Genomic DNA, 72,089 nt, shown 5'->3' with positions numbered 1-72,089 from the left:
AGGCAACCTACAGAATGGGAGAAAATTTTTGCTATCTATCCATCTGACAAAGGGCTAACATCCAGAATGTACAAGGAACTTAAACAAATTTACAAGAAAAAAATCAAATAACCCCATCAAAAAGGGGTTGAAGGATATGAACAGACCCTTCTCAAAAGAAGACATTCATGCAGCCAACAAACATGAAAAAAAGTTCACCATCACCGGTCATTAGAGAAATGTAAATCAAAACCACAATGAGATACCAACTCATGCCAGTTAGAATGGCAATCATTAAGAAGTCAGGAAACAACAGATGTTGGAGAGTGATGGGAGTGTACATTAGTTCAACCATTGTGGAAGGCAGTGTGGCAATTCCTCAAAGATCTAGAAGCAGAAATAACATTTGACCCAGCGATCTCATTACCGGGTATATCCCCAAAGGATTATAAATCACTCTACCATAAAGAACCATGCACATGTATGTTTATTACAGGACTGTTCACAATAGCAAAGACTTGGAACCAACCCAAATGCCCATCAGTGATAGACTGGATAAAGAAAAAGTGTCACATATACACCATGGAATACTATGCAGCCATAAAAAAGGATGATTTCATGTTCTTTGCAGGGACATGGAAGAAGCTGGAAACCGTCATTCTCAGCAAACTCACAGAGGAACAGGAAACCAAACACTGCATGTTCTCACTCATAAATGGGAGTCGAACGAAGAGAACTCATGGACACAGGGAGGGGAACATCACACACCAGAGCGTGTTGGGGGCTGGGGGCCAGGGGAGGGCTAGCATTAGGAAAAATACCTAATGTAGATGACAGGTTGATGGGTGCTGCAAACCACCATGGCACGTGTATACCTATGTAACAAACCTGTATGTTCTGCACATGTATCCCAGAATTTAAAGTATAATAATAAATAAATAAATACAAATAAATAAAATGGACCTGTAGTGCTTCCCACAGCTCCTTCCCTGGCTCACTCCAGTGATAAAACCAAGCTTTCAGCTTCTCCCTGGAAAGAGATGGACTACACAGTAAGCTCCCCAACCCTTAATTTTTGTGGCCGCAACTTGAAGGACTGGATAATAACTCTTCTGTTTCTGATTATTGGCAGGGCCCAACATTTTCTGGTTCCCTGTGGTCTACAGAGAGCAAAGAAATGGTTCAATAGATAATACATTTTTTATGAGTGTGTGGGCATTTGCTACAGCTCTCTATACATCTCTTTGGCTTAGTGTAGAATGAGTAGTTGATAAACTCCATCTTTCAGCCTCTCCATGAGGATAAAAGGAATTGGTCCACACATCTAGCGCCCCAACATTTCCAGCTGTTACTTGAGAAACTGGTTTTCTTCTCACATGTCTTTAGGCAATGATGGTGCATGGTATACTCTAGACTTCTGGGAACTGCTAAGAACTAAGATGTAAGAACAAAGATGTAGCCTAGAAGAACACAAAGTTTGAGAGACACCCAGAATTACTGGCCAGGCTAACTGGTAAAAGTCTATACAAATTTCTACATAAGGCCAGTTGTTGAAGATTGGGAGAGGTAGCTGCTTAATTTAATGCATAGACACCAACACAGAGAGTCAAAGAAAAAGAAGAAATTGGGATATATATTTTAAATAAAGGAACAAGATAAATCTATAAAAACCAACCCCAATGAAATGGAAATATGTAATTTATTAGATGGAAAAACAAAAGTAATTTTTCAAAAAGATGCTCACTGAGGTCAGAAGAGCAATACATCAAGGAAGTGAGCATTTCAATTTAAAGAAAATATTTTTTAAAGTGCTAACAGAAATTATAGAGTTGAATAGTATAATAACTAAAAAATTCACTAGAGATGTTTGAGAGCAGACTACATCAAGCAGAAGAAAATATCAGTGAAATTGAAGACAGGTTATTAGAAATTGTCCAGTCACAGGAACAAAAAGAAAAGAACAGAAAGGGCTGAAGATAGCTTGAGGAACTTATAAGACACCATCAAGCTGACCAATATTGTATTAGTCTGTTTTCACACTGCTATAAAGAAGTACCCGAGACTGGGTAATTTATAAAGGAAAGAGGTTTAATTGATTCACTGTTCTGCATGGCTGGGGAGGTTTCAGGAAACTTACAATCATGGCAGAACGGGAAGCAGGCATGTCTTACATGACAACAGGTAAGAGAGAAGAGTGTGTGAGGGAGGAACTGTCAAACACTTATAGAACTATCAGATCTCATGATAACTCATTCATATCATGAGAACAGTATGGGGAAAATCACCCCCATGATCCAATCACCTCCCTCCCTGGACAGGTGGGGATTACAGGTCCCTTTCTCGACACATGGGGATTATAATTTGAGATGAGATTTGGGTAGGGACACAGAGCCAAAACATATCAAATATACATATTATGAAAGTCCGAGAAAGAGAAGAGAGAGAGTAAGGGGAAGAAAGCTTATTTAAAGATATAATGGCTGAAAACTTCTCAAATCTGGCAAGTAAACAAACATTCAGTTCCAAGAAGCCTATGGAATGCCAAACAAGCCCAAAGAAATTAATATTGAGACACAGTATAATCTAATTTTCAAAAGTCAGAAATTTTAAAAATAGAAAGATAAAAGCAACTTGTTACATAAAAGGAAACCTCATAATATAATCTGCAGATTTTTCAGCAGAAACATTGCAAGCCAGAAGAGTATGGGAACATATATGCAAAGTGTTGAGAGAAAAAGAAGCACCAACCAAAAATAATTTGCCCAGCAAATGAAGAAGAGATAAAGATTTTCCCAACAAATAATAGCTGAAGAAATTCATCACCACTAGGCTTGCCTTACAAGAAATTCTAATGGGAGTTCTTCCTAGTCAAAGTGGAAAGATATTACATAGCAACACAATAGCGTAAAGAAATATGAAACTTGGCTGGCAAAGATAAGCATATAGAAGAAAATAGAATACTATATTACTGTAATAGTGTTGGGAATATCACTTTAATTACTGTATAAACATTAAAAGAAGTTATTTTAAATAATAATATTTAAAATCCTGTTAACAGGTACACATTACAAATAGATGTAAATTGTGAGTCATTGATAATATATGATGCGGGAGAAGAATATAAAAGTGTAGAGCTTTTTGTATGAGAGTGAAGCTAAGTTGTTATCAGCTATAAATAGACTGTTATAATCATAAGATATTTTATGAGAGCCACTACCCACAAAGAAAATACCAATGAAAGTTTATGCAAAGGAAAAATAGAAAAAAATCAAGGTGTATTAATACGAAATATGAGACACAAAGAGATTCAACAGAACAAGAACAAAAGAAGTATGATACAAAAACCGTTAAAATGGCAATAGTAAATCCTTCTCTATCAATAATTACATTACATTCAAATGAATTAAATCCCCAATCAAAAGACATGAGTGGCTTGAAAAACAAACAAACCAACAAAAAAACAAAAACAGCCAAGATGCAACTAAATGCTGCCTATAGGAGACTTACTTTATATTTAAGGACACATAGGCTGTAAATACAAAAATTTCAAAAAAAGATATCCCAAACAAATGGCTAAAAGAGATAGGGTGGCTATATTTATATTAGACAAAATAGGTTTTAAGTAATAACTGTCATAAGAGACAAAGAAGGACATTATATAGTGATAAAAGGATCAACCAGGAAGAAATAACAATTATAAATATATATACCTAACCTAATATTAGAGCACTAAATATAGAAAGCAAATATTGACAAAGCTGAAGAGGAAAATAAACAATATAATAATAGTAGGAGACTTCAATAGTCCACTTTTAATGATGGAAATATAAACCAGACAGAAAATGAACAAAAAGACCAGTGGACTAGAATAGAACAATAGACCAAATGGATCTAAAAGACATATATGGGCAAAGTCAATAACAGAATATACATTATTCAAGTGTTCACAGTACATTCTCCAGATCACATGTTAGGAGACAAAAAAGGTCTTAAATTTTAAAAGTTTGAAATCATGTCAAGTATCTTTTCTAATTACAATGGAACAAAACTAAAAATTCATATCAGAAGAAAAACTGGAAAATTCAAAACTAGGGGATAATATAACAATACATTTTTGAATTACCAATGGGTCATAAAAGAAATCAAAAGGGAAATTTCAAAATATCTGGAGAAAAGCAAAAACAAAAATGAAATATACTAAAACTTATGAGATGCAGCAAAAGCAGTTCTGTGAGGGAAGTTAATAGAGCTAAATGCTTACATTAATAAATGAGAAATTTAAAATAAACAAACTAACTTTACACCTCAAGGAATAAGAAAGTGAAGAAAAAACCGAGCCCAAAAATTAACAGAAAGATGAATATAATAAAGACTAGAGCAGAAATAAATGAAATAGATGATAGAAAACAATAGAAAAAAATCATTGAAATGAGTTTGCTTTTTGAAACGATAAAATTGACAAACCTTTAGCTAAACTAAGGAAAAAAGAGTGAAGACTCAAATGAAGTAAGAAATAAAACAGGAGACATTCAAACTTATGTCATAGAAATATAAAGGCTCATAAGAGATCACTATAAGCAATTATATATGAGCAAAATGAATAACTTAGGGAAATGAATAAATTCCTAGAAACACACAACTTACCAAGACTGAGTCAATAAGAAACAGAAGGTCAGATCATAGCTATCACTAGCATGGAGATTGAATCAGTAATCAACAAACTCCCAACCAAGAAAAGTCCAGGACTAGATGGCTTTACTGGTATATTTTACCAAATATAAAAAGAAAAAAAAATCCCAATTCTTCTCAAACTCTTCCAAAAATTGAAGAGGAGGAAACACTTCTAACTCATTTTATGAAGCCAGGATTATCCTGACACCAAAGCTAGACATAGATACCATAAAATATATATATACAGACTAAGATCCCTCTAGAACATAGATAAAAACATTCTCAACAAAATATTAGCAAACTGAATTCAACAGCATTTCAAAAGGATCATACACTATGACCAAGTGAGATTTATCCCTGAGATGCAAGAGTGGTTCAACATGTAAAAATCAATTAATGTGATATACCACATTAACCACAAAAAGAAATAAATACACGTGATCATCTTATTAGATGCAAAAAATCTCGATAAAATTCAGCAGCCTCTCATGATAAATATATTCAATAAAGTAGCAATAGAAGGAAATTACCTTAACATAGTAAAGGCCATATATTAAAAGCCCATAGCTAACATCATACTCAGTGGTGAAAGCTTTCTACTAAATTAGGAAAAAGGCAGCAACCCACTCTACAGTTTGATTCAACATAGTACTGGAAGTCCTAGCCAAAGCAATCAGGAAAGCAAAAAAAAAAAGGCATCCAAATCAAAGAAGAAAAATTGTCCCTGATTGCAGATGACATTACTTTATGTACAGAAAACTAAAGACTTCATAAAATACTAAGACTAATAAACCATTCAGGAAATTTGGGGGAATTCAGGAGAGTCTCAGGATATAGTGAGAGGTGACAGCGTGCTGGCAGTCCTCAGAGCCCTCGCTTGCTCTCCCCACCTCCTCTGCCTGGGCTCCCACTTTGGCGGCACTTGAGGAGCCCTTCAGCCCACCACTGCACTGTGGGAGCCCCTTTCTGGGCTGGCCAAGGCTAGAGCCCACTCCCTCAGCTTGCAGGGAGGTGTGGAGGGAGAGGTGCGAGTGGGAACCGGGGCTGCGTGCAGCACTTGCGGGCCAGCTGGAGTTCTCGGTGGGCGTGGGGGGCGCCTCACTCGGAGCAGCCGCCCAGCCCTGCTGGCCCCGGGTAATGAGGGACTTAGCACCCGGGCCAGTGGCTGCGGAGGGTGTACTGGGTTCCCCAGCAGTGCCAGCCCACCGTTGCTGCGCTCTATTTCTCACCAAGCCTTAGCTGCCTTCCTGTGGGGCAGGGCTCGGGACCTGCAGCCCGCCATGCCTGAGCCTCCCACCCACTCCATGGACTCCTGTGTGGCCAGAGCCTCCCTGACGAGCACCACCCCCTGCTTCACGGTGCCCAGTCCCATCGACCACCCAAGGGCTGAGGAATGCGACCACAGGGCGCGGGACTGGCAGGCAGCTCCACCTGCAGCCCTGGTGAGGGATCCACTAGGTGACGCCAGGTGGGCTCCTGAGTCTGGTGGGGACGTGGAGAGTCTTTATATCTAGCTCAGGGATTGTAAACACACCAATCAGCACCCTGTGTCTAGCTCAAGGTTTGTGAGTGCACCAATTGACACTCTGTATCTAGCTGCTCTGGTGGGGCCTTGGAGAACCTGTGTGTGGAAACTCTGTATCTAACTAATCCGATGGGGACGTGGAGAACCTTTGTATCTAGCTCAGGGATTGTAAACGCACCAGTCAGCGCCCTGACAAAACAGGCCAGTCGGCTCTACCAATCAGAAGGATGTGGGTGGGGCCAGATAAAAGAATAAAAGCAGGCTGCCTGAGCCAGCATTGGCAACCCACTCCGGTCCCCTTCCACACTGTGGAAGCTTTGTTCTTTCACTCTTTGCAATCAATCTTGCTACTGCTCACTCTTTGGGTCCACGCTGCTTTTGTGTGCTGTAATACTCACTGCAAAGATCTGGAGCTTCACTCCTGAGCCCAGCGAGACCACGAGGCCACCAGGAGGAACGAACAACTCCAGACGCGCTGCCTTAAGAGCTGTAACACTCACCGCGAAGGTCTGCAGCTTCACTCCTGAGCCAGCGAGACCACGAACCCACCAGAAGGAAGAAACTCCAAACACATCTGAACATTAGAAGGGACAGACTCCAGACGCACCACCTTAAGAGCTGTAACACTCACCGCGAGGGTCCGCGGCTTCATTCCTGAAGTCAGTGAGACAAAGAACCCACCAATTCCGGACACAATAGTACCTACATATAATATAAAAACCAGTTGTGTTTCTATACAATAATAGTGAACTACTAGAAAAGGAAATTAGAAAAAAAATCCCATTTACAATAATGTGAAAAAGAATAAAATACTTAGGCATAGACTTAACTAAGGAAGGTAAAGATTTGCTCACTGAAAAGTAGAAAACAATGACGAAAGACATTAGACAAGAAACAAACAAGTGGAAAAACATCTTGTATTTTTTCCACGTGGATTGAATATTGTTAAAATGTCCATACTATCCAAAGTGATCTACAGTTGCAATGCAATTCCTATACAAATTGTAATAGCATTTCTTACAGAAATAGGAAAAACAATTCTAAAATTCATATGGAACCACAAAAAAACCTTAATAGTCACAACAATCTTGAAAAAGAACAGAGCTGGAGGCATCACAGTTTTTGATTTAAAATGTTTTCACAAACTGACAGTAATTAAAACTGTATAGGAGTGGCATAAAGACAGATATATTGACCAATAGAAGAGAATAGAGAGCTCAAAAATAAATTCACACATATATGTTCAAATTATTTTTAATAGGGGTGCCAAGAATATACAATGGGGAAAGGACAGCCTCTTTAACAAAGGTGCTGAGAAAACTGAATATTCACATACAAAGAAATGATATTGTGATCCTACATGTACAAAAAAGTCAACTCTAAATGGATGAAAGATGGAAACATAAGACCTGAAACTGTAAAACTCATAGAAGAAAACATAAAGAAAATGCTCCAAAACATTGGTCTTGGCAATTTTTCACAGGTCTGACAACTGAAGCACAGGAAATAAAGACAAAATAAATAAGTAGGACTTTATTAAACTAAAAGTGTTTGCATAAAAAGAAAACAATTAATAGAGCCAAAAAGCAACCAATGGAATTGGAGAAAATATTTGCAATCTACATATCTGATCATTGGTTAATATAAAAAATACATAAGAAGCTCCTAAAACTCAATAGCAAAAACTGCCACTAACCTGATTACAAAATGAACTAAAGAGTTGGATAAATATTTCCCCAAAATAGATAGACACTTAGCCAACAGGTATACGAAAAGATGCTCAACATCACTAATCATCAGGGAAATGCAAATCAACATCACAGTGATATATCACTTTCCACCTGTCAAATGGCTATTACCAAAACAATGAGACAATAAGTTTTGGAGAGAATGTGCATAAAAGAAACAACATGTATACTGTTGGTAGGGATGTAAATTGGTACAGCCTATGGAAAACAGTATGGAGGTTCTCAACTAAAAATAGTAGTACCATCTGATGCAGCAATTCCACTTTAGAGTGTTTATCCAAGATAATTAAAATTGAGATTCTGAATCACCACTTCTGTGTTCATTGCAGCATTATTCACAATGGCTAATGTATGAAACAATCTAAATGCCCATAGATAGATAAGTGAATAAAGAAAATGTAGTATACACATACAATGACATATCATTCAGCCTTAAAAAAGAAGGAAATCCTCCACCCTGCAACATCACAAATAAACCTAGAGGCTATTATGCTAAAAAATAAAGAAGCTAGTCAAGAAGGATAAATACTGCATGATTCTACTTATATATGAGTGTTGGCTGGACACTGTGGCTCATGCCTATAATCCCAGCACTTTGGGAGGTCGAAACAGGTGAGTCACTTGAGGTCAGAAGTTGGAGACCAGCGTAGCCAACATGGTGAAACCCTGTCTCTATTAAAAATACAAAAACTAGCCAGGCGTGGTGGCCTGTAATCCCAGCTACTCAGGGAGGCCAAGGTAGGAGAATCACTTGAATCTGTTAGGCGGAGGTTGTAGTGAGCCCAGATCGCATCACTGCACTGCAGCCTGGGTGACAGAGCAAGATTCTCTCTCAAAAAAAAAAAAAAAAAAAAAAATGAGAGAGAAAGCAACAGAACTAATTATCATATATATGTATGTATCTGGAAAAGTAAAACTCATAGAAGTGAACAACAGAATGATGGTTGCCTGGGACTGCGAGGGGGGGAAATGGGCAGTTGTTAATCAAAGTGTGTAGAATTTCAATTATGCAAGATGAATTAGTTCAGGAGATGTGATGGGTGACATTGTACCTATAGATAACATTACTGTAATAGACACTTAAAAATCTGTTAAAAGGGTATATAATGTTGTGTTCTTACCAAAATGTAAAAAAAAAAAGATAAAAAAGTAATTGTAAACACAGAGTACACAAAATTCCTCAAGGACATGATTGTTGTAATAAAAAACCAATTGGAAATGGATGTATGTTTAGCTAATGTAAATTTTAGTTGAAAATATACCCTTCAAGATTGGCTGAGTTAATCTATAGCATTTTTCTTATAATATTATAGCCGCCATCATAGAATCAACAAATCCTGGCAAGAGTCTGCAATACAAAGCAGTCTTTCTTCTCTATGTTATTTATTCCAGAAGGCCAATGTGACACAAAAGGGACACTGATGATAGGAACAACATTAGCTGATGTAGAACTAATAGAGACAATAGTTCAACATACATCCTGTTCCTGAAGTAATGTCACTTGATAATTTGCAAAATAAAATAAAAGAACTTTCATAAACAGTGTCATCCTGAATTATTTATCTCCTGGTACTTTATAGTTAATATTTCCATTAAGCTATTTTCCTTATCTTATCACTCCTACACTTATTGCAGCATTTCGACCACCCTACTTTTTTTGTTTTGTTTTATTTTTAATAGACTTTGGGTTTTTTTTTTTTAGAACAGTTTTAGGTTCATAGCAAAATTAAGTGAAAGTACAGAGTTTCCATATATACTCTGCAACCACATATGCATAGCCTTCCCCATCATCAACATTCTCTACCCCCACCACAGTGGTACATTTTTCACAATTGGTGAACCCACATTGACACTTCATTATCCCTCAAAGTCCATAGCTTACATTAGGATTAACTCTTGGTGCTGTACTTTCTATAAGTTTGATAATGTATAATTACATTTATCTACCACGTAGTGGCTTACAGAGTAGTTTCATTGCCTTTAAAATCCTATATCCTCCAACTATTCATCCCTCTCTCCTCAAACCTTAACAACCACTGACTTTTTACTGTTTCCATATTTTTACCTTTTCCAAAATGGTGTGCAATTGGAATCATAGAGTATACAGACTTTTCAGATTGGCTTTTTTCACTTAAAAGTGTGCATTTAAGTTTCCTTCATGTCTTTTCTTTCGATAGATCATTTCTTTTTAGCACTGAATAATATTCCATTGTCTGGATATATGACAGTTTAACCATTCACCGACTGAAGGACATCTTAGTTGCTTTCAAGTTTTGTCAATTTTGAATAAAGCTGCTACAAACATCCATGTGTAGGTTTTTGCGTGGATTCAAGTTTTCAACTTTGTTGGCTACATTCTGAAGAGGTAGATTTATTTTCTTTTTTTTTATTATACTTTAAGTTTTAGGGTACATGTGCACTTTGTGCAGGTTAGTTACATATGTATACATGTGCCATGCTGGTGCGCTGCACCCACTAACTCGTCATCTAGCATTAGGTATATCTCCCAGTGCTATCCCTCCCCCCTCCCCCCACCCCACAACAGTCCCCAGAGTGTGATATTCCCCTTCCTGTGTCCACGTGATCTCATTGTTCAATTCCCACCTATGAGTGAGAATATGCAGTGTTTGGTTTTTTCTTCTTGCGATAGTTTACTGAGAATGATGATTTCCAATTTCATCCATGTCCCTACAAAGGACATGAACTCATCATTTTTTATGGCTGCATAGTATTCCATGGTGTATATGTGCCACATTTTCTTAATCCAGTCTATCATTGTTGGACATTTGGGTTGGTTCCAAGTCTTCGCTATTGTGAATAATGTCGCAATAAACATACGTGTGCATGTGTCTTTATAGCAGCATGATTTATAGTCCTTTGGGTATATACCCAGTAATGGGATGGCTGGGTCAAATGGTATTTCTATTCTAGATCCCTGAGGAATTGCCACACTGACTTCCACAATGGTTGAACTAGTTTACAGTCCCACCAACAATTTATTTTCTTTTTCTTGTGGATGTTCAGTTTTTCTGATACCATTTGATGAAAATATTACCTTTTTCCATTGTATTGCTTTTTCTCCTTTGTCGAAGACCAGTTGACTATATTTTAAGTAGGCCTTTTTCTGAGATCTCTATTTTGCTCCACTGATCTATTTATCTATTCTTGTCTATCCTTTCACCAAGAACTCCACCTTGATTAGTGTAACTTTGTGTTAAGTCTTGAAGTTGGGTAGTGTTAGTCTCCATCTTTGTTCTTCGCCTTCAATTTTGTGCTGGTTATTCCAGCTCTTTTGCCTCTCCACATAAACTTGAGAACCAGTGTGTCGATATTCACAGAATAACTTGCTGGGATTTTGATTGAGATAACATTGAATCCATGATGTTGAAAAGAATTAGTATCTTGACAATACTGAGTCTTCCATGAGGATGAACTGTCTTTTCATTATTGTTCTCCATTAGAGCTGTTAGCATATTAATCATTGTTTTAAAATCCTATCTGATAATTCTAATACCCCTGCAATGTCTGAGTCTTGTTTTGATGTTTGTTCTGTCTATTCAAATTTTATTTTAGTATATGTTTTAACTTTTCTTCATAGCCAGACATGATTTACTGGGTAAAAGTAATAAATAGGCCTAGTATAAATAGGCCTTTAGTAATTTTCTGGTAAGATGTGAGGAGAGAAGAAGAATTCTATAGTTCTATGGATTAGGTCTCAAATTTTTAATAGGCCTGTGCCCCTGGACTGTGAATTTCACACTTGCTCCTCAGTCTTTCCCTCCCATCTCCTTAGATGGGACAGAATGGCTAGAGTGGGCTGAAGTTGGATTTTTCCCTCCTCTCTCATGGAAGGCTAGAGGGAACTGCAGTTGGATATTTTCTTTACCACAGGTCAGTTGGTAAAACCCAGGTAGGATACACTCTGGTTAAATAATTTCTCCTGAGGGCAGATCTTGTTAAGAATAGAATTCGCTGATAGATTTCAAGAGGGTTCCTCCCCTGGCCCCTGCTGTCAGAGCAGGAGATTTTTCTGATATTTACAAGTCTAGATAGCTCCTGGAGGCAAAACTCTCAAAAGTGTGCCCCTCTCCCTATGCCTCCAAAAACTGGATTCCCCTGGAGTTTTTAATCTCTCAGATCTGTCCACACTGAACAACTTGTCCAGCAATTTGTCAATTACAGCTCAGGTTTTCCTACCTAGGCACTGAGATTTCTGCTCCGGTGAGTTGTCATTCTTCGTATTCACCTGTGATCTCTCCAATTTTGAGGGCAAAGGTTTGCCCTGTGGCCTCGCTTCTCCTGTGGATCCAAGAATTGTTGATTTTTCAGTTTGTTCAGCTTTTTAGTTATCATTCGAATAGAGTGGTAACTTCTAAGCCCCTTACATCCTGGACCAGAAACAGTGCCCTATTTCTCCTGAGCCATTAGAAGCAGGTTAGTAACTATACATTCTGATGATAAGTGTTTTGCCATGTGTAATAGAAAAGAGATTCAGAGTCTCAGGCCCTAGAAAATTATTCTGTGGCTGCTTTTTTTCATTTCAATACTGAGGGAAAAAAAGCAATTGATGTTGATAAGAAGAACTATTCACACGGCACCTCCATCAATTCAATAGCTATTTTTCTTTTGTAACTTTTCAAAGACTATGATTAGCAGTTAAATGATAAGTCCAAGTGACAATTTTTGTCTCATGCTATTTCTTTTATTTAATTATTTAATGGGTGGAGATTATTTCTTGTTTGGCATTTTATTCCATCCTGTCCTGGGCTCATGATGCACTTTCATCTTGGTTCAAGTTTGCTTGCTTTTGCTTTTTTATTATGTGCAATACAGGGTAAACCCATGACCTAATAGATATAACAAAGATGCAACACTGCCTGTAACTTACATTTGTGAATGTCCTCCTCTCCTATACCCTTTTCCTACTTCCTCTCTTTTTATATAATCATAATTTGGACTATAGTGTGTTAACCATTCCCTTCCATGTACATATACATATACATGCATATATGTATACATATTATCACACATACATATGGTTTTATTAGTATATGTGTGCAATCCTATATAATATAGTGTTTATATGTGATTAATCTGAAAATACATAAAAAAGGATATCATAACAGTATACCACGTTACATTCTAAGTACAAATTCCTATTTACAGTTATTTCTCAATCCTTTAACAATAACATTTCATGTCTTCTGGCTCCTATACTGGCTGCTGAGCATTCTGTCGTTCCTCCAACAGTCATGCTATTGTAGACAATCAATTTTCTTTTTCCCTGTATTTAAGATCCTAGTCTTTGATTTTTTTTCAGTTTTGTTATGATTTATCTTATCTTTTTATGATTTGTCCTGATTGGTATGCATTTGGTTTGCAGATCTATGTTTGTACACTTGGAAAATGTGCTGCCATTAGTATTTTAAATATTGCCTCTTCAACATTATGCCTAGTCTTTTTACCAAGAATTCCAACCAGATATAAGTTGTGTTCTTTCTGCTTAGGATTGCCTTGGCTATTCAGGCTCTTTTTTTGGCCCTATATGAATTTAAAAATTTAAAAGTTGGTAGTTTGTTAGGAATAGAATTGAATCTGTAAATTGCTTTGAGCAGTACAGCCATTTTAATGATATTGAGTCTTCCTATCCATGAGTATGGGATGTTTTACCATTTGTTTGTGTCTTCTGATTTTGTTGAGTAGAGTAGTGTTTTGTAATTTTTATTGTAGAGATCTTTCATCTCCCTGGTTAGTTGTATTCCTAGGTATTTTAATCTTTTTGTGGCAATTGTGAATGGGACTGCCTTTCTGATTTGGCTCTCAGTTTGGCTGTTGTTGGTCTATAGGAATGATAGTGATTTTTGTACATTGATTTTTGCATTCTGCAACTTTGCTGAAGTTTATCAGCTGGAGGAGCTTATGGGCCAAGACTGCGGTTTTCTAGATATAATTTTTTTTTTTTTCTGCAAACAGAATAGTTTGACTTCCTCTCTTCCTATTTGGAAGCCCTTTATTTCTTTCTCTTGACTGATTGCTCTGGCTATGACTTCCAATAATATGTTGAATAGAGGTGGTGAGAGAGAGCATCTTTGTCTTGTGCTGGTTTTCAAGGGGAATACTTACAACTTTTGCCCATTTAGTATAATGTTAGCTGTGGGTTTGTCATAGACGGCTCTTATTATTGTAAGGTATGTTTCTTCAACTCCTAATTTATTGAGAGTTTTTTTTTAACATGAAGGGACCTAGAATTTTATCAAAAGCCTTTTCTGCATCTATTGAAATAAATCATGTGGGTTTTGTCTTTATTTCTTTTTATGTGATAAATCACATTTATTGATTTTTATGTTGATCTGATCTTGCATCCCAGAATGAAGTCTACTTGATCATGCTGGATTAGCTTTTTGATGTGCAGCTGGATTTGGTTTGCAAGTATTTTGTTGACGATTTTGGCATCAGTGTTCATCAAGAATATTGGCCTGAAGTTTCCTTTTTTTGTTGTGCCTCTACCAGGTTTTGATATCAGGATGATGCTGGCCTCATAGAATGAGTTGGGGGGAAGTCCCTCCTCCTCAACTTTTTGGAATAGTTTCTGTAGGAATGGTACCATCTCTTCTTTGTACATCTGGTAGAATGCAGCTACGAATCCGTCAGGTCCTGGGGCTTTTTTTTGAACTCGTTATTGGTATTTTCAGGGAATCAGTTTCTTCCTGGCTGAGTTTTGGGAAGGTGTATGTGTCCAGGAATTTATCCATCTCTTCTAGGTTTTCTATTTTGTGTGCGTAGAGGTGCCCATACTAGTTTCTGATGGCTGTTTTTATTTCTATGCAGTCAGTAGTAACATTCCCTTCATCATTTTTAATTGTGTTTATTTGGATCTTCTCTCTTTTCTTCTTAATTAGTCTAGCTGGTGGCCTATTTCATTAATGTTTTCAAAAACCAACTCATGGATTCATTGTTCTTTTGAATGGTTTTGCGTGTCTTGATTTCCTTCAGTTTAGCTCTGATTTTTGTTATTTCCTGTCTTCTGCTAGCTTGGGGTTGATTTGTTCTTGCTTCTCTAATTCTTTCAGTTGTGAAGTTAGGTTGTTAATTTTAAATCTTTCTAACTTTTTGATGTGGGCATTTAGTGCTATGAATTTCCCCCCCCTGCCCCCCTGCTTTTTTTTTTCTTTGAGACAGAGTCTTGCTCTGTCGCCCAGGCTGGAGAGCAGTGGTGTGATCTCAGCTCACTGCAAGCTCCGCCCTCCTGGGTTCAAGCAACTCTCCTGCCTCAGCCTCCCAACTAGCTGGGACTACAGGCATGTGCCACCACGCCTGGCTAATTTTTTGTATTTTTAGTAGAGACGGGGTTTCACCATGTTAGCCAGGATGGTCTCGATCTCCTAACCTCGTGATCCGCCCACCTTGGCCTTCCAAAGCGCTGGGATTACAGGTGTGAACCACTGCCCCCAACCCACCTGGCTGAATTTCCCTCTTAACACTGCCTTAGCTGTGTTTAAGAGATTCTGATATATTGTATCCTTCTTCTCATTATTTTCGAAAAACCTTGATTTCTGCTTTTATTTTTTCATTATTTACCTAAAATTCATTCAGGAGCATGTTGTTTAATTTCCATATAATGGTACAGTTTTGAGAGATTTTCATTGTGTTTACTTCTATTTTTATTGTGCTGTGTTCCGAGAGTGTGTTTGGTATGATTTCAGTACTTTTACATATGTTGAGAATTGTTTTATGTTTAATTATTGGTCAATTTTAGAGGATGTACCATGTGGCAATGAGAAGAATGTATATTCTATTTTTTGGGGGTGAAGATTTCTAAACAAGTCTGTCAGATCCGCTTGGTCCAATGCTGAGTTTAGGTCCTGAATATGTTTGTTGATTTTCTGCCTCAGCCATCTGCCAAATACTGTCATTAAAGTGTTGAAGTCTCCTACTATTATTGTGTGGGAATCTGTGATGTCTCTTTGTAGGCTGCTAAGAACTTGATTTATGAATCTGAATGCTCCTCTGTTAGGTGCATATATATTTAGGATAGTTAGCTCTTCTTGTTGAACTGAACCTTTTACCATTGCGTAATGCCCTTCCTTGTCTTTTTTTGGTCTTTGATGGTTTGAAATCTGTTTTGTCTGAAATTGAGACTGCTACCCCTGCTTTTTTCTGTTTTCCATTTGCTTGATAGATTTGTCTCCATCCCTTTATTTTGAGCCTATGGGTGTCATTACATGGGAGATGGGTCTCTTAAAGACAGCATGGCATTGGGTCTTCCTTTTTTATCCAGCTTGCACTCTGTGTGCCTTTCAAGTGGGGGATTTACTCCATTTACACTCAAGGTTAGTATTTAAATGTGTAGATTTGATCCTGTCATTACGCTATTAGCTGGTTATTATGTTGGCTTGGGGGTGTGGTTACTTTACAGTGATACTGCTCTGTGTGTTTCAATGTTTTTGTATTAGCTGGTAGTGGTCTTTCTATATTTAATGCTCCTTTCAAGTTCTCCTGTGAGACAGGTCTGGTGGTAAGGAAGTCCCTTAACATTTGCTTATCTGAAAAGGATCTTATTTCTCTTTCACTTATGAAGCTTAGTTTAGCTGGATAGCATGAAATTCTTGGTTGAAGATTTTTATCAAGAATGTTGAATATAGGTCCACAATCTCTTCTGGTTTGTAGGGTTTCAGCTGAGAGGTCCACTGTTAGTTTGATAGGGATCCCTTGGTAGGTGACCTACCCTTTCTCTCTAGCTACCCTACGCTCTGTATCAGACATTTCCAAAATCTCCAGCCATTGTTTCAAAATCTTTGCAACTTTTTTCTGCTGTTTATCATCACAGAGGATAAGGTTATAGTTTGTTTAGTAATCTTTATGATCTTAATCCTGCAGGTATCCTGTGCAAAGTTTCCTCCAGACGTTGTTTGTTTCTAATTCTGGCAGCAGCACCCTTCAAAGATTCTGACTCAGAGGAAGTGTCTCAGGATCACTGCATCACCTTACTACACCTCCTATGATTATATGACTATGGGATTCCAGACTCAGGCCAGTCCTCCAGCTTGTCTGCTGTGACTCTTTGTAGCTTTGTATTTGGCTGTCTACCTCCCAGCTTCTCAGCCTTGTCTCCAGGTCCAGGGAGACGATGCTGCAACAATAATGAAGCTCTAATTCCTGGTTCCCTGAGCCTGCTCGGGTTTTTGTTTCTTTCACTTTTTGTTTTTGTTTGTTTGGGGGAAGGTGAGCTTGGAGATTTCTCCTACCATTAGTTGAGGACAGAAATGGAATAAAAAGTATATGTTGGGGAGACATGACCAGTCTGGTGAAGTGTTGGTAAGTTTTCCAACTTTTTAAAAAGTACATGCACTATAGATATTCTACATAGATTATATAGATATATAAACAGATAGACATAGATTTTTTCTCCTGGCACCTTGCTTTCATGTTCTTTAAAGAAGTGAATAAAGTACTCTACACAAAGGAGTCACTTTACCTAGCTCAGAATGGTATCACAGAGTTTAAAGACTTTCATACGGTTTCCCTAATACTCAAAATCAATTTTCGTTGTTGAAATTTTATACTTCTGTTTCTGCCTATGTTTTCTGAAAACAATTATTCATATAATTGTAGATAATGATCACATTCTCCTGAGTTTAAATATTATATCAATTTCTTCCATTTTATTAATGTTCTTTTATGTTAGCTGAAGCTTTAATGAGGAGTTTGTGGAGTTTTTCAAAACATGGTAAACTACTTACATAGCTCTTAAAAGGAGACATGCAGTGGGAAAATCAAGCCCATGTAAAAAAAAAATTGGAAACAACACACGGTATATAGTAAAATCGCAATTACTTTAAAATATGGAATCTGTGAACTAAGTGACTACAATGCTGTACAGAACATTTTGTTTTTCTCTTGGTCTCTAACTTATTAACCACATTATTTTCAAAGAAAAGGAAGTAAAGCCATTATCTGTGAGTTAAAGAATTTACAGAAAACATAGCAGTATAAAAAAGCTAATGATGGCCGGGCGCAGTGGCTCACTCCTGTAATCCCAGCACCTTGGGAGGCCCAGGCGGGCGGATCACGAGGTCAGGAGATCGAGACCATCCTGGCTAACATGGTGAAACCCCGTCTCTACTAAAAATACAAAAAATTAGCCGGGCGCGGTGGTGGGCGCCTGTAATCCCAGCTACTCGGGAGGCTGCGGCAGGAGAATGGCGTGAACCCGGGAGGCGGAGCTTGCAGTGAACCGAGATAGCGCCACTGCAGTCCAGCCTGGGAGAAAGAGCGAGACTCCGTCTCTAAAACAAACAAACAAAAAAAGCTAATGATCTGCATATAACTAGATTAAAAAACATATGAGATATAAATTAAATATATGTTTTCTCAAATGCAGGGCCTAGATAAAAATGCAAATGTGGTATGTAAAACTATAAATAGTACTTAATTAAATAATGACTCAGTGTCTGGAGAAAAAGAGACCTGTGCAATAACTATTTTTTTCCTTTCTTGATGAAAATGCAAATTAAATCATTAATAGTTTATAAATGAGCCTGGCTAAGAGACAGCTAGTGTATATCCTGCTTTAAATTAAATAAAAGCAATAAGTGTCCAATTATATTTACTGAGGTAAACTCCAAAATCACTTAATGTTTATGAAATATAAGTTTATATATTTATCTTATTGTTTTTCTCCCATGAAACCTTTGTTTATGCTACTGTGAATTTTGGCATAAAATAAAATCAGTTGGCACATGATTTTCTTTCAATTTCCATTCATTCCTTTACTGCTATTTTCTCCATCTTCTCTTCCTCTCTCCCTTTCTGCAGAGACACATACAGACACACATTTGTATCGGAAAGACAGGATAAAAGGCACAATAAAATCACATCATTTTGTTAGCTTTTGAGTCGGCATCAGAATTTGGTAACTATATTCTTGCCACTAAGAGTTATTGATGATATTCACCCTAAGGGCTCTGTATAGTACATTTCAATTTAGTATTTATAGAATTTGTATGCAACTGGTCCCTCTATGAAAAGACTTTATAATATTAAAGAGAAATGGAGTGAACAAAAGCAGGTGTATTATGTAATCAACTCTTGATGATCAGTGTATTTTTTAATTGTGTAACTTCTCCATGATAGAGTTTTGTTTATATCCAGACAATCTTCTCTCTGTACTCAGAATGCTCCTAAGTATCTCCCCCTCCTCTGTCCAAGGAATGCAAATAAAGCTTAAGTCTAGCAAGAAAAAAATATAATTAGGAAAGCAAATCCTCTGAAAAAGTTCATTCAAAAACCAAATATAAACTGCCCTTAACACACTTTTAGATTATCAATGTACTGTTTCCCTTCATTACAACTAATAACTGAATTTCCTGTAAATAAATTATCTGAGTAAGGCTATATATAAAAAACAAAGAACATAAATTATAGAAATGAATAAATTATGCCAAATATACTTTGAAATTCAGACTGGTTAGTGCAGTGAGATGTGAGGGTAATAAGTAAAAAGGCACATTAGGGGAGAATTTTCAGGAGGAAATAAAGTTATTTCTTTATTTAATCTTTTTTACTTTTATTTGAGTTACAAAGACTTGCCATGCCATAAAAAGATGGTATGTTGTTATGAAGTGCCACAAAGTTTTAGCAAATAATTTTCTTCCGAGAAAGAGTAATGTTGATAGAGCAGGTCCAAAATGAGACAAAGCAAAGTATAACAATAGCAACAACTCTTATTTGTATAGTAATTTGCAGCTTGTGAAGACCTTTAACATCTGTTATTTCATCCAATACAGAAACTTTGTTATTAATAAGGTAGACAGTATTATCCTAATTTTAAACAGGAGGTAACTTAGAAAAAATTACCTGTTATAAACAAGATGCCCCATTTGAAATATACAGAATTGGGTCACATGGTACATTATAGCAATGTAGCAAATGATAGAACATTTAGTGCTTTTCATGGGGCAACTACCCCTGAAAAAATGTATGTGAAAAGTTTAAAATTAGTAAAATATCAGGGTGCTGTCTTGCAGTGAGCCGCTACTTTAAAGAATTTTAACTGTGGTAAGGAAGATAAGCATATCAGGCAGTTATTTTACTACTTAGCCTATTACGATAGCACCAATGGCCTTAGGAAATGCACAAAATTGTTTTCAAAGATGGCTGTAGTGATTTCTGCCCTGCTCCACCAATTACAGGGTAAAGTCATCATTTCCATCCCTGGAATACAGGCTAGCCCTATGATTTCTGCACCAAGTTTTTTATTAGGCTTCTAATATAGGCCATGCTGATGGAACAAAGTTTATAAGTATTATTTTATTATCTTTTTATCAAGGCATTCGGAGCAGAAATTTATTCCTTGATGAATTCCCATTTCTGTCCATCTCAACCACTGTAAAATACTTAACCTTAAATGCCCATGCAACAAATTTTTAATTATATAAGTGGATTGCACTTGTGACTAAAACATCTAGTTTCTTACTCAATGTTTATTTCTCCATATCTCTTTACAAACAGAGCTCTGATTTTGTTGAATATATAAAAGTGACCACCTTGAAAAAAATACATTTCCCAGCATCCCTTGTAAACATGTGATATAGTTCTACCCGTTGAGATCTAAGAGAAAGTATACAATGTGCCTAACTCGTTACAAGGAAGCCAACTCAACCAGAATAATCCTTTGACCTTTTCTTCTTCCCATCTTTCTTCCTGGAGTATGGTTTTGATACTGGAGCTCCAACTGTTACCTGCAACCATACAGTAAGAAGAACATGCTAAGGATAGTTGAGCAGAGGAACAGGAAGAACCTGGGCCCCTGATGGTATCATGGAACTGTTAGGCCTGCCCTAAATTGCTAACCGTAGAATTCTCATTACTTGAAGGGAAAAATACTCATCTTATTTAAGCCTTGATACTTACTTAAGCTTTCTGTTATACATGGCTTAAGTGAATATATTATTCTCATGTAATTCACATTATTCCATTTTCAGATGAATAAACTTAGACCCCTAGAGGCTAAATGATGCCAAAGATCATATATTAAGTAGGTTTCAAAATGGAAGGAGAAACACTGACTTTCTGAGATTTTTTTTTTCCCCAAAGCTTCTTTCAGTGTAATGCAGCTAGAGTGCTTATGAAGTAGTGACATTCTTAAAGGTAAGATGTTGCCTTATTTTATTGTATTTTTTTAATGTATCTTTGTGTCTTTCAGATATAAGCATACTTGCCAGACACTGTTTCTTGTATTGGAGATGGAAAGGAAGAAAAACTAGTCTCCTGTTTGCATGGAGCTTTGAATCATATTCTAATGAATAAATGAATTAGTATATGAATAATCAATATATTGCTTTCTTGTCCCTTCCGAATGACTGATTTATCAAATATGGCAATGATTTATTTCATTGCTCACACATAGAATAGCACATGAATATGTCTACTTCCTGACCTCCCCCATTTACCAAAGAGTACTTTGAGACCCAATAACTTGAAATAATATGTTCAAGCATACACAATTATTGAAGAAACTTTAACATTGGATGACAAGTTAATATTACCAAGATCATAGAACAAAGCCAATTCATTAGGATTCATGTAATGAATTGGAGGATACATCTACTGGTTAGCTGGAGTTGGAAGCTGAAGGGAGGCAAGGTTCCTACTCTTTCACTGGGTACATGGTGGTGAAGTGAATTGTATTCACTGTAAGCAGGCTAGTAGGAAACCAAATCCAACAGAGTGGTAGGTTTAGAATGTCTAAAATCTAAAAGGGCTACACCAAATCACTTAGAAACTAAATGATTTCTTTTACATCAGAGAAATGTAATAAATTCACAATATGAATCCAGTTTGACACTTATTTGTCATGGGCCAAACTCGGGTTTAAATCAAAAATTTCTCACCTGTGCAATGGCATAAAGATGTCTCAACCACTCTCAATTATTTTTTTCTCAATTGTATAAATTCAGATTTCTAGGTTCTGTTTTTCACCTCCCTCAAATTATGAAGAGAATGTAAAGAACTGTGCAGAATAACTACTGAAAGCCCTTACGGGGAAACTTGTTGTCCACATGAGAAGAGAAACTTTCTGAAGGTTTTCTGCATGTGTAATAAATTGACTGAAATTTTTGCTCACATAAAGAAAAGAGTCACTTTACAGAGACAAATGACATTAAAGCTAAAACTTAAGCAAATTCTGCATTTTAACTCATGATATTTTTGTGTATGTCTTTTACGTGATTACAAAATAAATGTAAGAGAACAGTTTGAAGTTTAAGAAGTTTGTACTTAGATATATCATTATTCTTTATTAAAAAATGAGATTTACAGCTTTATGAGAACTTGAGTTTTTGTATCTGTAAGGTGTCTTCTGTCTATTTTCACATGAATTTCCATAATGCACAATGAAAAATTTTATTACACTTATTTCATATAAACATCATGGGAAATGACTATCTTAATATGAAGTCTGATATTGGGTATAGAAGTTAAGCCTTTTACTGCTGAATACTGTATGCAGTATTACTTTGCATTTTGAAAGTCAAATTATTCTGTACAAATGGTAAAATTTACCCTTATAAAGAAAATGTTTATATTTGCTGGCTTGTGTTTTTTCAGCTCTTAGGAATTATTGATCTTATGATACATTTCAGTATTTTACATCTAATACATTCTCAATGTGTGACACAGATGTTTGCTGAGGTCACCTGCTCCATGATATATATGTATGTATGTGTGTGTGTGTGTTTAATATTTTTACTAACCCATTTGTCTACATATTTTTTTCTCACAGTGGCATACCCATGGTTAGAAGGTGCATATGGTCCACTCCCAGTGCAGGCATTGTCATTACATCACTTAAAAACAATAATAAAACTAACTCAAAATTGATATTTTTAATAATCACCATTTGTTAGCAATTCTAAATAATGCTAATGATAAAATTATCCTTCCTGAAAAATAAAATCTTTTGTAGATATAAATAGTAAATAATTAATGCAGTTACTGCTGAATTTTAATTAATTATACGTGTGCATGTGTATTTCAAATCACATTTTATTACTTATCCTCTAAGTAATCTGCTACCTCCTCATTTACTTAGCTCCCTCTGCTCCCTGTTAACAAAATCAATTTTTTCATTATATTCTTTTCTACAAAAACACAAATTAAAACAAGTTTCATGCAAAGCATTTGTGTCTGTGGTCTTCGCTACAGAATTGGTTTCTGATGATGGTGGTGGTAAGTGATATTTACATGGCTGATCCACTCAACCCCTTTTCTGTCTCATGATCCTGAGATTCTGTCTGCGATCTCACATTCATAAGCCTTTATAAAAATTTGAAGCTTCTTGAAAACTCAATTCAATTTGCTCTGACATACGAAGAAGTTTAGTTCTTTACTCTTTCTGATTCTACCTGTCATTATAAAACGGCTCACTAATGTACTCTGCTTAACTACAGATAGATTATGCACTTCAGCTTCAACCATTTAGCAGCACAGAAGAAATGGAAGAAGCTTTAGCATTTGTGAAATAGAGAGCTATTTCCATCTTATATGAGCTGTACTATTTATCTGAGATGGTGCAAATGACTACTGCCAATTTTGGTTATAAATAATATTTCAACTTCACTATAGAGCAGTTTTAAAAAGATTTCATATTCATAAGAGTGGGTTTCAGGACACTCTGGCTTTGGAATAAAGTTGACCTTGAGAGAAATCATTTACGTTTCTAAATTTTTAGCAGTATCAGCCCTAAAATGGAAGCTCCTTTCAGAATTCCCTTCAAGTACAAATGCTGATGTTGAGGAACCTTGCAAGGGGCTTTCTACAGTTACCATTGTCAAGTGTACAGATCATATATTATTTTAACAGTTTTACAGTCTATCAATACAGACAATACAATAGTGATAACAATAACAAAACCTGACATTAACTAAACATTTCCACACTTAGTGCTAAATGCTACATACGCATCCTTTCAATTGATCTTGACCTTCCAAAATTTTCTCTGTAAGTGGCACTACCATCCTTTGATTTGCTCAAGCCCTCAAACATTTGATTCTTCCATGTGCGTCACCCCTCTACATACCTTCAGTGCATCCTGTCAACTCTAAGCTGGCCTCCCCTGTCCTTGGCCCTACAGCAGTAGCTTTGTACGAGGTTTTCTGCTTCTACTTTACTTCCCTACAATCTGTTTTCCATATAGCAGACAGAGTAAACTTTTAAAAATGTCCGTTAGATCATGTCACTGACCTTCTCTAACCTTCCAATGACCTCAGAGTTGCACTAAAATTCATTTTTCTGACCTGCATTGACCTGAATTACCCGACTACTGCCTGCCTGTCTGACCATCTCTGTCATTTCTCTGTGCCACCACTGTAGCTAACAAACAGGCCTTGTTCTATTTTTCATAAATTCCATGTTCCTTCTCACCCCAGGGGCTTGGCATTTACTGTTTCTTCTTGCCAAGAAAGCTGTGGCCCAAGTGCTCCACACTGTTGGCTGTTGTGAAATGTTACCTCCTCAGTGCCACCTGCTCGTGAATACTTTCTGGAATATTATCACAAGCACACATTTGTTTCTTTTACTATATTGTATCTTGGTAGTGCCAAATGACCTCTCAGATGATGTCAGGTATCCTTAGGTATATATCCTGGGGCAATGTGTCATTTGCGTACAATGCCATGTTGTGTTATTGCGCATAGATGCTAGGTTGAAATAAACAAACACATAAATTATTATAGTACAGGATTTCTCCCAGCACCTGCTTCACTGTGTAAGAGAGAAGCTCTCTCACATGCATATTTTATATACGAAATTGTTGGCAGAAAGCTAGGAATTCAGGATGACTCTCTTGAAGGAATTCACATAATATGTATATTTGAATATGTATATTTATATATACATAAAAAGACAAAAAATGGTAAGTGTATAGCTTGTTCAATTTTTTATTGAGCAAACATATTCATGAGACCAGCACCCATATAAGAAACAGCATTGCTGGTATCTGAGAAGTCACTCTCATTTTTACTTTCAAGTACTATACTCCCTATGCACCCGAGGGTAACCAATATCCTGATATTAGATTAGTTTTTAGGATATTAGATTGGTAATTAGATTAGTTTTTCTACAATATTAGTTTTTCTGGTTTTGAACTTTATAAACGAAATCATATTGTATCATACTGTGAGTACAGAATTATACAAGGGAACTTTAGAAGTTTGTGGAAATATGGAATTAAAAGAAAAATAAAAAATATAACTTTATACCCCCAGATAAGTTTCATCAAGTTCAAGACAATTTTGGAAGTAATGGTACCAGCCATTTAGTCCATCACTAAAAAACTGAAAATCGGCCCAGTGCGGTGGCTCACGCCAGTAATCCCAGCACTTTGGGAGGCCGAGGTGGGCGGATTACAAGGTCAGGAGTTTGAGACTAGTCTGGCCAACACGGTGAAACCCCGTCTCTACTAAAAATGCAAAAATTAGCCGGGCATGGTTGCGCATGCCTGTAATCCCAGCTACTCAGGAGGCTGAGGCAGGAGAATTGCTTGAACCTGGCAGGCGGAGGTTGCAGTGAACCGAGACTGTAGCACTGCACTCTAGCCTGGGTGACAGAGCAAGACTCCACCTCGAGAAAAAACAAACAAACAAACAAAAAAACCCTAAAGATCTTGGGAATTTAATCATCTTAATAAAGTCTTTTTAACATTCTTAACTAAAGAAAAACGAGTGCCCTTAAAATATTTTTTTTCAGATTAGAAAACAAAAAGCAGTCAGAAGAAGCCAAATCAGGACGGTAAGGTGGATGCCTAATGATTTCCCACTGAAACTCACAAAATTGCCCTTGTTGCTGAGGGAAATGAGGAGGAGCATTGTAGAGGTGGACAAGGACTCCCTGGTGAAGCTTTCCTGGACATGTCCCCGCTGCAGCTTTGGCTAACTTTCTCCAAACTCTCTCATAATAAGCAGATGTTTTCATTCTTTGGTCTTCAGACCAAAGTAAAATGCCCGAGCATCGCAAAACACGGGCTGCCGTCACCTTTGCTCCTCGTGGGTCTGCTATTGCTTTAACTGGGCCCCTCCCACCTCTTGGCAGCCATTGCTTAGATTGTGCTTTGTCTTCAGAATCTTATGGGAAAAGCCATGTTTCATCTCCTGTTACAAGTCTTTGAAGAAAAGCTTCAGGATCTTGATCCCACATCTTTAAAATTTCCATTGAAATCTCCGCTTTTGCCTGCAGCTGATCTGAACACAACGATTTTGGCACACATTGAATAAAAATTTTGCTCAACCTTGATTTTTCAGTCAGAAATGTGCATGCTGAGCCAAGAGAGATGTCTACGGCATTGGTTATTGTTTACATTGTTAATCGTCAGTCCTGTTCAATCTGGGCACAAGCAAAATTATTTTTTTCCTCACGAATTGATGTGACCGGCGTGCCACTGTAGGCTTTATCTTCTGCATCGTCTTGCTCCATATTCAAAGAAGCTATCCATTTTGTAAACTGCTAATTTCTTTGGGGGCATTGTCCTTACACACTTTTTGTAAGGCATAAAGGATTTCACCATTCTTCAACCCAAGCTTCACCATTAATATGATGTTTATTTTTGTTTCAACTTTAATAGAATTCATGCTTCTCTTTTCAGACTGATGTCTATTATTCTTCTTAGTGCCTCAAACTGGATCCAGTTTAGACATGTTATATAACAGGTTAGTACAAGTTTATTTTGTTGCGAAAGTTTCAAAATTTGTATTTTTTTTTCAAAATACACATTTTCCATGAACTTGTTGAAGACCCTTCATACCTTTTCTTTTGTCTCAACAGTGTTTTTTTAAAGATTTATTGATGTTGCCGTGTATGCAGATTTTGGGGAGATTGCTGTATAGTATTTCACTAATTGAGCATAACAAATATATTTCCTATGGATCATTTCCAAGCTTTTTTTTTTTTTTTTGCTACCACCAGTAGTACTATGAGGGACATTCTTGTAAATGTTATCTGGTGAACATGTGCATGAATTTCTGTTGTTTTTCTGACCAGGAGTAGAACTGTTTGGCCATAGAGTATTCTTTTGTTCGCCTTAAGTCAGTACTGCCAATTTTCAGAGTGACTGCGCCAAATCTTTCTTACAACAGAAGTGTAGTGCTCTTGCATTATGCAAGTATAATATAGGTTTTAGTATAACATAGGCAGAGGAAAAAAAAGAATTAAAGCCATGTTTTTCAAGCTATGTTCATTTTGCTAAATCAACTAAATAAGAACATCAAAGTGGAATGTTTCTCCCCATTGTGCAGTCATTTCCAGAGGGATGTTGGCTTCGAAGAAAGCTAGAACTCTAAGTATGTTAAATTAGCAGAATCCTGCCATAGTCAGACAGCATGATATACAGAAAAACCACAGGGTTTAGTGCTGAAAGGCCCGGATTCTAATCTAGAGTCTGTCCTCTATAGGCTCTGGATTGCTCAAATTATTCAGCCCCTTTATTTTCTCAGCTTCTTCAACAAAAAATGGAAAGTACAAAACATTATGTGACTAAGTTTTTGTGAGGCTTCAAAAAAGCGTGTGATATTCTTTCTCTTTACCAAGAAGTGAAATAATCCTTGTCTTCTTCCGTGAAAGAAAAAAAAGTGATTGCTATATTTGATGGACACTTGTATATACCACTAGAACATTCTTTGTCTCTACTGCCTCTTTTCAAAAACTCCTGAATTACACTTGGAGATCCACGTGGTACTTTAGAAACTGATCCCATATATAGTCTTATAAGCCGAGTTGCACTATTTAGGCTTTTCCAATCCATGCATGTCATTTTCCTACGACAGGGATTATGCTAGCAGTCAATACTCCAATCAGTGTAATTCTCAGATTGCTTCTAAGATTGAGGGTAATATTCTTTTCCTGTTGCTTTTGTATAACGGTTTCATTGAGATGAAATTTCCATATCATATAATTCACCCATTTAAAGTATAGAATTTATTTTTTGTATATTCACAGTTGTACAGCCATCATCACTACCTAATTTCAGAATATTTTCATAATTCCAAACAAAACCCCATACCCATTAGCAGTCACTCCCCATTTTCCCCTAACCCACAGACTGAGGCAATCACTGGATTTACCTAGTCCTGATATTTTTTATTAATGGAATGTAATATGTGGTCTTTTATGACCAGCCACTTCCAGTGAGTATAGTGTTTTCAAGGTTTATCTATGTTGTGGCTTGGTTTTGGGCTTGAAAAGTCAACAAAAATTTTGGCAGATACTGCTGCTGGATCTGAGAATGCCTCCTTAAACTAGTAGGGGTTGAAGATCTTCTAGTATTCCCCTCTCTTATTGAATTATGCTAAACTGATATGTCACCCTCTTGTTCCTAACCCTGTAGACAAAGAAAGTTTTTTTCTACATCTTCAAAAATATTTTTTGAGCTACTAGTAGCCTAACACTATATTGGAGCTACTTCTTCATTCCTCTTCCACATTGGAGATCTTTGTACATCTGAATTTCTATAGCTTTACCTTCATGCTGTCGTTTTCATTGCTGAGGTTGTTCACAAAGTTCAGTGACATTCAGCATTTTCCTCTACTCTAGCATCTGGCTAGAAACAACCTTGAATATGAGTAACATTGCTCCTTATCAATCATCCTTGTCCATATTAAAAAAGCCTCTTTCAATGGCCAGAGTCAGCCTTCTTAGTTCCTGTTTTGAAGTCTATTGCTCCTTGCTATGCTACATCTCAAGGCAGATAGAAGTCAACAGGCACACTTGGTTTAATGATTCTGATATCTCTCTGAGATCTCTTATTCTACTTAATTTCTCTGGTTCTTAATGACTCATTAACTACATATTCTCGTCTTCTCTTCCCCAACATCAGATCGGGGGAATGCTGCCACTACAAATTCACAAGGCAAAACCACCGTGAACACGTAACAGAAATGATAGGCAATGAACAGTGGGAGAGTTGCTTCCTTCCTCTTAATGTGTGACAACTGCATAGTGTTACTATTTCTTTATAAATTTATCACAGTGTTCAAATGTTTCTTTGTGGGCTCTCTGGATTAGGAAGTGTTAGCTTTGTGGTCTCCTGGATTCTTCCACTTCAATACGCTAAAGTTAAATATTTTCATGGCATACATAGTTGATTTTTTTGCATCTTCTGTAACTTTGAAAAGATAGAAACAAATTTGGGAGAGTATCTGTTTGTTCATTGCTCAGGTTTATAACTGAGGTGCCTTTCTAAACAGCAGCATCCCAATACACCTACACGTGTTGTCATGAATCTTTGTTGCTGTTGTGATTAGTCAGAGCTGATTTATCAGGGGAAATTCAGCCAGATATCAAGTGGAATTTTCCCCTGATATTTCACGTAGGTTCTTTTCTATTTTCCCTAAGTGTCGGCTTGTCTGAGAAATAAAGGGACAGAGTATAAAACACAGAAATTTTAAAGCTGGGTGTCTGGGGGAAACATCACATGTCGGCAGGTTCCATGATGCCCCCTGAGCTGCAAAACCAGCAAGTTTTTATTAGTGATTTTCAAAAGGGGAGGGAATGTACGAATAGGGTGTGGGTCACAGAGATCACATGCTTCACAAGGGAATAGAATATCACAAGGCAAATGGAGGCAGGGCAAGATCACAGGACCACAGGACCGGGGCGAATTTAAAATTGCTAATGAAGTTTCAGGCACACATTGTCATTGATAACATCTTATCAGGAGACAGGATTTGAGAGCAGACAACCGGTCTGACCAAAAATTTATTAGGCGGGAATTTCCTCATCCTAATAAGCCTGGGAGCGCTATGGGAGACTGGGGCTTATTTCATCCCTACAGCTCGACCATAAAAGACGGCCGCCCCCCGAAGCGGCCATTTTAGAGGCCTACCCTCAGGGACGCATTCTCTTTCTCAGGGATGTTCCTTGCTGAGAAAAAGAATTCAGCGATATTTCTCCCATTTGCTTTTGAAAGAAGAGAAATATGGCTCTGTTCCACGCGGCTCACCGGCGGTCAGAGTTTAAGGTTATCTCTCTTGTTCCCTGAATATTGCTGTTATCCTGTCCTTTTTTCAAGGTGTCCAGATTTCATATTGTTCACACACACATGCTCTACAATTTGTGCAGTTAACACAATCATCACAGGGTCCTGAGGTGACATACATCCTCCTCAGTTTACGAGATGACAGGATTAAGAGATTAAAGTAAAGACAGGCATAGGAAATCACAAGGGTATTGATTGGGGAAGTGATAAGTGTCCATGAAATCTTCACAATATATGTTCAGAGATTGCAGTAAAGACAGGCATAAGAAATTATAAAAGTATTAATTTGGGGAACTAATAAATGTCCATGAAATCTTCACAATCCACGTTCTTCTGCCATGGCTTTAGCCGGTCCCTCCGTTTGGGGTCCCTGACTTCCCACAACACTGATTATTTCATTTAATTTCACAATAATTTAATTAGCTTTATACTATTCTTATACTTACTACTGATGCAATGGTCCAAAAAGTTTTAGTTTTGTAACAAGAGCTCCTGCCACTCACCAAAAGATAAAACAGCAATGGAGGAGAGCAAGGAAATAAGACTAGAGGAAAAATGAAGAGGAAAATCAACAATTATCATTTAAATTAAATCGTTACAGAAAATCACTCCAAACAAAACAGTATAGACAAATCTACTTTCCACTCCATGATTTATGTGGTTTTGGTATGGATTTAGGCAAGAATCATTCAACAAACACATATTAAGTATATTTACTCTAGTGCTGCTTTTAAAAACAATAGCAAAGTGAGCACAACTTAGAGTTGTTTTCAAAGGTGCTACATTTAGAGGTTTGGACAGTTGCCTGTCATTCTTACTCTGCTAGCACTAAGAAAAGCTTAATTAAATAACAACAAAATATTTAAAATTTCAGTACCTCAAAATTAGGTTAATGTTGAAAAGTTCATTATATTTAAATTAAAGGTTTTTTTGGATATTGTGTTGCTTTTGCTATTAAGTTAGTAACAAAAATAATTATATTTCAGGGCATTTGAATTTCCTGCAAAAGATGATATTTGACTAAAAAGATAGGCATTACCTTTATTAAAAAAACAGACACCGTGAACAACAAAACGACAGGCTACTGTTAAACACAGATTTAGGATAGTTATTTAAAGTAACATGATTCAGCAGGGATTGTTACTTGTCTCCAGCCAATAAGATAGTGGAGCATGCACTTGTAAATGAGTGAGTATAAACAAATTGTGTTTTGTGGGTTGCAGGAAACATATCATTGAAGAGGAAATGAGAGGAATCTGAGAAGTTGAGCCTAAAGGAAAGTAAATACAGGAAAATCCTGCTTCCTGAAAGTGATATTTTGTTAAGGCCACCTCTGATTTGCCCTCTGTACTCTTTCCCAGATTGACCTAACCATTTTCAGATTCACTACTTAAGATACCTCATGAGACTTTCCATAGAAAATTGGGGTTGGGAGGTGATCTTTGACCAAAGCAAATAAAGGCTACTAAGAGGAAACAAAAAATCTGATGGTTTTTCTTCTGGCTGGAAAAATGGAAAGAAAATACAAGTGATGAAAAGTTGAAGAATAAAATAATTTTAATGGCAAAGTATATACATCCTGCATTTCCAAATATGGCTGTGCCATGATTCCAGATGAAGGTACAACTTTCATATTTCTTGCACAATTCTCCTTGAGGACTTATATTACTTGATGTTATCACCCATGAGGGTGAGGAATCTGATGGAAAAAATTGCTTTCTTCTGTCCTCTGGTGATCATCTTGCTTTAGGGTATCTCTGGAGATGCTGCTAAATATCTCTCTGGTCACCACTAGCAAGGGAATATTATAAAATTACCATTGTTCATGTTCAGCATGTTCTGTAAGACTACTAAACTGAAAGTTGATTTCTCAAGTATCCCTGAGGTTTCTAGCAAGACTAAAATGTATGCTTGAGACCCATTCCAGATACTGAGCACTTGCTAGGCACTGTGCTAAGCCCTTTAATGAATTCCTTCATTTAATCCTTAAAGTAATTTCAGTGTTGGTTTCTGTTTTTATCTGCATTGTATAGATTAGGATACTGAGGTTTAAGGGATGGACTCTTTGGTACCATAATTCAAACCCTTGTCTATTTTCATAATCTGTTAACCATTCTGTTGCATTATTTCTTCTGGACAAGAAATATTTTTAATGAATATTTCTGTTTCTTTCTACTTTTTCCGCTGCCTTCTTTGATGTGGGTTTCCTTCCTCCGCTTGCTTTCCACAGAAATTACCACAGTGTCTAATCAGATAAGGTTAATTTGATTGTTGTTTTATTGCCTTCATCATGTAGACTGACTGTTCATTGAAGGAAAGAGAATTTTTGTCTTCTGAGGGAAAGTTAATTTTATTCATATTCCTATACTAAGAAAATTTGAGGAGTTGTCTCAAAATGTATGACACTTGGAAATAAAAAGAACGATAATTCATTATTTAAATTGATTTTTATCACAGAGCTGTTGAACATAGAATATGGAGGGTGCTTAGAAATAGTTTTGTTTTCCATTTGTTTATATTTTCGAAAAACTGAGAAGGGTTTAAAACTTGTTTGAAGTCGACACAAACAACCAATAGCAGAACCAACTCTCAGACCAAGTCTCAAATTTTAGTGATTTTTAACAATTGAAATTAATTTAACTAGCCATTTAAAGTGACTTTTTCTTTTATTCACTCGATTCTGTTCTTCTGAGCTTGTCCTACTTAGGAAGAATATGTAGAAATGTCTTAACAATGAGGTGAACAATTATGACCTAAAAAGTTTTGCTCAGCATTGTCGTTTGGATGATTTTTGGTGTGTCACCCAGCAAACTTGCTGCATAATCCAAGGGACAATAAAATAGGCTGAATATAAACATCTTAATGAAGACTTTTTGAATAATGTTTAAAAATGTACACCATTTAAATGTCTCAGCATAATGTATATATTCAAATTCGACCAACCTAAACAATAGATCTTTACTCCTCTTCTAAATTCTTAACATAAGTTAGAATGATTGTTCTGTGTGTGCTATTTTTGAAATATGCTTTAGTTGTTGTTTTGGTTAACTGCCTAGTTCTAAAAGAACAATTTACGTTTCCAAGTCTGAAATTTTAAAATGATGTATGAAATGACAGATATTTAGAGAAAAAAACTTCACTTTTGACAGCTTTTCTTTCATCAGTTTCTGTTGCATGAATCTATTTATAGAAATATTTAATCAATTGAATCTCTTCATCCTTAAAAAGAGGCCACATCTTACAAAATATCCAGTTAAGACAAAAGAAAAAATTCTGCCCTCTCTTTAGGCTAGACCTGTATCAATACTTTAAAAGCTTTTTGCTGTTTTGAAACACAGGATTGGTTTCCTGACAATGATTTATGTACTAATATCTCTAGCATATTGCCTCTTTTTCATAATCATAAACCTGTTCAAGTTGGGATATTGGAGATAAACACACCAATATAAAACATACTGACCCTAAAAGAGGTATTTCTATCACATGCAAGCACATCATAGATAATGGCAAATGGTAGAAGTGAAAAAGATATGCAAAGAAAAACAAAAACTTTCAGTCTATCAAGCCCTTTTAAAAAATAACTGCATTTTAAATTTATAGTTTTGGATTCACTGGACTAAATGCCTGTGCACTCTGGGAATACTAATGATTGAGTGTCAAGCAGGCCAAGTAAGTTGGCATCTTTCCAAACAGGAAAAACTTTGACGGTTTTTGGAGGAGACTGAGACTGAGAATGAGACTAAGGCAGAGAAAGAGGACCATGGAGGAAGAGTCAGCTCTTTCTTATGTTATAACAAACAAGTTAGCTCCAACTCAGAAATTAAATGCCCCTTTCCAGAAAGATCTTGAATGTGCAAGACCCACCTTTTTTGGAAGATGATTTAGCAACCATACGTTATACGATAATAGCCTGTAAGATTCTCATTAACCTCTACCTTGACCCTGCATGATTTATCAACATCTTCTTTCCACCCGTATCCAATATTCTGCTCCAGATGCATTTTGGTAAGTGCAATGTTATTTATCTTACTACACTCCAGGGGCTGTGTCAGCTTCCTGTTGACCCTGCTGTAATTCAGCTGATGGTGGTAACACCCTTATTATCACTGAATCTTCTCACTCTTCCTGCTCTCCACTCCACTGGAAAGTGTGAATGGGTGCATTACACAAGCCATATTCAAAAACATTTGTGAGGGAATTCCTTTGCGAATGATACTAAAAAAGATGGTCTGGCATTAACAAATAGTTTTGTTCAAGGCCTAGAGAACCACTACTTTATATTTTCTTTAAACTGTGCAATCCCAACAGAGCTTTTTGGCTTAATTATTCTGATATCAGTGATTTAAATGTTAAAAATGAGATATCAATTGTATTGGATCATTTATAGTGATTTCATGAAAATCCTCTAACCGTGTAAAACAGAAAAATATAGATTTTAACATATTGTTATTCCACAACATGGAAATCCACGAACTTTGAATTCAATGTAACCTGAAGAGAACTTTCTTTTTCTCAAACTCTTACCCCAAATGAAACCAAACAAAACAAACTCCCCATTTATATCTTTATCTTGTTAGCATCATTCTCTCATCAGTCCAGTCTAGAAACACAAGAGCATCATTTTAGATTTCTCCTCTTGGTGACCATCTATCATCATTAACTCAACATGTTCTCACTGCCTCAAGTATCTCTCTTCTTGGTGCCCTCCTTTCCATCCTCACTGACCTGCCCTAATCCTCTTTCCTCATTCTTCTCTTGGATTCTGCTATGACTCTCTTTAGTTATCTTTCTTCCTTTATGCTTACTTTTCTCTAATCCATCCTCAATGTCCTTTTCAGTGTAATTCAACACATACATGTGGTCAGTTACAAGATGAAAATTTAATTATTTTAATCACAGAATAAAAACCTAAAGTTTTTTTGCATAATATACTAGATTCTTCTTAGTAAGAAACTTACATAAATGTTATACCTTACCTGATTCTACATCCCATTTTCTCTTTCTGAATTACTTAGTGTTGCCAGAACCTGTCAGACTTCTTCATGTTTTCACACCTGATATTCCTTTCATCTGTCATGCCTGCTGCTGTCACCCAAGTGCCTATTCATCCTGTCAGTCTTAGCTCCAGGCTCCTCTGCTCCTTAAATACATCTTGGATTCTCCCAGGTAACTGTCAGCAACCTGCTTTAAGTTCTTTCTACATCTGGAATGTAACTTTATTAGAGCAACAATACATAGCATTTGGTTAGCATGCCTATCTCCATTCTATAAAGTCCTGAAGGCAGGCACCAATATTCCCCTTATATTTTTATCCTGAGTACCTAAAATTGAGCTTGAATGAAGTAGACACAGTACATATTTTGTAGAATGCAGGAATTTGTCAAGTAATCTTCTTTATGAGTGCAAAGATAGATAAGCACATGATGAGTTTTCCAAACTGTGATTAAATAATTCCTTACCTCTCATTCATAACCAAATTATGAACCCTGGGTCTTAAAACCATTTGGCTTCTGTGACAGATAAACTACCTAGGATGCTTATATTGCCACACCATTTGCCAACAGCGATAAACAGAGAATAATAAGGGAATCATTTCCCACTGGTTGCCAGACAAATGTCAGCTGGAAAATCTTGTCTACTAGAATGTAGAAACCCTAAATTCAGATGTTTATTCTTGTTCTGTCATGCCCAAGTTGTAATAGAAATGTACATTTTTTCCCCTAAGGTGTAAGGTGAATGATAAGCTCCTTATTTCCATTCTTCCCTTCAAGGAATTGGAAAAGATATGTCTGAAATCCAAAAACAGATTTTGATTGTAGCAAGTGGATAGTGAATTTACTGATCAGATAACGTAGAGTTAGGTGGTTTCCAGGGATGCAGGACGTAAGTGTTACCTTATGCATCCCTATTTAGTTTTGTCAGCATTTATAAAGGTTGAATTTCTTTTATTTGAAACAACAAATTTTACAAACATTTAAATGTAAAGTGACAATGTCAACTTACTTTTACTCAAAAAATTATAACATTAACACTAAAATTACCTTTAAAAAGCTCATTTAAAGATGCCACATATCTTTAATACATATATGTGATATGCATAAGGTATACCTAAATGTATATGCATATAAATGTAATGATAACCAAGATAAAAGTAATATAATGGGTACCTTAGAAGCAGTACAATTAAAATGAAATTAGATACTAAATTTTTAAGAAAGCTTTCAGAGTTTAAGCAGAGATGCTGGCTTAGGTGTAGTGGTGTGTGAAAATGATTTTCTCAAATTAGTCTCATTTGGTTTCTGCATTTAGGGAACTGCCTTCCTTGTTCACACACTTTCCACCTTCAACCACACTCACCTTCTGCTTATCCTGCTTAGTGTTGAAGTTGACAGTTTAAAAAGTCTAAAAACAACAGATGCTGGCAAGGTTTTAGAGAAAAGCGTCGCTTATACACTGTTGGTAGGAAAGTAAATTAGTTCAGTCACTATAGAAAGCAGTTTGGAGATTTCTCAAAACCTGAAATAGAGCTACCATTTGACTAAGTGATCTCATTACTGGGTATGTACCCAAAGGAAAATAAGTCATTCTACCAAAAGACACATACATTTATATGTTCATTGCAGCACTATTCATAATAGCAAAGACACGGAATCAATCTAGGTGCCCATCAAGGGTGGACTGGATAAAGAAAATATGGTACATATACATCATGAAATACTATGCAGCCATAAAAAAGAACAAGGCCATGTTGTTTGGAGAAACACAGATACAGCTAGAGGCCATTATCCTAAGTGAATTAATGCGTGAACAGAAAACCAAATAGTACACGTTCTCATTTATAAGTGGGAGCTAAACATTGGATACACAGGGACATAAAGATGGGAACAATAGATGCTGGGGGGTAATAGAGGGAGGAGGGAAGGAGGGGATGAGAATTGCAAAACAAACTTTTGGGTATTATGCTCAGTACCTGGGTGACCAGATCACTTGTATCCCAAACCTCAGCATCACACAATATACCCATGTAACAAACCTGCACATGTATCCCCTGAACCTAAAATAAAAGTTGACAAAAATGAGCCCTTCCAATGGTCCTTTGAAGTGATAGGAAGTATGTTGGGAGGGCAGGAGAGACTAGTCTGAAGGCTTTTTTCCTGGGAAGTGGGAGATATAACCTGTGGACAGTTCACCATCTTCTCACAAGGAGCACAAAAGTGAGACTCTGCCCACCCTTTGCTTCTTCTCCCTGCTCCAAGCCTGGAGGAGAAGGAAGGACGAGAAGGAAAGGAGAGGTGCCAGGTAGCCTCTCACCCCTTTTTCTCCGAAGTCTTTCTGCCTTTGGTAAGACAAAGAAGATGAAGAAGAGAACATCAAATTGTAATGAGGTTTTGAGTTTTGATGATTAGTTTGTCTGAACATAAAAGTTACTGAAATGGATATCTTGGATCCATTGGAGAGACTAATGTGGCTGCAGACCTTAGTTAAATCAGATAATGGCAGGAAAAGTTACAGGCTCTGATTGGGATTTCATCCAGGAAGGAAAAACAAACATTAAGCTCCACTGAAGGGGTTTACAGGGACAATGAAAGAAAAAAATAAATTTGTGTTATTATTGTGTCTTATGAGTCCTACATGTGTGGCATTGCAGATGACAAGTATGGCTTGTGGCAGCTTTACCTACCGCTGCAGCAAAGAAGGGATTTTTTTTTTAACCCTAGTTAGTATAAATTCACTACACATTGAGCAAATTAGACTTAATTTGTACATAGTAATAATTCCAAGCAAGAGTTTTATATATAGATAAACAATTTGCTCTTGTACATAGGATATGTTAATATGGTACACTTTATCCTTCTAAACTGTCAATGAGGTGAAGTTTAAGATAAATATATTTTCTAAATCTGTGTTTCGGTTCATGTTTACAATGTGTTTTTAAATGCAACATTATATTTGTGTCTAATGTTTTTGTTTTTGGAGTATGGGGATTGGGGATAATTTCCATTAAAGTTGTATTATATTCATCTATAATTTACAGGACCGTTACGAGGCTCAATGAGATAATAATGCACATTACAGTCCTTTGGCAACTTTAACAAATGTTAGATATTATAACTACTATTATTATTACTTAAGTACTAACAATTACTCTATACTATGACACAAAATAGTTTTATCTTTAACTTTAGTGCCATTTTAGCGTTAGGAATATCAATGTCTAAAGTTATAATAACATCAATGTATTAGATTGTCTTACTTCTCTTTTGAATTTTAAAAGCCATTTGATTATACCTTTTATATGTTAATAAGTATAGAAATAGGAATTTGACCATATCATGGAAGATCTGTATTTTTACCTTATTGCTTGGCATTATATAATTGAATATTCTATCTTAACGTTCTATTATGAAATATTTCTTCAGTATATGACAAACCAGTAGCACACATAGAAAGACACAGAGGACATACTGCATAAAAAAGGTTAAAAGGTCAGTCTTTCTGATCACCTCTTTCCTTCCCAGAGTTAGCCAGTTTTATATACTAGAACAGGTATAAGGCATACCTCACAGATATTACAGGTTTGGTTCCAGACCACTGCAATAAAGCAAATGTCCCAATAAGCAAGTCACGTAAAATTTTTGGCTTCCTAGTGTATACAAAAGTTATGTTTCCACTATACTGTAGTCTATTAAGGGTGCATTGTATCTAAAACACAATATATGTGCCTTAATTTAAAAATACTTTGTTGCTAAAAAATGCTAATGATCATCTGACCCTTCAGTGAATCATAATCTTTTTGCTGGTGGAGGGAATTGTCTCAATGTTGATGGCTGCTGACTCATCAGAGTGAGGGTTGCTGAAGATTGGAGTGGTCATGGAAATGTCTTAAAATAAGACAAAATGAAGTTTGCTGCATTGTAGACTCTCCCTTGATAAAAGATTTCTCTATAGCATGCAAAGCTGCTTGATAGCATTTTACTCACGGTAGAACTTCCTTCAAAATTGCAATGTATCCTCTCAAACCATGCCACTACCGTTAACTAAGTTTATGCAGTATTCTAAGTCCTTTTTGTCATTTTAACAATGTTCTTAGCATCTTCACAGGAGTTCAATCTCAAGAAACCACTTTGTTCATCTGTAAGAAGAAACTGCTCATCCCTTAATGTTTTATCACGACATTGCAGCAATTCAATCACATCTTTAGGCTCCACTTCTAATTCTAATTCTCTTGCTGCTTCTGCCATATCTGCATTTCCTTCCTCCACTGAAGTCTTGAACTCTCAGTTGCATATGAAGGTTGGAATAAATTACTTTCAAGCCCCTATGAATAGTGATATTTTTATTTTCTCCCACGGATCATGAGTGTTCTTAATGGCATCTAGAATGGTGAATTCTTTCTAGAAGATTTTCAATGTATGTTGTCCCAATCCTTCAGAGTAATCTCTATCTATGGCAGCTATAGCCCTACAAAATGTATTTCTTAAATGATAAGACTTGAGAGTCAAAATGACTCCTTGATCCATGGGTTGCAGAGTAGATATTGTGTTAGCAGCATGAAAACAACATTCATCTCTTTGTACATCCCCATCAGAGCTCTTGGGTGGCTAAGTGCATTGTCAATGAGCACTAATAGTTGGAAAAGAATCTTTTGTTCTGAGTGGAAGTTCTCAAGAGTAGGCTTAAAATATTCAGTATACCATGCTGTAAACAGATGTGCTGTCATCCAGGCTTTGTTGTTGCATTTATAGAGCATAGACAGAATAGATTTAGCATAATTCTTAAGGGCCCCAGGGATTTTGGAATGGCAAATGAGCATTGGCTTCAAGTTAAAGTTGTTAACTGCATTGGCACCTGACAAGAGATTCAGCCTGTTCTTTGCAGCTTTGAACCTAGGCACTGACATTTCCTCTCTTGCTATAAAAGTCCTAGATGGCATCTTCTTCCAATAGAAGGTTGTTCTGTGTACACCGAAAATCTGTTGGTTAGTGTAACCACTATCATCAATGATCTTAGCTGGATCTTCTGGATAACTTGCTGAAGCTTCTCCATCAGCACCTGCTTCTTCACCTTGCACTTTTATGTGTTCTGGAGATGGCTTATTTCCTTAAACCTCATGAACCGGTCCCTGCTATTAACAACTTCACACTTCTCTTCTGCAGTTTCTTCTCCTCTTTCAACCATGATGGAACTGAAGAGTTGGGGTCTTGCTCTGGATTAGGCTTTGGCTTAAGGGAATGTTGTGTCTGGTTTGATCTATGCAGACTGCTCAAACTTTCTCCATGACAGCAGTAAAGCTGTTTCCCTTTCAGATAATTCAAGTGCTCATTGGAGTAACACTTTTAATTTCCTTTAAGAACTTTTCCTTTTCATTAACAACTTGACTGCTTGGTGTAACAGGCCTAGTTTTCAGCCTATCTCAGCTTTCAACATGCCTTTCTCATTAAGCTTAATCATTTCTAACTTTTGATTTAAAGTAAGAGACATGTGACTCTTACTTTCACTTAAATACTTAGGGGCCACTGTAGTGTTATTAATTTGGCCTAATTTCAATATTACTTTATTTCAGTGAAAAGGGAAGTCTCAAGAGAAGAAGAGAGATAGGGAAAGGCTGGTCACTGGAGCAGTGAGAAGACACACAACATTTATTCATTAAGTTTGCCATCTTAAATGGGTTTGGTTCATAAAAAACAATTACAATAAAACAATTACAATAGTAACATCAAAGATCACTGATCACAACTCACCATAACAGATATTATAACAATAAAAATGTTTGAGATGTTGCAAGGATTACCAAAATGGAATACAGAGACATGGAGTGAGCACATGCTGTTGGAAAAATGATGCCGATCAACGTTTGCTCCAGGGTTGTCACAAAGCCTCAATTTGCAAAATACATAATGTCTGCAAAGCACAATAAAGTGCTGCACAATACAATGAGGAATGCCTGTAGTCATACATAACTTACTTAATGCAATAGAATCATTCTTAACAAACCGTTCTGTGATTTGACCTTTATTTTATTTCATGTTAATTGATCACTTATGACAATCAACTTTTTGTACCACCTCATGCCAATTTACCACATTCTTTTACTGCCTACATAATTCTCCATTATACAGATGTATAATAATTTATTAGATGATCCTACTTCTTAATATTAACATTGTTTTTAATATTTAAATGAACTTTCAGATATTTATATCTGTGAAACTTCCAGTTTTACAGCTGTTGGAAATTTCCTTGAAGTGGACTTGCTTGTGTGTTAATTTGCTGTAAAAAATTTGTATCTATACTTCTAGGTCGCTTTTCGAAAACAAATATATACCACCAACGATGGCTGACAATATCCATTCCATCGCAGTCTCATGAGCACAGGATTTTACAAAATGCTTTATCTTGTCATTTTGACACTTTAGATTGGGCATTACTGCTGCTTTACAGTGTATTTCCTTTCCCTGAATAAATCTGATGACTAATTTTAAAATTTATTTTATTTATTTTAATTATTTCTCTTTTTTTGAATTCTTGTTCATATAATAATATGATATGTTTATATCATAATTTATCATAAATGTGGCATTTTAAATCGGCAGTGATAGTATGGACAATGTAACTACTGATCTTAAAAAGCTATATTCAAAATGTATTGCTACTTGCAGCAGAATTCTATATAAAGGTACATGTATAAAATAAACAATAGGCATGCTAGAATAAAACATAAATATTTTCTATGTTTTGAGTGTTGAGTATCACTTTAAGAAGGCTATAAAGCCAAAAATCATTATAAGATATAATAACAGAAAACAAACTCCACCAGTATTTGTAACACATAAACAATTTTTAAGGAACATAAAAAACTGAATTTGCTGCAGGAACAAATGGAGTAGTCATTTTTGTGCACCCTTTATTATATACACATATATATAGAGAGAGACAGATTATCTCTATATATAATTTCTCTCTCTCTCTCTCTCTCTCCATATATATATATATATCTTTTTTTTTTTAAAATACGGAGAAGTCTCACCCTGTCACCCAGACTGGAGTGCAGTGGTGCGATCTTGGCTCAGTGCAACCTTTGCCTCCTGGGTTCAAGCAATTCTCTTGCTTCAGACTCCGGAGTAGCTGGGATCATAGGAGCCCGCCACAAGGTCCAGCTAATTTTTGTATTTTTAGTACAGACGGGGTTTTATCATGTGGGGCAGGCTAGTTTCAAACTCCTGGCCTCAAATGATCCACCCACCTCGGTCTCCGAAAGTGCTGGGATTACAGGTGTGAGCGTCCGCGCCCGGCCCATTTTTGTGCTATATTTTGTTGCAGTTATTTTGAAGTCAGGGATGTTTTGGCAGGGCCACTGTTAACTTTTTTTGTTCCCCAGAAATTATTGACAATAATGTTCTAAAATATAAATGTCTTTATTAGAGGCTTTAAAGAAGAAAGTTATAAATATCTATAATCCAAGAATAACCATTTTAATAGATTTGTTTAATATCTTTCCAGTTTCTCTTTTTCCTCTTTCTCTCCCTCACTCCCCTCCTTCTTTCCCTGCCTCTGTCCTTTCCCTCCTTCTTTCTTTCCTCTCTACCTTTTAAAACAAAGATGCAATCATAGAGTACAGGTTTTTGGGTTTCTTTTTTTTCACATAATATGATTTTAACACATTTAGAAGAAAGCTACATGTATTATTTTTTTCTTCTGAATATTTTTAAAATTGTATTGATCTACAGTATGTAACTAAATACCATTCATAAGCATTAGGCTAATGCTGTCTTGTGCTACTATAAACAATTCAGCTGTGTATTTCCTTGCACATTTATCACTTACAATATATCTAATTATTTCCTTCAGTTAAATTTTCAGAAGTGACATTTGTAGGTCAATGTATCTGCACATCAAAAATTGTGGTACTTATTGCCAAATTGCCCTACAAAATGTTAGCTCTGGCACTGATGTATTATCATTTTTATTATCCTTTGTTATTTTTGTTATCAGTATTTTATTTGCCAACCTAATTTTTGAAAAAAAATCTCATTTAATTTGATTTGAATTTATTGGATTGCTAATGAAGTTCATTATTTCTCATTCATTTTAATGATTCTATTTTAAAGTGACTTCCTAATGATCTCCTGTACATTTTTATCCCACCTTCACCTGTCTTTCTCCCCCCTTTTTAAATTTTAACATTTTCCATTCACCTTGGAAGATTTCTTGCAATAATCTGCTGATATACTAAAATGATTTTCCCTATTTGCAATATATATTTTTATTAGTTTGTGATGTTATACAACAAAAATGGCTTATAGTATCAGCCATATAGAGCTATTGCATTAAATGTGTTTAACTTTGTAACATACTTTGAATGCATCTGGCACATACATGCTAAATTAGTAAATAAATGTGCAATAATTAGAAAATAATATGTACTGGATGATGAAATATAAACTGATGTAGTTTGGATGTTTGTTCTCTCCACATCTCATGTTGAAATGTGACCTCCAATGTTGAAATTTCGCCTAGTAGGAGGTGTTTGGGTCCTGGGGATGGATCCCTTATGAATGGCTTGCTGTCCTTTTCATGGTAATGGGAGTTCTCACTCTGGAATTCATATGAGAACTGGTTATTTAAAAAGAGCCTGGGATCTCTTCATTATCTCTCTTGCTCCATCTCTTTCTAGCTCCCTCTCTTGCCCTGTGACACTCTGACTCCCCTTCACCTTCCACCATAATTGGAAGTTTCCTGAGGCCCCACCAGAAGCAGATGCTGGCACTATGATTTGTGCACAGCCTGCAGTACCGTGAGCCAATTACACCTCTTCTCTTTATAAATTACCTAGCCTAAGGTATTCCTTTATAGTAAAGCAAATTGGAGTAACACAAAAAGCAACAACAGCAATAGTAATCACTAGCTAGATGTTGAATGATTATTTTATATTTTACACTACATTAAACACTCTATACACATTATCTGATTGATAAGAATCCAATGAGAGGTGAACCATTATCTATATTTTCCAGCTAAGAAAACAAGCTTTTGACAGTTAAAGAAATTTAACTGGCAGGGCTGGGATTTAAACTTTTCCTTGTTGTTGTTTAATTCGGAGTCTTGCTCTGGGCTGCCCAGACTTGAGTGCAGTGGCACCATCTCGGCTCACTGCAGCCTCTGCCTCCTGGGTTCAAGGGATTCTCCTGCCTTAGCCTCCTGAGTAGTTGGGATGACAGGTGCATGCCACCATGCCTGGCTAATTTTTTGTGTTTTCAGTAGTAGTGGGGTTTCACCATGTTGGCCAGGCTGGTCTCAAACTCCTGACCTCAAGTGATCCCACCCGCCTCAGCCTCCCAAAGAGCTGGGATTACATGCATGAGCCACTGCACCAGCCTCTCCTCTCTTTTGACTTCTCTTTACAGACAAATACATATAAATACCTACCTATATATTCTAAATAGGCAAAACTATATCATATATAGTATCCTGACTCAAAGAACCTTATATTTTATTACAGGAATCACAGGAAGAACTCAGGCTACACTTAGTGTTTTGTACAATTTTTCACTATAAAGAGGTGCCAAGTATCAAGGATTTATAAACTTAAATAAACTTCGTATTCATTTTTTAAGATGACAAATCTTGGGGAGATATTTATAGTTTGGGGATTATTTATAGGTTTCAGCTCCTATTTCTCACATTCTTTATTCCAATTCTGTAGAGCACGTCCTGCAAATTTTGCTTATTTTGTCACTAAAGGAAAAAGAAAGGTCACCCAAAGAATGAGACATAGTGTCGCAGACTCTAGACCTTAAAAAAACACAGGAGATAACCAAAGCCTCTTTAGAAATAACATTTCCTTTATCTTCTTATGTTTTTCCTATCTCCGTCCATCAGCCTGCTTTCAAGTTCCCAGGAATTAAGCACCAGCAAATTAAATATTTTCACCCAATTTACAATCCTGCCACCGGAAGATGCTCTTAACAATACTGTTTTTCTCTCTGTGTATACAACTGCACTGAAAAAGACAGATGCAAAGTGTATACAAAAGGAGACTTCAATGAATTGGATTACTGCCAAGTTGTTCAGGTTCTACAGAAATGTACCTTTCTGTGGTTGCCTTTAATTACTAATTTCTAGGTTAATTTAACTGCAAGCAGTAAGCTGCTAAAGAGATTAGTATAAGATCACATTTGAATTTAAATGTTAGAATTACATTTAAGTTTATCACTCCTATCATTGCTTTATTCCAGATCCTGCTGTGCTGCTTCAGGCCTTCCTTCTCCATTCATTCCAGAATCCAGCAAGGCTCAAACTAAGAGTTACAATATCAATGTCTTGTTAAACATCTTGGGCAATCAGGAAGAATCTCACTGTAGTGGAAACATGCATGGCAGAGGGCTGCCCTTTCTTACAGTTTGTGGTGATCTAATAGTGGTGGAGCTGTCACCTCACTGTAATTTTATATTTCAAAGCTATTAGTGTTACTTGCACCTGTAATAAAAAAGACAAGAATTTATACTTATTTAAGGTTACATTTAAGTGTCTTGAGAAGGGTAATTGATTAGTGTGCTCATCAGAAACAGAATATCTATAATTTTCTTAAATATCTTCTCTTCAGATGGTTGAGATGCTGCCAGAAAACACAGGAACAGTTATTGAGTATAGTATTAATTTTAGAGCAACCTCATACAGGAATGGTGATTTAGACATGGCTATTGGCAGAATTACCACTGAAATCTTCTATAAATATAATAGTAGAGAATAACTTTCAATATATAATTTCTGAAAATGCAAATTACCTTTGGGAAAAGGTCCAAAGTGGAACTTCTGTATATGTTGTGCTTTTGCTGAGATATGGTAGCAATTCCAAAGAATCATGAGATGTGGCTTGTTAGTTACCTGTCTGCTCTTATTTTAGCAACTTCTAATTTTTACTCCTTTAATCCAAAAAATTCAGAGGCAAACCTTATAATGTGTCATGTTCACAGTATACATATGCAAAAAATGAGACTTCCAATGGGAAAGAAACTGCAGGTCATTTCTGTTAACTTATTCATAAGTTGTTTATTTTACATATTTGTTGGACTTTTTATTTATTCACCAATTCTGGTTAAGAAGATATCATCTCACTTTGACATAGGTGGAAAATTTGGTAATGAAGCAGTCAATAAAAATTTTACAGGTAAAGTAAAAATTAACTTTTGTTATTTTTTCAACTGCTTGAATACCCTGTTTTTCCCTGCAGATTTGGAAAGAGACAGAGAACACTTCTGCAGAGATGTAGAAGTCAACACTATTTTGTCTTTGGCAAATAATAAACCTTGTCCTAAGGAAATCTTGTTTTTCTTAAAATCTCTTATTGCCATTTCTATACATTCTAGAAAGTTGCGCAGCCTGCTAACTAAGGAATTTGGGAAAATGGTTAACTTTGGCATATTATCATTTCAATAAATTCGGTGAAACTCTGTGTTTTATACTTTGTCTCTTACAGGCACATATTTAGAATGAAAAGTAATGTTATTCTAACTACAAAGATCTCTATAATTGGCTGTAAAAATCTATATAAGTAAAGTGAGAAGACATGCCAGGAGAAGCTCCCTAGAAGAGGTGAATCTTGAGTTTGTTATTAACACACAAATAGTATTTCCATGAGAAGAGAAGAGAGTCTGCAGAGTTACTTGTAAAATAGCACTGCGGTAGTAATTTTTAGTTCATTTGTGTTCATTTGGCCTTCATACCTACATCTAGAGGAGAAACTATCTTGTATTATTCACATTTCTTTTACATGTTTGTTTTTCTCTCCTAGTCCATAGAAAAAGAAGCCTGTAGAGAAGAAAGCATGTTTTATGCATGTTTAAAAGCAAATGAATGAATACATAAATAAATGATTGGATAAGTGTGCTTAGCTTGCTAAAGAGAGAAGAAAGGCATGCCATTTAAGGTGGTGACTTAAATGAAACAAAGTTGGCATAGGAGGGTGTTGCAGATTAAGTTTTCCAGGAAGCAAACTGAGATGGAGTTTATTGAGAACTTCATTAGGTTCTCATTGAGAACTCCATTAGGTTCTCATTGAGAACTCCATTAGGTTCTCATTGAGAACTCCATTAGGTTCTCATTGAGAACTCCATTAGGTTCTCATTGAGAACTCCATTAGGTTCTCATTGAGAACTCCATTAGGTTCTCATTGAGAACTCCATTAGGTTCTCACTGAGAACTCCATTAGGTTCTCATGAGTCCATAAGGTGCTCATTAGGGACAGCCCTTGGGATCAGCACCTGTGAAAGGGAGAAGACAAAGCAGGTGTAGGCAGAAGAAGTGGAGAATGCAACCCCGATCGTGGCCTCAGCCCACTCTGGAGAGCTCTGGAGCTGGAATGCCTTTTTAGAGTTACAGGCCAAGTTAGTCACAATTTTTCTGCCTGTAGTGATGAGTCATTGAATATGGAACACGCTGGGAAGGGGCATAACCTTGGGAAAATTGGCTCTACATGTGAGGCTATCTCTAAAGACTCTGGCAATTGAAAGATGTCTGCTATCAGCACTTATTGCAGCTGGGGCAACAAGTCCTTTGATGGAGATCTGGGCAAGGCATTACAATGCTCACCAAAATGAGATGAAACCAGACTGCAAAGGCTTTTGCAAGTGAGAAAGAAGGGTTTAAAGTAAATAATATTTTAAATGGTGATTATGTGTTCTTTTATAAAGCACAATAATACTGTAAAGTTCACTCCATTCACAGTGGAAAGATCAAAGTCAAGGGAACCAGTTTAGGAAGTCAGTCGAGCGATCACGAGGCAAGGCCCTGACAAACTGGCAGCCATCAGAATGACAATAAAGTGAACCTGGTGACTGAATTGATTGGGGGTTTGGGGAGGCCTGCCTACCAACTTCTGAGCCTGTCCTACATGCAAGATACTTTTGTTCTATGTTTTGCAATTAATAGTCTCAATAAGGTGGATATGATTTTAATTTTATTCTACAGAAAAATAGAAGATGCTTTGAGAGGTTAAATAAATTGCCCAAGTCTTTCAGCTAGCGATTGAGGGAGACTAGATCTGTCTGACTGCAGATCATACATTTTCCCACAATATCACATACTTCTTTGCCAAGTCCCAAGCCAGAGGATACACTTCATCTTCGAAGCCTAGGTGGAAGAGAGAATAGTATGAAACTGGTAGGACCAGAAAAAAAGTGAAAGGACAATAGGCTGATTTGTAATACAGGGGCATGAACATTTCTAAAATGATACAAACATGTATCACATTACCAAGTAAGAATCATAACAACATCAATTCTTACTGTGCTCTGGCATTACGCTTTAAAAAACAGATGCTTTAGTCTTCATGTGAACTCTATAGGAAAGATAGCATTAGACTTCATTTTATAGATGAGAAAACTAGATTTAAGAGAATCAAATAAACTGCTTGAGGTCAAACAGCTAGTAAATGGTGGAGCTGGATCTTTAAGACATGACTATCTTCAAAGCCCTTGATCTTCATTACCACATACCACATTTTCTTGTTAAAAATTGCCATCTAATTAATTGAGAGTGTTTTGTTGGTAATATATATCAACCAATTGCTAATCCACATCCTCACTCTTTTAATATTCATCAATGACTTTGATAATTCAATTTTTAAATGTATGTCCAGCTACTTATCATTTTGTGAAATGGGCATCTTTAAGTTTATAAACAAATTCTTTATATGTAATGTAGATTATGTTTAAATTGTTTATCTTCAGTCAGGTTGTGACCTGCTGCTGTATTAGTTTCCCAGGGTGACTGTAACACAAACTAGGTGGCTTAAAACAAGAGAAATTAAATTTCTTCTCATTTATGGAGAGTATGAGTCTGAAATCAAGATGTTTGCAGGGTTATGATCCCTCTGAAACATGTAGGGAAATCCTTCTTTGCCTCCTTCTGGATTCCGGTGGTTTGGTAGTAAACCATGATGTTCCTTGGTGGTAGACGTGTCACTCCAAAACTATCTTCACATGGCCTTCTCCCTGTGTCTCCATCTTCATATGGCCATCTTCTTATAAGGACACTAGTCATAGTGGTTTAGGAGTTCATCCTATTCCACCTTATCTTAACCAATTACATTTGCAACAAACCTACCTCCAAATGTGCTGATTTAAATATTTGTCCCCTCCAAAACTCATACTGAAAGTTAATATTCACTGTGGCAGTGTGGAGGGGGTGGGGTCGTTAAGAGGTGATTGGGTCATGAGGGCTCTGCCTTCATGAGTTGATTAATCCATTCATGAATTAATGGATTAATTGGTTATCATGGGAGTGGGACTGGTGGCTTTGTAAGAAAGACCTGAGCTAGCATGCCCAGCCCCCTCACCATGTAATGCTCTAAGCACCTTAGAGCTCAGGAGAGAGTCCCCACCAGGAAGAAGGCTCTCACCAGGTCCAGCCCCTTAGCCTTGAACTTCTCAGCCTTCATAAGTGTAAGAAATAAATTCTTTTTATTTGTAAATTAGCCAGTTTCAGATATTTCGTTATAACTAACAGAAAATGTACTGAGAACCAAATAAGGTTACATTTTGAAATACTGGAAAGTAGAACTTCAACGCATCTTTCTTCAGGGCACATAATTCAACCCATAACAACTGTACACATAAAATCAACCTTTGTGGCCAAAGTCACTTCATGTTTGTTGCCATGTCTATTTAAAAAAAAAGGAGACAAAGCTTTGCTAAAAGCTGGGCAAATTCCATGTACAGCATTCTCTTCAGTACTTAATCTATCTGAAAATACTGGATTTGAGTAGAAAGCAAATTATTCCTAATGGGACAGAATCTAACACCATGTCTCTTTTACATATGAAATTTGAACTTATATCATTGGGCATTCTTCGGTGGGAAGCAAATAGCTAAATACATTTACTCAAATTTCTTATGATTTTTTAAATTTCTGGTGTATTGCATTTTCCTTTTCTCATTTAGATAAGTTTCCCTGGAACACAGAGTCAAAGCTGGTAGGAGAGACTTGGGGAATTTGTTTTTCCTAATATGCTTTATTATCATTATATTTTTATTACCTATATTGTAGATGAGATCGACTGAAGAGGCATTTCCAGACTAATTTTTCTTTCAGCTTATGTAATTTGGATTACTCTCCTTTCATATGAATCTAGTTGTAAGAATTTCTTAGAAGCAGATATCAAAGAATTTTAATATTTAACTTGCCCCCAGGAACATGATGGCCAAGGTTTTATGTTTATTAAATTGGTCTGAAGGCAGGCAGCCCTTGAGTCAGATATGATACATGATCTGTATTTGGATATCATTAAAGCATGTACAAATTATGCAATTGCTTCATATGTCTATAACATGGGAATAAGATCCCTTAATTACCAAAAACAATGATGCTTTTCCAGCTTTTGGCTTTATTGACCTTTCTGCACATTTTATTACTTCTTTCCTCCTCTAGATTTTTTTTTCTGTTTCTACAACACAAGCCACTTGTGCTCGATTTTATACTTAGCCTCCTCTGATGAATTTTCTGCTATCTACTTCCATGCTTTTTTATTTAATCAAAGATGTTATTCCTTTTGCCCTTGTCATAAATGTTTGCACTGCAAAATCAGTACATAGTTATATACCAGTGCTGCCCAAATCTATTTTCCTAACTCTAACATCGACGAAACTTTGACCTCAGTTGCCTCTTGGACAGATCCTGCATGCTTGTGGGAATTTTTTAATATAAAATGCACCAAATTCATTGTCCTTTTCACTGAAGTGCTTTTATAGTGAAGCAGATTTTACTTTTTCCTCAATTAACACCTTCTTCCATGTAATTTTACAATTTCCCCCACAAAACAATGCATGTACATCCCTGTCCTTAGATTTTGAGCTTGAACAATGGGATTACTTGCTTTGTGCAATGGGATTGACCAATGGGATGTTAAAAGCAAAGGCTTTTTCAACATGTAGGGACTGAAGTATGCTCATTTGGTTAGACACATTGTCTTGTACCTTTGCTGTTGCCATAAAAATAGCATGCCTTGGCTGGCTTGTGGGTCCAAGGACATTGTGAGACTCATTTAGCAGAGCTACTTGGCCAATCCACAGACCTTTGTTTAAAGTAGAGCTACACGGGTGAGCCCCAAAAAACTCCATAGATCCACTGACACCTGAGTGAATCCAGCTGACAAAAGACAAGGTACTCCCGACAATAACTAAGATGCTTGAGAGATTAATTATTGTTTTGGTATGCCATTGATTTTTGTGGTTGTTATACAACAAAAGTTGTCTGCTACAAATATTGGTACTTGAAGTGGAGTGCTGAGAAATCCAAAAACTAAAATATGTGTCATTAATTTTAGGACTGGATGGTGAGTAATAAGGAAGCTGATTTAAGAAGCTTAGAAAATGGTATACTGTAAAATTGTAGTCATAGATATTCGTAAAAGCTGTCAGGTGTGATCATCTGGAAGATTGACATAAAGTTTAATTAATTTGTAAACTTAGGCAAGGTGGATTCTAGGCAGAGTACAGAAAGAGTGATCTAATTCCATTTAGTTGGATTGAATAAGGTGCTAGAAGGGAGAGATCAGAAAAGAACTATCTAGTTGCAGTAATAAAGAGAATGGAAAAAAAAATTGAGAGATCCTAAAATGTTCTGTTTGCAAAATTCCTTTTAAAATCTGTCAGCTCTCTAATCTTGCCAGACAGTAAAATAGCATTAAATTAAAATACAGCCTTGGGGCAAGATAAAATCAGGGTCTTTAAAATGTAGCTTAGAGACATAGACAAAATCAAGGAGTAGGTTTCCTGTGCTTTGTTAAGATGTTTGAAAGAATTTAGGTGGCCTGTACTACATCTTCTCAGAAAAATAAAGCTAAGAAAAATAGGCACAAGGAAGCTTGGTCCCTTAGAATTTTGATGGGCCAATAGCACTTAAAACACCAAAAGATTTGTGGAGTTCATAAATAGAGTCGATGGGAATAGAATACATAATAAGACTCACAACTTTGTCACTTTTGTAAATGTAGTTTGCTGTAATCTCTCACATAGAACCCTCAGGGATGTTGGGACAACTGGCTAGACCACTACCAGCCAGGGCTAAAATGTAGACAAACTCATGGGCAATAGTGAATGTCTGGGCAGATTGGTCATGGACCTGGAGGATAAAGTTTGGAAGATTAGGACAAGGAGGCCTGTGAAAGAGGCATGTGGATGGTCACATGGGAGTGGGCATATAGTATGAAGATTTTTGTGTGTCTCATTTATATGTCCCCAAATAGATCCATCTTTAAAGAAGCACTTAACAACACATTAGATAGAATTACACATCCAACTGATATCAGCCAACTCCGTTATTGGCCAGTCATTACTGGCAAATTAAACAAATGAATGTGGTAGCCTTGGTGACAGGGATGGTAGCTATACACAGACACAACAGTATGGGCTCCCTGCACGAAGACTCCCACTCACCACTGTTGAATATCCCACCTGCCAGCAACAGACATCACTAGTGAACCCTTGACATGGCAGCATACATTGAGGAGGCCAATGTGGTGGCAACTGACTCTTGAATCCCTTCCATTCTGGAAGCAATTCCTCTTGATTGAAATTGACACATATTCCAAGGACACATTTTCCTTTGCTGCCCACAGAGCCTCAGCCAGCAACACTTTTGATGATCTACAGAGAATTTGAACCACTGACACTGAGTTCTGCACAATATCACATTAAACTAAAAGAACTACTTCACAGCAGAGAAGGTACAACAATGGACAGAAGACTATGGGATCTATTGGTGTATCACATATGACAGCATCCAGAAACTGCCAGCTTGATAAAAACAGTCGAATGATCTTTTTTTTTTTTGAGGTGGAGTTTCACTCTTGTCACCCAGGCTGGAGTGCAGTGGCACCATCTCAGCTCACTGCAACCTCTGCCTCCTGGATTCAAGCGATTCTCCAGCCTCAGCCTGCCGAGTAGCTGAGATTACAGGCACCCGCCACCATGCATAGCTAATTTTTGTATTTTTTAGTAGAGACGGGGTTTCACCATGTTGGTCAGGTTGGTCTCGATCTCCTGACCTCATGTGATCTGCCCACCTTGGCCTCCCAAAGTGCTGGGATTACAGGTGTGAGCCATCATGCCTGGCCACGAATGGTCTTTTAAATGTGCTACTGAGGCACTAGTTTGAGGTAATACCCCATGAGGAAATAATTCTATCCTTCAGAAGAAAGTATTTACAATAAATATTAATAAATAAATAGTGGTAGACCACCTAATTCCAGGAACCAAGTGGTAGAAGTAGTATCAATAATCTTTAAAGAATTTGTATAAATTCATTTTTAAAAATCGAAAACCCCTCTGAAAAAGCAGGAATGGTTTTATTTCTAAAATTCAGTAAAACCAAATTTTACTTTTCATAGTTGGTAGGATGACTCTAAAATGGCTCCGGAGGATCCCTGTCTACTGGTCATCATGCTTTTCTGTGATAACTTCCTCTTATATATTGGTTGGACTTACTGATTTACTTCTTATAAATAGAATATGGCAAAAATTATAGGACACCACTTCCAAGATTAAATTTAAGAAGATAGTGACTTGTTCCTATTTATACTCTCTTGTCCTTTTCCATGGTTTCTCTGAAGAAAGCCAGCTGTCATATTGTAAGCTCCAATATGAAGAGACCCACATTGGAAGGCGCTAGATACAGGAGACCTCCAGGAAAAAGTCTGTGAGACACTGAATCCTGCCAAAATCCCTTTTGCGGATTAATCCAAGTCAAGCCTTAAAATGAAACTATAGTACCAGCCTTGTGAGAGGCCCAGAGCCACAGGACCCAGACAAGCCACGGCTAGATTCCTGACCATAGAAATTATGAGTCAAAAACCATTTTTTTAAACCACTAAGCATTGAAATAATTTTATGCAAAAATAAAATACATGTATATAGAAATTATCTTTTTGCTTTTTATATATTTTTAAAATTTTAAGTTTTTAAGTGACACAAACTTTAGCCAAACTCTACAGGTTCCAATGATAACTTGATTCCCATACACTTTGTCTTCTTCAGACTTTGACAAGTTTGGCTCTCCAATTTCCACAGGAGAACTGGGTTTTGACTGAGAACTGGATTGCTTGGTTCATCCTCTCTATCCCTTGATTCTGACCATGCTGAAAAGTGCCCTCATTAATTTTATGTGAATAAGATAACCATGAGTACTATGAAGAGAATTATTGTGACATCAGTCTTCTAAATTTTTACTCTTTGTGATATTTTGTGTGCCTCTTCCAGATTTTTCACGTCATCTATGTGAAAAATTCAGTCTAGATATATTCAAAATATTTTATTGATTTTATTCCCCTTGGAATCATTAATCCCACAGGAAGTGAGACCTGTTCATCTAAGTTGCTGAGAATATGAAGACTAAGATAAAGCACTCCTGTTTTTCAGAGTCACTATAATTAAGAAATCTGTTTTATAATCTGTATAACTCTAAGGTGTATAATATTCAGCCTAATTATCAAATGTACTCAAATGCTCATGAGTTTTTGCCTTGTTTAGGTTTTGAATGCCCATGGGGAAGATATTTTAATAGGCAACGTGACTTTTATGACACTCTGTTTTCTGATTTTCTTCCCACCTCTCACATTTTTCTTTCTCAAGGCTCCATCTAGTTGTATATTATATTATACTTAGATATTACATTCAATTCTATCCTTAGTTTCCTCTAAACACATGGTCTGGGTAATCAATGGACAGTTCAACATTAGCTGTCTAGTTGGTACGGTTTCTAGGAGCCTTCATTCAGTCTTGGTTCTTAAGACTTATGGCCTATACAGGATATGGTAAAGCTAAGTGAAAAGACTGGACACTTTGCACAAGAGACTGTGACCTCTTGGGTAACTGTACCCAAAAGAAAGAGTTTCATGACATCACCTTTCATATTTCTGGATATTCTGATAATGCTGAGCTTTTAGTTTGCCACTAACCAGAGGTATTACCCATTTTTTTTCATCTCCATCTTAGTAATATTTCCCACTTTTCTGATGGTGTAGGAGGCTGAGAGTCAAGCAAGGGCAGGAAACAAGAAATAGATGAAAACAAATGGTCTGCATCAGAAAACCAACAGATTAGAAATGTAGGTTTGGAAGGTGGAGAGAGCTTGGAGAGAGTATTAGATGCAACAGGACTTAGACGGATGCGCCTTTCACAGGGCACTTATCAAGGACATTTAGGTAGAAAAGCAGTCCCTAAGGTGCCAGTCTGGAAAGTTCACTTTTAGCCATGACTTATATTCCTGCCCATTATTTGTATTTAGTTTATCCACAAAACCATATATATCATACTACTGGACCCATTCATATTAATGTTCCACAAACAAGAAATTCATATACTTTTCCAAAGTCCACACATGTCCCAAACTACCTTATTCTTCCAAAATCTCTTCTGTTTGGCCCCCCTACTTCACTGAAAGAAACCAGCCAGAAACCTGGGGACCAACCTCTTCTTTCACATCTCTATTTCTATATTTCTATAGAGTCTCATATTTTTACCGACTATTTCAATAATCTCCAACATGGTACACTAGTCACAATTTATTCCTTGCTGTTATGCTTACAGGATCATCTTTCCAAAGTCAGAGAGGAACTCGTCCTTTTCTTGCATTATATTTCTAAGTCACTCTCCACTACTTTCTGATAAAACGCATGTTCTTCCTATCTCTCCAACTTCACTCATGCAGTTTTTTTCTTGTTCCAGTCAATATGATACACTTAGGGTTTTTTGAATGTGTCATTTGGATACACGTCCCATGGTTTTGAAAATGCTGTTTTTCACTGCATGGAATACTCTATCCTTCATGTTAGCCTGGCAAGTTCATGTTTATCCTTCAATATCCAGCTCGAATTTCTTCTGTCCCCTCTGAAACCTTGATCACTATCTTTATGTGGTACCACTCTTACAGCACACTTTTGATAGCATGTACAATGCTTTATTTCAATCATTTGTTTAGATAGTATCTACCCTAGTGGGAGTACAGTTCTTGAGGGAAGGAATGTATCATAATTACCATTCTATTGCCAGTGCCAAACATAGTACCTAACACATGGTCAAGGCCTAATATGTTGGTTGAATAAGTAGATGGATGAATAGATGGATGGATGGATAAATGAAACTAATTATTTAAAAACAAAACCCATGTTATTTTTAACTATAGGTAATAAAAAAGGAACATGTGTTATCACTCTGTGTCTGGAATTGGTGGGTTCTTGGTCTCACTGACTTCAAGAATGAAGCCGCGGACCATCGCGGTGAGTGTTACAGCTCTTAAGGTGGCGCGTCTGGAGTCTGTCCCTTCTGATGTTCAGATGTGTTGGGAGTTTCTTCCTTCTGCTGGGTTCGTGGTCTCGCTGGCTCAGGAATGAAGCTGCAGACCTTCGCGGTGAGTGCTACAGCTCATAAAAGCAGCGTGGACCCAAAGAGTGAGCAGTAGCAAGATTTATTGCAAAGAGCGAAAGAACAAACCTTCCACACTGTAGAATGGGACCCAAGCCGGTTGCCAATGCTGACTCGGGCAGCCTGCTTTTATTCTCTTATCTGGCCCCACCCACATCCTGCTGATTGGTAGAGCTGAGTGGCCTGTTTTGTCAGGACACTGACTGGTGCGTTTACAATCCCTGAGCTACATAGAAAAGTTCTCCAAGTCCCCATCAGATTAGTTAGATACAGAGTTTCAACACACAGGTTCTCCAAGGCCCCACCAGAGCAGCTAGATACAGAGTGTCAACTGGTGCACTCACAAACCTTGAGCTAAACACAGGGTGCTGATTGGTGTGTTTACAAACCTTGAGCTAGATACAGAGTGCCGATTGGTGTATTTACAATCCCTGAGCTAGACATAAAGGTTCTCCAAGGCCCCACCAGAGCAGCTAGATACAGAGTGTCGATTGGTGCACTCACAAACCTTGAGCTAAACACAGGGTGCTGATTGGTGTGTTTACAAACCTTGAGCTAGTTACAGAGTGCCGATTGGTGTATTTACAATCCCTGAGCTAGACATAAAGGTTCTCCAAGGACCCACCAGAGCAGCTAGATACAGAGTGTAGATTGGTGCACTCACAAATCTTGAGCTAAACACAGGGTGCTGATTGGTGTATTTACAACCCCTCAGCTAGACATAAAGACTCTCCACGTCCCCACCAGACTCAAGAGCCCAGCTGGCTTCACCCAGTGAATCCCACACCGGGGCTGCAGGTGGAGCTGCCTGCCAGTCCCAGTGCTGTGTGCCCGCACTCCTCAGCCCGTGGGTGGTCGATGGGACTGGGTGCCGTGGAGCAGGGGGCGGCGCTCATCGGGGAGGCTCGAGCTGCACAGGAACACACAGAGTGGGTGGGAGGCTCAGGCATGGCGGGCGGCTCAGGCATGGCGGGCTGCAGGTCCCGAGCCCTGCCCCGCCGGAAGGCAGCTAAGGCTCCGTGAGAAATCGAGCACAGCGCCGGTGGGCTGGCACTGCTGGGGGACCCAGTACACCCTCCACAGCTGCTGGCCCGGGTGATAAGTCCCTCATTACCCGGGGCCAGCAGGGCTGGCCGACTGCTCCGAGTGTGGGGCCCACCAAGCCCACGCCCAACCAGAACTCCAGCTGGCCCGCAAGCACCGCACGCAGCCCCGGTTCCCGCTGGCGCCTCTCCCTCCACACCTCCCTGCAAGCTGAGGGAGTGGGCTCCAGCCTTGGCCAGCCCAGAAAGGGGCTCCCACAGTGCAGTGGTGGGCTGAAGGGCTCCTCAAGTGCCGCCAAAGTGGGAGCCCAGGCAGAGGAGGTGGGGAGAGCAAGCGAGGGCTCTGAGGACTGCCAGCACGCTGTCAGCTCTCAACTCTTTCCCCAAATCAAATATTTTCTGTCATGTACAAAATGTAGTTTCTGTTTCCATTGCTTATTATAGATGCTTCTCATCCCAAAATAGGAGAATTGCCATTTAGCAGAGCACTCTGAAAATTGTCATTTTGTTGACATAGAATCTGAGGTGCTTTGAAAAGTAGAAGAGTCTGCTGTGTCCATTTTGACATGTAGATGCTCCAAGTCTGCCTATTTTCAGGGTCTATACTTACTCTTATTCAACAAATATTTATTGAGCTTCTACTGCCTTTCTGATAGTGATTGAGGATGAGATCAATTTAACTTATTTCAGCTCCATGGATCAGGAATCGGGTCATGAGCCAACCAGATGGGTAATCCACAATTTTGGATTTCTTAAAACACCTTGCCATCCAAGTATTCCCAGAAAAAAATGTTGTAGAAGAAAAAGGAAAAATATCATAGTTCTGCAATAGAAATAAAAAAGTATACTCCCTGATTGTTTTGCCAAATTTGATTCAACTCTTACAAACATTATTAGTATGTTTTTGCATAGATTTGCATGTCAATAATTAAGAATCAAGGTTATTTTTGCCCCATCATGTTTCAGAGTGCCCTGGAATTATGTGTAGCTTGACTTCTAAGAAAAGAGAAAGCCCCTTATTGAGCCCCAACAATGCTTTGCATTGTGACGTACATTGTCTCCAGCTACGTCCTCTGTCACAGATGCAGATCAAATAAGATGTTTATTTCATACATTAAACTCCTATTGTGGCTTATTTAGAAAGACAAATAGGGTTGTAAAAGATACCTTCTTATTTAAGATGTTTCTACCATTTTGGAAATATTCTAATAATTTTGTTCCATTCATAACATCATTAATTATATAACCAGTTGTTTTCATCATATTTTTCCTATATTTACAATGTAGTCAGAAGGTTTTAAAAATTATTAAAACAAACATAATTTAAACTTATTTATGTCTGAGATGGAACTGAAGTAAATAACAAATTGCTCTTTCTTCACCATAAATTCTTGACTAATCTCATACCTTCATTAAAATTGAAGATTTTAACAGAGTATCTAGACAACCTACAGAATAAGAGAATATATTTGCAAGCTATGCATCCAGCAAAGGTCTGCTATACAGAATATATAAGAAACTTGGACAATTCAACAAGCAGAAACCAAATAGCCACATTAAAAAATAGGCCAAAGACATGTATAGACACTTCTCAAAAGAAGACATCCAAGTGGCCAATAAACATGAAGAGAAGCTTAACATCAGGAATCATCAGAGAAATGCAAATCAAAACCACAAGGAGATATCATTTCACACCAGTCATAATGGCTACTACTAAAAGTCAAAAAACAACAGATGCTGTTGAGGCTGTGGAGAAGAGGGAATGCTTATACACTGTTGGTGGGAATGTAAATTAGTTTGGCTCCTGTGGAAGGCAGTCCAGAGATTTCTCAAAGAACTCAAACTACCATTTGACCCAGCAATTTCATTACTGAGTATATACCCCCCCAAAAATTTCTCTATTAAAAAGAAACATGCACTTGTATGTTCATCACAGCCCTATTCCAATAGTAAAGACGTGGAATCAACCTAGGTACCCATTAACAGTGGATTGGATAAAGAAAATGTTGAACATGTATGCCACGGAATACTACACAGGCATAAAAAGGAATGAAGTCATGTCCTTTGCAGCAACATAGATGCAGTGGGAGGCCTTATTCTAGATGAATTAATGCAGGAACAGAAAACCAAATATGCATGTTCTCACTTATAAGTGGGAGCTGAACACTGAGTACTCATGGACATAAATATAGCAACAGTAGACTCTGGGGACTGCTGGGGGGCAGGAAGGGAGTGGGGAAAGTGTTGAAAAACTACTGAGTACTATGTTCACTACCTGGGTGACAGGATCTATTATACCCCAAATCTCAGCATCACACAACATACCCAGGTAAAAAGCCTGCGCATGTACCCCCTGAATCTAAATAAATGTTTAAGGTTTATTTCAAAAGTAGCATCCCTAGGACCCCCAATATAGTATCTTAAAAAAAATACAAATCTGTTTCCCTCTTATGTAAAAGCAATCTGCAGGTGGGCAGCTCAGGATTAATATAGCATGCAGAATTTTTGGGACCCATGGATTTTATGGCTCTCATGTCTGCCATTTCTAGGATGTGGACCCTGACTTCCTAGTCTAATACGGCTAAGAGTCCAGCCATCTCTTCTGCATCCTACGCATTTCAAGGATTAGGAAAAGGCAAAGAAGAAGGGGTCAGAAGCCAGCAGAGCTGCCTTCTAAGAGGGCCTCATGGAAGCAGTCTCATACTTTCCACTTATATCTCAGTGGCAGAACATAGTCACATGGGCACAACCAGCTCCAGTGAAAATGAGGAGTAGACTTTTTTCTTCTAGACAGCCAAGTCTCTAGGAGCTATCTCCAAGCCCGTGAAAATGAGTGAGTATTGATGAAACTACTTAGGGAGCTCTATAAGTCTTTGACAATTTAGAGCCCTCAGCTTCCATATATATCTTAAAACATTGCCAAACAATGACAAAATAGTAGTTAAGGGGAAGCTTCTCTTTGTAATCATATCCCACTGGACAGATGAAGAAACAACAGAACAGAATATTAATATCTTGCAACCCCTCTTAAAATAACAAATCTAGGCATGAAACACAAGGTTTGCTAAAATCACAAAATAAAAGACAATCAAACATTGTGTGCCTCTTGATGGAAGAACACCCCACATGTATAATTTTCTTTTTAGAAAATCAAACCAAATCTGATGAAGCCTATTGATCCAACTTCCAATTTACAAAAAAAACACCAGAGACAGAGAAAAATATTAAGCATCATCCTATAAGGATATGATTAGCAAAACCCAAAGTAGGAACACCAAAGGATAAAATAACTAGTTTCTTCCACAAATGTTGAAGGACAAACAAATGGATGAGAACTCTAGTGATGAAACATACTTTAAAGAAAGAACAGTCAATCACCATGTATGAAGTTATTTTAGCTCCTGATTCAAACCAACAAGTATAAAACAAGACCATGTAGATTTGGATTGACCCAACATAACTTTTGTGAGATAACTGGAAAGAAAAATAAAAAATAAAAAAATAAAATTGAAGGTTTTATTTTTAAATATTAACTGAGTTTGATAGCACAAAAGTGATACAAATTCAAGAATGGTAAGCTTATAGCAATGATCTAAACTTGCAGTAATCCTCTCTGCTCTCTAAGTATTAAACTAACAACATGCTCCTTCATTTCTCTCATGTGCTGGAAGACAGATGGGGGAGAAGCTTCTTCAAAATCTCTCCTGCAGTCTTGATGCTCTAGGGTAGCATTGCAGTTCCTGAGCCTCTAGTTTCATAGCTGTCAGATATGATATTTCTCTAAATACCTCAGAGACATACAGCAAAGTAACTGAAGGGATGCTCAGTTCTGTCTCACTCTGTGAGATTTCCTGGGAGGTCTTGTACTGACCTCTAAGGAAATCCATTCAACTTGAAAGCAGAACTTCTGTCTACCACCTAATGGAAAGAATGCACCTTCAATCTTTGGCCCCATGGAATCTTTGCTTCTATGGATTTATTATTTCCTGCTTTCCAAATTGATTCTGGACACAAGACAAAATCAGAAAATTTCATTTTATCCTAAATGGAAATTTCTGGCATGTAATAAGAAATACTATAATAGCAAATATTAAAAATTGAGCAAAGTAGAAATCTTACAAAATGAAATACATATGAGGTTTTCAGGTGAGCACTATTTCTATGCTAATAAAGCTCAATAAATATTTGTTAAAATAATTAATTATTTTCTCTCTTTATTTCTTTTTTAAATTTTAGAAAGTTTAGCCTGTACAGTTCAATAGCTAAGGCTTTGAATTTTTCAGTTACTAACTTGGAAGGCTTGAAAATGAGACCAGGTGGTTGAATCCAAGGCCTTACATTTGGGGTATTGGATTCCCCCAGGATAACAGTCTGTCAAGAAAACCTTTATGTGACACAGAGCCCACATTCTTCTCCCAGGAATGGCATGGAGTGAGGCTCTGGAGGCTTTCTGCAGGAGCTACTCTAATGTCCTATGCGGATGAACAAACAATAGTGAAATTGCGAATGCACCATTTTCATGTCCTGTATATTGAGATGGAGTCATTACCTTTGAGAGATTTCTTCTGGTTTTATTTTGTTGGAGAGATAAAGATCAGAGATACTTCTTTACTTCAGTTTAGGGTATCAGAGCAGTGAGGAATTATGGTTCTGGCAAGGAAAATCTTTCCATCTGAGGATTTTTCCAATTTAATAAGATTCATTTATCCTTTACTTCATTAAGGTTATATTGAAGACAAAACATTGAATTTTGTCTCCATTATCTGCCTTTGCACATGTGCTTTGAAACCTCCTCAAATCCTTAGCATTCCTGTTTCTGTTTTAGGACAATTGTTTTTCTTCTCTAATCTCTCTAGCATTTTTACTCATTTTACCTCTATTTACTGTGTTAGTCTGTTTTCATGCTGCTGATAAAGACATACCCAAGACTGGGCAATTTACAAAAGAAAGGGGTTTAATGGATGTACAGTTCCACGTGGCTGGGGAGGCCTCATAATCCTGGTGGAAGGAGAAAGTTATGTCTCACATGGAAGCAGACAAAAGAAGAGATCTTGTGCAGGTAAATTCTTGTTTTTAAAGCCATCAGATCTTGTGAGACTCATTCAGTATCATGAGAACAGTGCAGGAAAGATCCACCCCCATAATTCACTGACCTCCCACTGAGTTCCTCCCATGACATGTAGAAGTGTGGGAGTTACAATTCAAGATGAGATTTGGGTGGGGACTCAGCCAAACCATATCATTCTACTCCCGGCCCCTCCCAAATCTCATATCCTCACATTTCAAAACCAGTCATGCCTTCCCAGCAGTTCCCTAAAGTCTTAATTCATTTCAGCATTAACTCAAAAGTCCACAGTCAAGTCTCATCTGAAACTAGGCAAGTCCCTTCCAGCTATGAACCTGGAAAATCAAAAGCAAGTTAGTTACTTCCTAGATACAATGGGGGTACAGACATTGGGTAAATACAGTCATTCCAAATGGGAGACATTGGCCAAAATGAAGGGGCTACAGGCTCCATGCAAATCTGAAATCTGGGGGAGGGGGGCGGTAATCAAATTCTAAAGCTCTAAAATGATCTCCTTTAACTCTATGTCTCACATCTAGGTCACATTGATGCAAGAGATGGGTTCCCATGGTCTTGGGCAGCTCCGCCCATGTGGCTTTGCAGGGTATGGCACACCTCGTGACTGCTCTCAAGGGCTGGCATTGAGTGTCTGCGGCTTTTCCAGGTGCACAGTGCAAGCTGCAGGTGGATCTACCATTCCAGGGTCTGGAGGATGGTGGCCCTCTTCTCACAGCTCCACTAGGCAGTGCCTCAGTAGTGACTCTATGTGGGAGCACCAACCCCCATTTCCTTTCTGAACTGACCTAGCAGAGGTTCTCCATGAGGTCCCTGTTCCTGCAGCAAACTTTTTCCTGGCCACCTAAGCATTTCCTTATATCTTCTGAAAGCTAGGCAGAGGTTCCCAAACCTTAATTCTTGACTTCTGTGCACCCACAGGCTCAATACCACATGGAAGCTACCAGGGCTTGGGCTTGTACCTTCTGAAGCCATGGCCAAGCTGTACCTTGGTCCCTTTTAGTCACAGCTGCAGTGGCTAGGACTCAGGGCACTAAGTTCCTAGACTACACACAGCACAGGGACCCTGGGCCCAGCTCACAAAACCATTTAGTTTTTTAAAACCATTTAGTTTTAGGCCTCTTAAAAAGGAAAGGGGCTGTGATGGGAGGGGATGCCATGAAGAACTCTGACATGCCCTGGAGACATTTTCAACATTGTCTTAAAGATTAACATTCGGCTCCTCGTTACTTATTCAAATTTCTGCAGCAGGCTTCAATTTCTCCTCAGAAAATGGAATTTTCTTTTCTATTGCATTGTCAGGCTGCAAATTTTCCAAACTTTTATGCTCTGCTTCCCTTATAAACTGAATGCCTTTAACAAAACTTAAATCATCTCTTGAATTCTTTGCTGCTTAGAAATTTCTTCTGCCAGATATGCTAAATTATCTCTCTCAAGTTCAATGTTCCACAGATCTCTAGGGCAGGGGCAAAATGCTGCCAGTCTCTTTGCTAAAACATAACAATAGTCACATTTTCTCCAGTTCCCAACAAGTCCTTCATCTCTATCTGAGGCTACTTCAGCTTGGATTTCATTGTCCATATTATTATCAGCATTTTGGTCAAAGCCATTCAACCAGTCTCTAGGGAGTTCTAAGCTTTCTGACATTTTCTTTTCTTCTTCTGAGCCCTCCAAAGTGTTCCAACCTTATCCAGTTCCAAAGTCAGTTCCATAGTTTCAGGTATTTTTCCACTGGCACCCCACTCCTGGTACCACTTTACTGTATTAGTCCCTTTCGCACTGCTGATAAAGACATACCCAAGACTGGGAAATTTACAAAAGAAAGGTTTAATGCATTCACAGTTCTATGTGGCTGGGGAGGCCTCACAATCACGGTGATAGGTGAAAGTCATGTCTCACATGGCAGCAAGCAAGAGAAGAGAGCTCATGCAGGCAAACTCTTGTTTTTAAAGCCATCAGATCTCATGAGACCCATTCACTATCACGAGAACAGTGTAGGAAGGCCCACCCCCATAATTCAATCACCTCCCACCATGTTGTTCCCATGACAGGTGTGAATTGTGAGAGTTACAATTCAAGAGGAGATTTTGGTGAGGACACAGCCAAATCATATCAATTTCCAACAACTTTTTTAATCCAAAGTATTAATTATGTAATACTTACCTTCTGAAAGCTAGAGTAGACAATTAAAAAGCTGTGGATTCAGGGTTGTTTAGTGTAGTTCAAAAACCATGCTGGCTCCATCCAAATTCCCTAGCAAAGTTGATATATGTATGCCCAGAATACCCATGTCCTCAGCCTGTGGCTAAGCCCAAAATAGTCTATCTATCATAATGAGTTTAATACAAAAGCTAGAATTTGACTTAGCCTACTCAGGCAGTTACATTATGAAATGTCAGTTTCACAAACAGGCAAAGTGCACACTTACCACAGAGCCCTAGAGTACTGAGGGGTAGAAAAAAAGTTTGTTTTAATCATATATTATTATAGAAGTGTCACTTTGATGAACCATAGCAAATGCTTATCTCCTAACTTTATTGAATAGCTAGAAAATAAAAATTTGGGAGTTTCCCTTCTTGTGAACTACATTAGATTTCTAAGCATTTAATGCAGAATTTCAACTCAGCTCTTAAAATATCAGTAACTGCCACTTTTCTGCAGAAACTATGCTCTGACCATAGTTACTTGTGTTTTCACATTTTGTCGGCATTGCTATGCCCTCTGATATTTATGATGCTTTCCCCTGCTCCTTCTTCATCCACATAAGGTCTTACTTTCTCCATGAATCCTTCTAGATGGCAGAACCTCTTCTTGTTATCACCTATCTAGATTTTAACATCTAAAGTGTTGTGTGTATTCTATAACTATGTATTTATGTCAGCAATCTTGAAAGACTAAGATTTGCTTTTATTTTTGTTAAAAAAAGGCCTTCCCTGAAATGAAATCTCCACCTATGCATAATTGTGTTGTGGACTTAATTATCTTTTTTTTTCCTTAGGAAAAGTGTCATTTAAGTCAATTTTTTACCACCTTAAACAAAACTTCTGAAGTTACTTTGATAAGTAAAAAACCCTCAAAATTCTACATTTTGAAAAAAATGGAGTGTATAAACCTGAAGCTATTAAATATTAAAGTTATTTCTATTTTAGGAAAACAGATTCTTTCAGTAAAAGGCTCTGACTCAATTTTAAAGGTGCCATATATTAAAGAGTTTAATATTTTAAATGAAGTCAGAAAGATAATGTAAACAAACAACCCCATCAAAAAGTGGGCAAAGGATATGAACAGACACTTCTCAAACAAAGACATTTATGCAGCCAACAGACACACGAAAAAATGCTCATCATTACTGGCCATCAGAGAAATGCAAATCAAAACCACAATGAGATACCATCTCACACCAGTTAGAACGGTGATCATTAAAAAGTTAGGAAACAACAGGTGCTGGAGAGGATGTGGAGAAATAGGAACACTTTTACACTGTTGGTGGGACTGTAAACTAGTTCAACCATTGTGGAAGACAGTGTGGCGATTCCTCAAGGATCTAGAACTAGAAATACCATTTGACCCAGCCATCCCATTACTGGGTATATACCCAAAGGATTATAAATCATGCTGCTATAAAGACACATGCACACGTATGTTTATTGTGGCACTATTCACAATAGCAAAGACTTGGAACCAGCCCAAATATCCATCAATGATAGACTGGATTAAGCAAATGTGACACATATACACCAGGGAATACTATGCAGCCATAAAAAAGATGAGTTCATGTCCTTTGCAGGGACGTGGATGAAGCTGGAAACCTCATTCTCAGCAAACTATCGCAAGGACAAAAAACCAAACACTGCATGTTCTCACTCATAGGTGGGAATTGAACAATGAGAACACTTGGACACAGGAAGGGGAGCATCACACACTGGGGCCCGTCATGGGGTCGGGGGAGAGGGGAAGGACAGCATTAGGAGATATACCTAATGTGAATGATGAGTTAATGGGTGCAGCACATCAACATAGCACATGTATACATGTAATAAACCTGCACGTTGTGCACATGTACCCTAGAACTTAAAGTATAAAAATAAAAAAAAGAACTTATCTTTTACATGCATATTAGGATAAGTCTGTGCCCACATATTCAAATCTTTCAGTTTGAACTTATTGATCAAAAATACATTATTTTAATCAGAATACTTATCAGAAAATTTGTAAACATAATAACCAATCCAATGAATAAAGAATAGAACAAATATAAACACAAAATCTATAAGTAGTTTAAAAACCAAATGATATTTTGTAACAAAGTAGATATTCAGTTGTTTTATGTCTCCCATACTATAATGTGGGCAGGGTTCTATGTTTGTTTGGTCTTTCATTATATTTCTAGCACTAGATCATTGTCTGGCTCATAACAATCACTTCAAACTATTGATTGAAAGAATGGATGGATGAATGAATGAATAAATAATAAATAATTGTAAAAATTATTAGACATTTTGTGCTCCATAAAAGACCTCCACATGGTGCATCACACCAGTTTTTTCTATGAATTCTAGTGAGTTTTTAAATATAGAATGAAAATATCTCACTTACATGACATAATTAACTAGATTTTCTGTTTAGTAATTTAAAATGTAAGAAGTTTAGCATAAATTTACAAATTATGATTTCTGTGCAATAATTACAAAGTTACTTTCTTCATCTTTCACATTCCTTTTGTTCTTCCTAAGGAAGTTAATTTGGACATTAAAGAACGTCTAAGTCTGATATAAAATTTATTGACCATACATTTACCAATTTATAAATCTTTCAGTCCCATTGAAACATTATGTATAGTCACTTGTGTTTTCACAAGTAATTATATATCACAAGTTTCACATATATATTTTAGGTGGAGTCTTGCTCTGTCATTCAGGCAGGACTGCAGTGGCGCCATCTCAGCTCACTGCAAGCTCCGCCTCCCGGGTTCACGCCATTCTCCTGCCTCAGCCTCCCGAGTAGCTGGGACTACAGGCGCCCGCCATCACGCCTGGCTAATTTTTTTATATTTTTAGTAGAGATGGGGTTTCAGCACGTTAACCAGGATGGTCTCAATCTCCTGACCTTGTGATCTGCCCGCCTCAGCCTCCCAAAGTGAAAAACTACATTTTTTAATTAGCGTAAAACCAACTTTCTATGTTGTCTTAGCCTCAAGGTAAGGAACTTGCAAAGTAAAGTGCCCATAATTATAGTTTTGAGGTACTGGTTACAGTTATTATAATGTAAAATCAAATAAATAGATATTTATGAAAAAATAGATACTTAAATCACATAAAATCTAGTCTAAGTACCTGTACCCCATTCTGGGAAACTTTGCCTTATGTTATTTCACTTATACTGAAATAATTTTTATAAAGCATTTAGTAGCTGCTGTTTGACCACATTGGCATTTATAGCATACCTATGAAATGGTTATCATTTGACCCATCTCACAGAATGGGGAGGATAAGTAATTTGCTTAATGCCAGAGAGCTAATAAATGCAGAGCTAGGATTTAATTGTGGGTCTAGTTAACCCCAAAGCCCATGCTTATAGCCACTATCCACTGCCTTCCCGCCTTCCTGATTACCCTTTGACTTCACATCATGGATTTAACTCTGTATTAATATCCCGAATACCCACTTTAAAAAGAATTAATACAACAGATCTTTTGACCAGAAAATATTAATGTTGATATCCTAGAAATAAAGATTCATCATGAATGCCACTGTCTTGGCACAGTCTGCTAAGTTAGTCATATATTTCCAGAAGTACTGGATTTCCTAAAGCAAAGTAAATAGCCCATCTAATACAAAGATATGAGGAACACTTATTTTCAAGTCCTAGTTCTGCAATTGTAGGTGAACAACCTGCCCTCTTTAACAGTATTTTCTTAATGGGTTAAGGAGATGTATGTATAAATGTATACCTTAAAATGTTGAGTGGGTTCAATAAGGCAGTATATGTAAGATAGTATTTAAAGTATTACTAGGCTTAGACTATTTATAGGAATGGTTGTTTGGATTACAGAATAAAATCACCTTCAGTATGTGTACACCCTTCTATTATTAAATAAAAGATAAGTGCTGGAAGAGTTCATTAAGAGAAGCCCCAAGAAAGGCAGAACAGCAACAGGTTGAGAGCTGAGACCCTAGCCCTATAGTATGTGGATTCAAATCCTTGCTTTGCATTTACCTGCTCAGTGATATTAGTAGCAAGTTATTTTAACTCGGCTCTGTCCCAGTTTTATTCTCTGTAAAATGGCCATCACAGTTCCTACTCATGAGGTTGTCACAGTATGAAAATAACTTAATACCATGCTTGGTGTTTGGTAAACATTCAGCAAATATTGGCTATTATTGTTATTATTTCTGTTATCATCATCATTCTTTAAACAGGCTTGCTTTTGCTTAGGAAAATTTCATTAGGTCCTAGAATAACTTTATAATTTAAATGTGACAATGGCTAAAGAGCATTTTCCTGCAGTGGATTGCAATCCAGTTGTTTCAAAACTATTCATATTTACTGTTTGTTTTCTTCTATTGCTTTTCTATTATTATTCAAATAAAAAATATTAACATAAACTAGACTTTTTGATATGTTCTCTCTCTCTCCCCTCCCAATACACACACACACACGCGCACACACACACACACACACACATACACACACACACATACATAATGGCACCTGGTCATTTTTATATTGTTCTTGGAAAAAATGCCCCTGTCAACCAATTGTTCATAATTAATTAGTGGAATTGCAAGCATGTTTCCTTAAGTCTTTGAGAACAAAATCTGTCTCTGTTTTAAAGAAATAAAAGAGTATCAGTGTGAAAGCAAAGCCTATTAATTTAGATAAAGCATAGTTGAATTGGTTGCTATTTAACTTTTTCTTCCTATTTTATTGCCCTAATCAATATACCTTAAAGAATGTAAGTTTAAATAGGAGAATAATAACAGTAAAGAGAAAGGCTTAGGCTGACACGTGTTCATTACTATTTATGTTTAAATGTTCATGAGACTAAACTAACTGGAAGATCTGATTTATACATTTTTTACTAGGTAGATAACCTCATTGACTTGCTGGAAGCCATAAAATAATTCAGGAAAAAAACCTAAAATTTAGAAAAGATACTCTCTAGCTTGTACTCATTATAATAAAGATGGTATATTTTTTATTCATCTTAATCAGCATTGTGGTAAATGTTGGGGAAATAAAATTGAATACAAAATCTTCTCTCAACCCAGAAATCCTCTGCACAAGGTTTGCAAGTCAAGAAAGAAAACAGTTTTATTATTGAAAAAGTATTAAAGCAGAATGTGATATGCATCACAGACAATTGTCTAAGAGATTGCAAAGACAGAAAAAAACACACTTTTGCACTACATTGCATGTATATTCTCAAAATGCATTACATTATCACCCATTATATAGGTGTTCTCAAGATAAACAATAACTTTATCTCAAGTAACAGGATTTGACAGCACCATTTATTATACACAGTTTATCTTAAATTCACCTGGTAATTAGGGTGACTATTTGTGTTAGTTAACTGATTTTACACAAAGGGAAACCAAACTTCTCATATCTTTATGTCAGCAGGTGGTTTTGCAACTTGAAGCAAGGTGCTGAAAAAAGTTAAGCTCTTACCAACACCACCCCAAGGAACACACAGACTCTGGGAGACAGAGATGCCATCTATCTTGTTTACGTTTCAATGAGATGGTTGCCAAGTCTTTGAGAAAGACATTCCTGGGTCCTTAAGCAGGCAAAGGCTCATTTCATTTAAAAAATTATATATATTTTAAAGAGACCAAGTAAGAAATTACAATTATATGTTTTCTAAAGTGAATGCTCTAAGTTAGGAGGAAGAGCATCTCTCCCCTTATTTTTAATAGAGAAAATGAAGTCTCTTGTTTTTAATTTTTATTTTCCCTATATAAACGTAGTCCAAATTTCTTTGGATTTTAATGGTAGCCCAGTAGGAAAGAAGTATGAATATCAGAACCTTCTTTTATCATAAATACTGTGAATTTCACCTTTTTAAATTCCCAACTCATAGCAATATGCCATATATAAGAATTAGGGACTGCATTCCTGTTACCATTGTGAAAAATAAATTATAAAAGCTCAAATCTATTGTAGACTGTAACAGGTTAGACATTACTGAGTTAGAGAAAGAAAATCTTAGAATTCTCCACCACAAAAAAAATTAGTTAAATAAAATATAGATTTTATTTTCTAGCAAGAGAAGACTTCTCTTTCTTTCCCTCTCTCTTTCTCTATTTGCACAGACACACAAACACACAAACACACACACACAATCACATAATGGCACCTGAACTTCTGTCTGACAGGCTACAGTTTATATTTTCATGATGGAGGAGGCTCAGGAGGAGCAGGGCGACATCAGCTGTCTCCACTGAGAGCCGTGCAATGCCAGGTGTCAAGGATGGAAAAGAATGAGGCAGCAGGTTGATATCTCAGTTATAGCAGGAAGGGAGTGAGACCAGGGGAATGAGGTTATACTTATATTTTGAAAGAATTTTCTTTCAAAAGTACTTCTCTATTTTTTTTCTAAGCAATTCTCAATGTACCATAAGCAAACAAGCTAGGATGAAACAACAAGAAGTATATAGAATTGGGCCACATTATCAGTCCCAAATTTCATTAGATGTCTTCTACCTTTGATCATGTTTTACTTATTCTTCAATGAGCTTTGGTATTATTTTGTAATAGGACTTCCAGGTTCCTAGGCCTGCTGGGTGGCAACAGACTAATCCACTGATGGCTGGAGTTTACAGCAGAGAAAGGGTTTCATAATTGCAAAGTGCCTAATGAGGAAACAGGAGGAATTCTCAAGTCTCAAATTCATTTCCTCAAGGGGTTCTCAGTAAGGGTTTTTGAGGGGATCATGGAGGGCAAGGTGCTGAAAATTTTGGGGTGGTTGATTGGTCAGTTAAGGGGGATGAAATCTCAGGATATGGAAACTGCATTCTTCCATGAGTCAGTTTTCTGCTGGCCCCTCAGACCAGCTGGTGTAGGTAGTTTCCTTAGTAGTTTCCTTTCTCTGAGCAGCAGTCAGAGATCACTTGTTGGTTCACAGGAATAAGCAGGGTTAGCCTAAATTGCAGAAACGAACTTAAAAACAACTGATGAGATGAGAATCTAATAACAAGTGTGCCATAGTTCTTGAAACATAATATTTCTCTCTCCAGTTTCCCATTTTTACTAAAGAGAAATCATGATAAAACTGATTTGCTTTATTATACTTGGCCTGATTATTTGTATAAAGTGCAGCAAGAATAATTATTTTTTACATAGGATTTTAAATTGGCTTTAATGGAACTTTGTTCCATAGAAGGAATCTCAGATGAGACTTTTTTAAAGCCGAGCCCAGCCATGGATTTGTACCCTCAAATACCTATGAGTTGGGTAAATTCCTCTTCTTTTGTAGTCCCAAGATAACTTGGGGCTCCTAGACCGGTTAGAAAGTGACATTCTATACTTACCATGGTCAGAAACACTGTACAGGGACTGTGTAGGCAAGGTATGAGGCCAGCTCTCCAAGAGGCTTG

This window comes from Gorilla gorilla, chromosome 17 (genome assembly GCF_029281585.2).
Source record: "Gorilla gorilla gorilla isolate KB3781 chromosome 17, NHGRI_mGorGor1-v2.1_pri, whole genome shotgun sequence".
NCBI lineage: Eukaryota > Metazoa > Chordata > Mammalia > Primates > Hominidae > Gorilla > Gorilla gorilla.
This window is presented reverse-complemented; position numbering follows the sequence as displayed.